Here is a 72,089-nt window from a genome sequence, read left to right on the forward strand (position 1 = left end):
GATACAGCGCTGGTGGCTGATTCATGTGAGAAACTGCAGAAGCTGGTGAATGAGTTTGGTAAAGTGTGTGGAAGAAGAAAGTTAAGAGTAAATGTGAATAAGAGCAAGGTTATTAGGTACAGTAGGGTTGAGGGTCAAGTCAATTGGGAGGTGAGTTTGAATGGAGAAAAACTGGAGGAAGTGAAGTGTTTTAGATATCTGGGAGTGGATCTGGCAGCGGATGGAACCATGGAAGCGGAAGTGGATCATAGGGTGGGGGAGGGGGCGAAAATTTTGGGAGCCTTGAAAAATGTGTGGAAGTCGAGAACATTATCTCGGAAAGCAAAAATGGGTATGTTTGAAGGAATAGTGGTTCCAACAATGTTGTATGGTTGCGAGGCGTGGGCTATGGATAGAGTTGTGCGCAGGAGGATGGATGTGCTGGAAATGAGATGTTTGAGGACAATGTGTGGTGTGAGGTGGTTTGATCGAGTAAGTAACGTAAGGGTAAGAGAGATGTGTGGAAATAAAAAGAGCGTGGTTGAGAGAGCAGAAGAGGGTGTTTTGAAATGGTTTGGGCACATGGAGAGAATGAGTGAGGAAAGATTGACCAAGAGGATATATGTGTCAGAGGTGGAGGGAACGAGGAGAAGAGGGAGACCAAATTGGAGGTGGAAAGATGGAGTGAAAAAGATTTTGTGTGATCGGGGCCTGAACATGCAGGAGGGTGAAAGGAGGGCAAGGAATAGAGTGAATTGGAGCGATGTGGATATATATATATATATATATATATATATATATATATACACGCGCACTTCCATACAACATATAAAAGTCCAACAGCCAGCATCGAACCTAGATCCCATGCGTAGCAGGTAGGAGCGATCATAGCTTATCGGTTGTGCTCCAGCCTGACACGCATGGGTCCCGGGTTCGATCCTGGCTGTTGGAGGTTGTAATATATATATATATATATATATATATATATATATATATATATATATATATATATATATATATATATATATATGTATATATCAATCAGGAAATAAGGGCTAAAATGTGCGTATTCCCAGACTATATTTACCTTCACTAGCAAAGTTTTAAGATCCTCTACAGAAGTCGTGCATCAGTAGTAACGCTTCCGCCTCCTGCTCTCATGGAAGCGGCTCGAGCCTGGCCGGTGGAGCTACAGAGAACACCCAGACGTCTGCAGTATAGGAAGATACTAACGAGTACCTGAGCCTTGGTTACATGGCAGGCGGTAGATGCGGAATGCTAGGATATCACGTGTGGGTCGTCTGGTTTACACGTGGTGGTGCACTTAGCCTGGAACGTTTCAGATTCCCTACTTGGTGTCTGGGGTGTGGTGATTGGTTATCTGATCCTTTAACACTACTCACCTGCCAAGCGTATCATATACATCGTAAATATACAGTTTATGATAGGATGTATATTCAAGATGTATAGTGTAGATAACCTGATGTATAAGTTGTATTTTGTATAAAAAGTTGTAGGATGCGAGTCCGATATTCATTTGTTTATTCCCAGCACGCGCAAATGATGCTGTCTTGGTGTTTCTGTACTAGATTAATTTTGTAAAGCATATTGTTTAGTCTATAGTGGAGGAAGATTTTAAACGGATTGGTCTGTTGTATATTTTTCATAGATATTATCGTTGCATGTGTATTACATTATATCAACATGTTGACTAAAGTGCCTATAGCTTATGTACGTCATCTGGCGTGGAGTCTAGACGCAAGACTGATATTACATGAATATCCAATGAATATTTATTTCTATTTGTTTTTTGATGTTTGAATAACTCTTCGTGTGAAGAGGTATACTGTACACATTGTTTGTATGTCATAGGCCTTATGCTACCCTGTTAATGATACAGGTTTTCAGATTTCATTATAAAGATGATTATATATATATATATATATATATATATATATATATATATATATATATATATATATATATATATATATATATATATATATATATATATATATATATATATATATATATATATATATATATATATATATGAATATATATATGTTGTGTTTTGTATTATATGAATCTGTTATATGACAATCTCCTATACTGTTCAAACGAATTCATACATCTAGGGTTGCATTCCTAACTCCTCTAGCCTTAACCATGGACGAGAAACCATAGGGGGAATATCGCTTGAGGATGAAGTGTGGTCTGACTGGCTGGCGATAGACGTATTTTCATAAGACAACTAATCAGTAACATTCTCCATCCTCGTCCGATTGCCTCTCTTTCGCCTTAGTCATTAAAATCGGGTTACTTGTGGAAGGTTCACCTTAAATGTGGACGCAGGTCATGGTTACTTCTAGGTGAGGTAGGGGAACTCCCGCTCTAGGGGAGGTGGGTGCACCTGCTCTAGGTGAAGTAGGGGACACCTACTGTACTTCCTACGTGCGCGCGGACGGACGACTGACGCTCTACAGAAGCAGAACAGTGATGATGGCATACGCTTAGTGTTGTTTCTAAACTACCATTCATTACAGCTTCATCTATCATGATAGACGGTTTGTGATAATGTGATATCAAATGAAAAGGACATAACGATATAGCAGAAATAATGAATAAAAAGGGAGAGACTACAGAAAGTTGATACGTGTGATTGAGAGAGAGAGAGTGAGTTTAGGGAGCAGAGCTTTGGGCAAGATGGACACAGATATACTATGCAAAGGGACATTGTTGTGTTGGTTTTAGGAAAAAGAATATGTAAACTGTGATTTTTGACTTTCTCTCTCTCTCTCTCTTTCCTGCTTTTTGGGCAACTTGAACTAATGAACCAATATATGAGTAAATATATATATATATATATATATATATATATATATATATATATATATATATATATATATATATATATATATATATATATATATATATAAAGAGGATAAACCGTATGGTTCAGAAAATAAAAGTGCATATATCATCTTGAGGGAAATCTCACTCTTTATATCTTACAGCTAAATAAACTTTTGGATACCTACATCATTGTTACTAAGCTTGTGACATATACTTTATGAGCAGTATTATATTGCTCCTTTATGACAACTCGATGCCTTTTCCTTGCAGTCTCTTCTATATCAAATTGTTGACAATAACCGACTGATAAGTTTCTCTCGGTTCACTGCTGAACATAACTGTACCTAAATAAACAACTCCACTGGAGAGAGAAAAAAAAAGTTTTATTTTATCCTGTTTATCTTCAGGAGGTCAGTATGAGTGGTGATTTATGTCTCGCAGTTGGAAAACTTCCTACACAAACAATTCATCCGTTCCGCTTGAAACTATACCTCACTTGCCTGGCCTTCCACCCTGTCAGTTTATATACTATTTAGCTGCTGATCCACACAAACCTGTACACTCAGAAACATCAGCAGCCGCCCATCAACCACAAACACTCAACATCTTCACAATGAAACAAAAATCCTCCCAGTACAGTCCTACCTCAATATGCTCACCAGCACTAGATCCCTCTCACCCAAATTCACTACATAACTAACCACTCATCTCCAAGTGGAAATTAAAAATTTACCTCTGCTTCACTCTTCAGTTATTTCTACTCACAGATCCTGACACCCCTAATAGCTACAACAATTACAAAACACATTCACCCCGAAATAACCCGACAAACCCTCAACAACTGACCTTCGAACTCAGTCTTTTGCTTCAAACTGCCAGACATAAACCCATCAGAAACCACACTCCCCAGACAAACACGAGTCACACTCGCCTGCTAGCGCTCTGGACATCACCCTTCCCCACACTCGCCTGCTAGCGCTCTGGACATCACCCTTCCCTACGAACACCATTTCATCATATCCCAAGACCCTTCGAGACCATGATACAACTAACATAAAGAAGATACCAAATACTTGCTACATAACTACTCTCGGCACATAGACGCGCACACATCACAGCGCTTTATTTCCGATGGACGTGTCCACCTTCCTGAGTGCTGCAGGAGCCTCATAAGGATACAAACGAGAGAAAGAACTCATATGGCTGCATATGAATGGGAAAAAAGAAGGCAAACTGACCTTTCTGGATGTGTTGATAAATGATCTGATCATTTGTCCTTTAAAATCTACGGGAAGCCTACCAACTCTGAGAGCTATTGTCTATAGTGATGTCTTTGTTTTTGAAAGCGCTACGGACATGTGCTCCCGTAGGTCTGGAAGACGAATGTAGTCATATAAGAAGTATCTTTAGGTAGTTATATTATCCCAATTGCTTTGTGAACAAAGCTTACTGAAACGTAGGAAGACATTTTATGCATCTTGTAACAAAAATGTGACATATAAGGATAAGTCTAAATGTTTAGTGATATCTTATTTTCCCAACTTAGTTAATCTAAGACATGTTCTAAAAAATAAAGCTTGCAATGTTGCTCTCCAGTATAATAACACCATCAGTAAGACCTTAATGAATAGTAAGCCAAATCATGCAACAATTTAGTGTGTTTACGTCATCAAATGCAAGGTACATATATATATATATATATATATATATATATATATATACATATATATATGTATTCCTCGCGTGTCGTAGAAAGCGACTAGAGGGGACGGGAGCGGGGGGCCAGAAATCCTCCCCTCCTTGTATTAACTTTCTAAAATGGGAAACAGAAGAAGGAGTCACGCGGGGAGTGCTCATCCTCCTCGAAGGCTCAGAGTGGGGTGCCTAAATGTGTGTGGATGTAACCAAGATGTGAAAAAAGGAGAGATAGGTAGTATCTTTGAGGAAAGGAACCTGGATGTTTTGGCTCTGAGTGAAACGAAGCTCAAGGGTAAAGGGGAAGAGTGGTTTGGGAATGTCTGGGGAGTAAAGTCAGGGGTTAGTGAGAGGACAAGAGCAAGGGAAGGAGTAGCAATACTCCTGAAACAGGAGTTGTGGGAGTATGTGATAGAGTGTAAGAAAGTAAATTCTCGATTAATATGGGTAAAACTGAAAGTTGATGGAGAGAGGTGGGTGATTATTGGTGCATATGCACCTGGGCATGAGAAGAAAGATCAAGAGAGGCAAGTGTTTTGGGAGCAGCTGAATGAGTGTGTTAGTGGTTTTGATGCACGAGACCGGGTCATAGTGATGGGTGATTTGAATGCAAAGGTGAGTAATGTGGCAGTTGAGGGAATAATTGGTATACATGGGGTGTTCAGTGTTGTAAATGGAAATGGTGAAGAGCTTGTAGATTTATGTGCTGAAAAAGGACTGATGATTGGGAATACCTGGTTTAAAAAGCGAGATATACATAAGTATACTTATGTAAGTAGGAGAGATGGCCAGAGAGCGTTATTGGATTACGTGTTAATTGACAGGCGTGCGAAAGAGAGACTTTTGGATGTTAATGTGCTGAGAGGTGCAACTGGAGGGATGTCTGATCATTATCTTGTGGAGGCTAAGGTGAAGATTTGTATGGGTTTTCAGAAAAGAAGAGTGAATGTTGGGGTGAAGAGGGTGGTGAGAGTAAGTGAGCTTGAGAAGGAGACCTGTGTGAGGAAGTACCAGGAGAGACTGAGTACAGAATGGAAAAAGGTGAGAACAATGGAAGTAAGGGGAGTGGTGGAGGAATGGGATGTATTTAGGGAATCAGTGATGGATTGCGCAAAAGATGCTTGTGGCATGAGAAGAGTGGGAGGTGGGTTGATTAGAAAGGGTAGTGAGTGGTGGGATGAAGAAGTAAGAGTATTAGTGAAAGAGAAGAGAGAGGCATTTGGACGATTTTTGCAGGGAAAAAATGCAATTGAGTGGGAGATGTATAAAAGAAAGAGACAGGAGGTCAAGAGAAAGGTGCAAGAGGTGAAAAAAAGGGGCAAATGAGAGTTGGGGTGAGAGAGTATCATTAAATTTTAGGGAGAATAAAAAGATGTTCTGGAAGGAGGTAAATAAAGTGCGTAAGACAAGGGAGCAAATGGGAACTTCGGTGAAGAGCGCAAGTGGGGAGGTGATAACAAGTAGTGGTGATGTGAGAAGGATATGGAGTGAGTATTTTGAAGGTTTGTTGAATGTGTTTGATGATAGAGTGGCAGATATAGGGTGTTTTGGTCGAGGTGGTGTGCAAAGTGAGAGGGTTAGGGAAAATGATTTGGTAAACAGAGAAGAGGTAGTGAAAGCTTTGCGGAAGATGAAAGCCGGCAAGGCAGCAGGTTTGGATGGTATTGCAGTGGAATCTATTAAAAAAGGGGGTGACTGTATTGTTGACTGGTTGGTAAGGTTATTTAATGTATGTATGACTCATGGTGAGGTGCCTGAGGATTGGCGGAATGCGTGCATAGTGCCATTGTACAAAGGCAAAGGGGATAAGAGTGAGTGCTCAAATTACAGAGGTATAAGTTTGTTGAGTATTCCTGGTAAATTATATGGGAGGGTATTGATTGAGAGGGTGAAGGCATGTACAGAGCATCAGATTGGGGAAGAGCAGTGTGGTTTCAGAAGTGGTAGAGGATGTGTGGATCAGGTGTTTGCTTTGAAGAATGTATGTGAGAAATACTTAGAAAAGCAAATGGATTTGTATGTAGCATTTATGGATCTGGAGAAGGCATATGATAGAGTTGATAGAGATGCTCTGTGGAAGGTATTAAGAATATATGGTGTGGGAGGAAAGTTGTTAGAAGCAGTGAAAAGTTTTTATCGAGGATGTAAGGCATGTGTACATGTAGGAAGAGAGGAAAGTGATTGGTTCTCAGTGAATGTAGGTTTGCGGCAGGGGTGTCTGATGTCTCCATGGTTGTTTAATTTGTTTATGGATGGGGTTGTTAGGGAGGTAAATGCAAGAGTTTTGGAAAGAGGGGCAAGTATGAAGTCTGTTGGGGATGAGAGAGCTTGGGAAGTGAGTCAGTTGTTGTTCGCTGATGATACAGCGCTGGTGGCTGATTCATGTGAGAAACTGCAGAAGCTGGTGACTGAGTTTGGAAAAGTGTGTGGAAGAAGAAAGTTAAGAGTAAATGTGAATAAGAGCAAGGTTATTAGGTACAGTAGGGTTGAGGGTCAAGTCAATTGGGAGGTGAGTTTGAATGGAGAAAAACTGGAGGAAGTGAAGTGTTTTAGATATCTGGGAGTGGATCTGGCAGCGGATGGAACCATGGAAGCGGAAGTGGATCATAGGGTGGGGGAGGGGGCGAAAATCCTGGGGGCCTTGAAGAATGTGTGGAAGTCGAGAACATTATCTCGGAAAGCAAAAATGGGTATGTTTGAAGGAATAGTGGTTCCAACAATGTTGTATGGTTGCGAGGCGTGGGCTATGGATAGAGTTGTGCGCAGGAGGATGGATGTGCTGGAGATGAGATGTTTGAGGACAATGTGTGGTGTGAGGTGGTTTGATCGAGTGAGTAACGTAAGGGTAAGAGAGATGTGTGGAAATAAAAAGAGCGTGGTTGAGAGAGCAGAAGAGGGTGTTTTGAAGTGGTTTGGGCACATGGAGAGGATGAGTGAGGAAAGATTGACCAAGAGGATATATGTGTCGGAGGTGGAGGGAACAAGGAGAAGAGGGAGACCAAATTGGAGGTGGAAAGATGGAGTGAAAAAGATTTTGTGTGATCGGGGCCTGAACATGCAGGAGGGTGAAAGGAGGGCAAGGAATAGAGTGAATTGGAGCGATGTGGTATACCGGGGTTGACGTGCTGTCAGTGGATTGAAGCAGGGCATGTGAAGTGTCTGGGGTAAACCATGGAAAGCTGTGTAGGTATGTATATTTGCGTGTGTGGACGTATGTATATACATGTGTATGGGGGGGGTGGTTGGGCCATTTCTTTCGTCTGTTTCCTTGCGCTACCTCGCAAACGCGGGAGACAGCGACAAAGTATAATAAATATAAATATATATATATATATATATATATATATATATATATATATATATATATATATATATATATATATATATATATGTATATATATTTTTTTTTTTTTTTTTTTTTGCTTTGTCGCTGTCTCCCGCGTTTGCGAGGTAGCGCAAGGAAACAGACGAAAGAAATGGCCCAACCCACCCCCATACACATGGATATACATACGTCCACACACGCAAAATATACATACCTACACAGCTTTCCATGGTTTACACCAGACGCCTCACATGCCCTGATTCAATTCACCGACAGCACGTCAGCCCCGGTACACCACATCGCTCCAATTCACTCTATTCCTTGCCCTCCTTTCACCCTCCTGCATGTTCAGGCCCCGATCACACAAAATCTTTTTCACTCCATCTTTCCACCTCCAATTTGGTCTCCCTCTTCTCCTCGTTCCCTCCACCTCCGACACATATATCCTCTTGGTCAATCTTTCCTCACTCATTCTCTCCATGTGCCCAAACCATTTCAAAACACCCTCTTCTGCTCTCTCAACCACGCTCTTTTTATTTCCACACATCTCTCTTACCCTTACGTTACTTACTCGATCAAACCACCTCACACCACACATTGTCCTCAAACATCTCATTTCCAGCACATCCATCCTCCTGCGCACAACTCTATCCATAGTCCACGCCTCGCAACCATACAACATTGTTGGAACCTATGATCCACTTCCGCTTCCATGGTTCCATCCGCTGCCAGATCCACTCCCAGATATCTAAAACACTTCACTTCCTCCAGTTTTTCTCCATTCAAACTCACCTCCCAATTGACTTGACCCTCAACCCTACTGTACCTCATAACCTTGCTCTTATTCACATTTACTTTTAACTTTCTTCTTTCACACACTTTACCAAACTCAGTCACCAGCTTCTGCAGTTTCTCACATGAATCAGCCACCAGCGCTGTATCATCAGCGAACAACAACTGACTCACTTCCCAAGCTCTCTCATCCCCATATATATACATATATCTGGTGTGAAGTGGTTTGATCGAGTAAGTAATGAAAGGGTAAGAGAGACGTGTGGTAATGAAAAGAGCATGGTTTAGAGAGCAGAAGAGGGTGTGTTGAAATGGCTTGGACAGATAGAGACAATGAGTGAGGAAATATTGACAAAGAAGATATATGTGTCAGAGGTGGAGGGAAGGAGAAGTGGGAGGCCAAATTGGAGGCGGAAGGATGGAGTGAAAAAGATCTTGAGCGATCGAGGCCTGAACATACAGGAGGGTGAAAGGTGACATAAGGGTGTGAGAGATGTATGGAAATAAAAAGAGTATGGTAGAGAGAGCAAAAGAGGGTGTGTTGAAATGGTTTGGACATATGAAGAGAATGACTGAAGAAAGATTGACGAAGGGGATATATGTGTCAGAGGTGGAAGGGAGGAGAAGCGGGAGACCAAATAGGAGGTAGAAGATGGAGTGAAAAAGATTTTGAGCGATCGGGGCCTGAACATACAGGAGGATGAAAGGTGTGCAAGGAATAGAGTAATTTGGAACGGTGGTATACTTTGGTCGACGTACTATCAATGGACTAAACTAGGGCATGTGAAGCGTCTAGGGTAAACCATGGAGAGGTCTGTGGGGCCTGGATATGGATAGGGAGCTGTGGTTTCGGTGCATTATGCGTGGCAGCAAGAGACTGGGTGTGAACGGATGTGGCCTCATTGTCTGTATTCCTGGAGCTAACTCGCTGAAGCAGGGGATAGCGATGCTGTTTGCGTGGGGCTGGGTAACGACAGGAATGGATGAAGACAAGCAATTATGAATATGTACATGTGTATGTATGTAGTGTCTACGTATAAGCATGAATATATATGTATATGTTGATATGTATATGTATGTATATGTGCACATGTGGGCGTTTATGTATATATATGCGTATATGAGTGGATTGGCCATTCTTCGTCTGTTTCCTGGCGCTACCTCGTTGACGCGGGAAACAGTGATTATGTATAATAAAAATGATATAATATTGTTATACTTGATCGCCGTTTCCCGCGTCGACGAGGTAGCACCAGGAAACAGACGAAGAAAGAATATACCATCCACTCATGTACACACACACACACACACACACACATATATATATATATATATATATATATATATATATATATATATATATATATATATATATATATATATATATATATATATATATATATATATACATAAACGCACATACACGCACATATACACACATGTACATGTACATATCAACATATACACATATACATACATATACAGACATACACAGACATATAGACATATACACATATACATATTCATACTTACTTGCCTTCATCCATTCCTGCCCCACAGGAAACAGCATCGCTATCCCCTGCTTCAGCAAGGTATCGCCAGGAAAACAGACAAAAAATGGCCTCATTCGTTCACACTCGGTCTCTAGCTGCAATGTGTAATGCACCGAAAACTACAGCTTCCTATCCATATCCAGGTCTCACAGAACTTTCCATGGCTTACCCCAGACGTTTCACATGCCCTGGATCAGTCCATAGACAGCACGGCAGTGGACATAAATAATTAGGTTCAGCAGGGCTGAGGGACAAGTTCACTGGGAGGTAAGTTTGAATAGAGAAAAACTGGAAGTGAAGTGTTTTAGATATCTGGGAGTGAATTTAGCAGCGGGTGGAACCATGGAAGCGGAAATGAGTCACAGGGTGGGGGAGAGGGCGAAGGTTCTGGGACCATTGAAGAATGTGTGGAAGGCGAGAACGTTATCTCGAAGAGCAAAAATGGGTGTTGTTTTTCATGTGTGGCGGGTTGGCGACGGAAATGGATGAAGGCAGCAAGTATGAATATGTAAATGTGTATGAATGTTTATGTCTGTGTATGTATATGGATGTATACGTTGAAATGTATAGGTATGTATATGTGTGTGTGTGTGGGCGTTTATGTATATACATGTGTATGTGGATGAGTTGGGCCATTCTTTCGTCTGCATGACCTCGCTAACGCGGGAGACAGCTGCTAAGTATAATGAAATAATAATGATATATATATTCAGTGTTGTAAATGGAAATGGTGAAGAGCTTGTAGATTTATGTGCTGAAAAAGGACTGATGATTGGGAATACCTGGTTTAAAAAGCGAGATATACATAAGTATACTTATGTAAGTAGGAGAGATGGCCAGAGAGCGTTATTGGATTACGTGTTAATTGACAGGCGTGCGAAAGAGAGACTTTTGGATGTCAATGTGCTGAGAGGTGCAACTGGAGGGATGTCTGATCATTATCTTGTGGAGGCTAAGGTGAAGATTAGTATGGGTTTTCAGAAAAGAAGAGTGAATGTTGGGGTGAAGAAGGTGCTGAGAGTAAGTGAGCTTGGGAAGGAGACCTGTGTGAAGAAGTATCAGGAGAGACTGTGTACAGAATGGAAAAAGGTGAGAACAATGGAAGTAAGGGGAGTGGGGGAGGAATGGGATGTATTTAGGGAATCAGTGATGGATTGCGCAAAAGATGCTTGTGGCATGAGAAGAGTGGGAGGTGGGCTGTTTAGAAAGGGTAGTGAGTGGTGGGATGAAGAAGTAAGAGTATTAGTGAAAGAGAAGAGAGAGGCATTTGGACGATTTTTGCAGGGAAATAATGCAATTGAGTGGGAGAAGTATAAAAGAAAGAGACAGGAGGTCAAGAGAAAGGTGCAAGAGGTGAAAAAAAGGGCAAATGAGAGTTGGGGTGAGAGACTATCAGTAAATTTTAGGGAGAATAAAAAGTTGTTCTGGAAGGAGGTAAATAGGGTGCGTAAGACAAGGGAGCAAATGGGAACTTCAGTGAAGGGCGTAAATGGGGAGGTGATAACAAGTAGTGGTGATGTGAGAAGGAGATGGAATGAGTATTTTGAAGGTTTGTTGAATGTGTCTGATGACAGAGTGGCAGATATAGGGTGTTTGGGTCGAGGTGGTGTGCAAAGTGAGAGGGTTAGGGAAAATGATTTGGTAAACAGAGAAGAGGTAGTAAAAGCTTTGCGGAAGATGAAAGCCGGCAAGGCAGCAGGTTTGGATGGTATTGCAGTGGAATTTATTAAAAAAGGGGGTGACTGTATTGTTGACTGGTTGGTAAGGTTATTTAATGTATGTATGACTCATGGTGAGGTGCCTGAGGATTGGCGGAATGCGTGCATAGTGCCATTGTACAAAGGCAAAGGGGATAAGAGTGAGTGCTCAAATTACAGAGGTATAAGTTTGTTGAGTATTCCTGGTAAATTATATGGGAGGGTATTGATTGAGAGGGTGAAGGCATGTACAGAGCATCAGATTGGGGAAGAGCAGTGTGGTTTCAGAAGTGGTAGAGGATGTGTGGATCAGGTGTTTGCTTTGAAGAATGTATGTGAGAAATACTTAGAAAAGCAAATGGATTTGTATGTAGCATTTATGGATCTGGAGAAGGCATATGATAGAGTTGATAGAGATGCTCTGTGGAAGGTATTAAGAATATATGGTGTGGGAGGCAAGTTGTTAGAAGCAGTGAAAAGTTTTTATCGAGGATGTAAGGCATGTGTACGTGTAGGAAGAGAGGAAAGTGATTGGTTCTCAGTGAATGTAGGTTTGCGGCAGGGGTGTGTGATGTCTCCATGGTTGTTTAATTTGTTTATGGATGGGGTTGTTAGGGAGGTAAATGCAAGAGTCTTGGAAAGAGGGGCAAGTATGAAGTCTGTTGGGGATGAGAGAGCTTGGGAAGTGAGTCAGTTGTTGTTCGCTGATGATACAGCGCTGGTGGCGGATTCATGTGAGAAACTGCAGAAGCTGGTGACTGAGTTTGGTAAAGTGTGTGGAAGAAGAAAGTTAAGAGTAAATGTGAATAAGAGCAAGGTTATTAGGTACAGTAGGGTTGAGGGTCAAGTCAATTGGGAGGTGAGTTTGAATGGTGAAAAACTGGAGGAAGTGAAGTGTTTTAGATATCTGGGAGTGGATCTGTCAGCGGATGGAACCATGGAAGCGGAAGTGGATCATAGGGTGGGGGAGGGGGCGAAAATTTTGGGAGCCTTGAAAAATGTGTGGTAGTCGAGAACATTATCCCGGAAAGCAGAAATGGGTATGTTTGAAGGAATAGTAGTTCCAACAATGTTGTATGGTTGCGAGGCGTGGGCTATGGATAGAGTTGTGCGCAGGAGGATGGATGTGCTGGAAATGAGATGTTTGAGGACAATGTGTGGTGTGAGGTGGTTTGATCGAGTAAGTAACGTAAGGGTAAGAGAGATGTGTGGAAATAAAAAGAGCGTGGTTGAGAGAGCAGAAGAGGGTGTTTTGAAATGGTTTGGGCACATGGAGAGAATGAGTGAGGAAAGATTGACCAAGAGGATATATGTGTCGGAGGTGGAGGGAACGAGGAGAAGAGGGAGACCAAATTGGAGGTGGAAAGATGGAGTGAAAAGGATTTTGTGTGATCGGGGCCTGAACATGCAGGAGGGTGAAAGGAGGGCAAGGAATAGAGTGAATTGGAGCGATGTGGTATACAGGGGTTGACGTGCTGTCAGTGGATTGAATCAAGGCATGTGAAGCGTCCGGGGTAAACCATGGAAAGCTGTGTAGGTATGTATATTTCCGTGTGTGGACGTGTGTATGTACATGTGTATGGGGGGGGTTGGGCCATTTCTTTCGTCTGTTTCCTTGCGCTACCTCGCAAACGCGGGAGACAGCGACAAAGTCTAAAAAAAAAAAAAAAAAAAAAAAATATATATATATATATATATATATATATATATATATATATATATATATATATATATATATATATATATATATATATATATATATATATATATGTTCCCTGGGGATAGGGGAGAAAGAATACTTCCCACGTACTCCCTGCGTGTCGTAGAAGGCGACTAAAAGGGGAGGGAGCGGGAGGCTGGAAATCCTCCCCTCTCACTTTTTTTTTAATTTTCCAAAAGAGGGAACAGAGAAGGGGCCCAGGTGAGGATATTCCCTCAAGGGCCCAGTCCTCTGTTCTCAACGCTACCTCGCTAATGCGGGAAATGGCGAATAGTATGAAAGAAAAAGAAAATATATATATATATATATATATATATATATATATATATATATATATATATATATATATATATAATATATATATATATATATATATATATATATATATATATATATATATATATATATATATATATATATATATATATATATATATATATATATATATATATATATATATATATATATATATATACACATGCCTTATATACATATATATATATATATATATATATATATATATATATATATATATATATATATATATATATATATATATATATATATATATATATATATATATATATATATATATATATATATATATATATATATATATATATATATCCCTGGGGATAGGGGAGAAAGAATACTTCCCACGTATTCCCTGCGTGTCGTAGAAGGCGACTAAAAGGGGAGGGAGCGGGTGGCTGGAAATCCTCCCCTCTCGTTTTTTTTTAATTTTCCAAAAGAAGGAACAGAGAAGGGGGCCAGGTGAGGATTTTCCCTCTAAGGCCCAGTCCTCTGTTCTTAACGCTACCTCGCAAATGCGGGAAATGGCAAAAAAAAAAAAATATATATATATATACATATATATATATATATATATATATATATATATATATATATATATATATATATATATATATATATATATATATAATATTTTTTATTTTTTTATTATACTTTGTCGCTGTCTCCCGCGTTTGCGAGGTAGCGCAAGGAAACAGACGAAAGAAATGGCCCAATCCCCCAATACACATGTATATACATACGTCCACACACGCAAATATACATACCTACACAGCTTTCCATGGTTTACCCCAGACGCTTCACATGCCTTGATTCAATCCACTGACAGCACGTCAACCCCGGTATACCACATCGCTCCAATTCACTCTATTCCTTGCCCTCCTTTCACCCTCCTGCATGTTCAGGCCCCGATCATACAAAATCTTTTTCACTCCATCTTTCCACCTCCAATTTGGTCTCCCTCTTCTCCTCGTTCCCTCCACCTCCGACACATATATTCTCTTGGTCAATCTTTCCTCACTCATTCTCTCCATGTGCCCGAACCATTTCAAAACACCCTCTTCTGCTCTCTCAACCACGCTCTTTTTATTTCCACACATCTCTCTTACCCTTACGTTACTTACTCGATCAAACCACCTCACACCACATATTGTCCTCAAACATCTCATTTCCAGCACATCCATCCTCCTGCGCACAACTCTATCCATAGCTCACGTCTCGCAACCATACAACATTGTTGGAACCACTGTTCCTTCAAACATACCCATTTTTGCTTTCCGAGATAATGTTCTCGACTTCCACACATTCTTCAAGGCTCACAGAATTTTCGCCCCCTCCCCCACCCTATGATCCGCTTCCGCTTCCATGGTTCCATCCGCTGCCAGATCCACTCCCAGATATCTAAAACACTTTACTTCCTCCAGTTTTTCTCCATTCAAACTCACCTCCCAATTGACTTGACCCTCAACCCTACTGTACCTAATAACCTTGCTCTTATTCACATTTACTCTTAACTTTCTTCTTTCACACACTTTACCAAACTCAGTCACCAGCTTCTGCAGTTTCTCACATGAATCAGCCACCAGCGCTGTATCATCAGCGAACAACAACTGACTCACTTCCCAAGCTCTCTCATCCCCAACAGACTTCATACTTGCCCCTCTTTCCAAAACTCTTGCATTCACCTCCCTAACAACCCCATCCATAAACAAATTAAACAACCATGGAGACATCAGACACCCCTGCCGCAAACCTACATTCACTGAGAACCAATCACTTTCCTCTCTTCCTACACGTACACATGCCTTACATCCTCGATAAAAACTTTTATATATATATATATATATATTTATTTATATTTATTATACTTTGTCGCTGTCTCCCGCGTTTGCGAGGTAGCGCAAGGAAACAGACGAAAGAAATGGCCCAACCCACCCCCATACACATGTATATACATACGTCCACACACGCAAATATACATACCTACACAGCTTTCCATGGCTTACCCCAGACGCTTCACATGCCTTGATTCAATCCACTGACAGCACGTCAACCCCGGTATACCACATCGCTCCAATTCACTCTATTCCTTGCCCTCCTTTCACCCTCCTGCATGTTCAGGCCCCGATCACACAAAATCTTTTTCACTCCATCTTTCCACCTCCAATTTGGTCTCCCTCTTCTCCTTGTTCCCTCCACCTCCGACACATATATCCTCTTGGTCAATCTTTCCTCACTCATCCTCTCCATGTGCCCAAACCACTTCAAAACACCCTCTTCTGCTCTCTCAACCACGCTCTTTTTATTTCCACACATCTCTCTTACCCTTACGTTACTCACTCGATCAAACCACCTCACACCACACATTGTCCTCAAACATCTCATTTCCAGCACATCCATCCTCCTGCGCACAACTCTATCCATAGCCCACGCCTCGCAACCATACAACATTGTTGGAACCACAATTCCCTCAAACATACCCATTTTTGCTTTCCGAGATAATGTTCTCGACTTCCACACATTCTTCAAGGCCCCCAGAATTTTCGCCCCCTCCCCCACCCTATGATCCACTTCCGCTTCCATGGTTCCATCCGCTGCCAGATCCACTCCCAGATATCTAAAACACTTCACTTCCTCCAGTTTTTCTCCATTCAAACTCACCTCCCAATTGACTTGACCCTCAACCCTACTGTACCTAATAACCTTGTTCTTATTCACATTTACTCTTAACTTTCTTCTTCCACACACTTTACCAAACTCAGTCACCAGCTTCTGCAGTTTCTCACATGAATCAGCCACCAGCGCTGTATCATCAGCGAACAACAACTGACTCACTTCCCAAGCTCTCTCATCCCCAACAGACTTCATACTTGCCCCTCTTTCCAAAACTCTTGCATTTACCTCCCTAACAACCCCATCCATAAACAAATTAAACAACCATGGAGACATCACACACCCCTGCCGCAAACCTACATTCACTGAGAACCAATCACTTTCCTCTCTTCCTACACGTACACATGCCTTACATCCTCGATAAAAACTTTTCACTGCTTCTAACAACTTTCCTCCCACACCATATATTCTTAATACCTTCCACAGAGCATCTCTATCAACTCTATCATATGCCTTCTCCAGATCCATAAATGCTACATACAAATCCATTTGCTTTTCTAAGTATTTCTCACATACATTCTTCAAAGCAAACACCTGATCCACACATCCTCTACCACTTCTGAAACCACACTGCTCTTCCCCAATCTGATGCTCTGTACATGCCTTCACCCTCTCAATCAATACCCTCCCATATAATTTACCAGGAATGCTCAACAAACTTATACCTCTGTAATTTGAGCACTCACTCTTATCCCCTTTGCCTTTGTACAATGGCACTATGCACGCATTCCGCCAATCCTCAGGCACCTCACCATGAGTCATACATACATTAAATAACCTTACCAACCAGTCAACAATACAGTCACCCCCTTTTTTAATAAATTCCACTGCAATACCATCCAAACCTGCTGCCTTGCCGGCTTTCATCTTCCGCAAAGCTTTCACTACCTCTTCTCTGTTTACCAAATCATTTTCCCTAACCCTCTCACTTTGCACACCACCTCGACCAAAACACCCTATATCTGCCACTCTATCATCAAACACATTCAACAAACCTTCAAAATACTCATTCCATCTCCTTCTCACATCACCACTACTTGTTATCACCTCCCCATTTGCGCCCTTCACTGAAGTTCCCATTTGCTTCCTTGTCTTACGCACTTTATTTACCTCCTTCCAGAACATCTTTTTATTCTCCCTAAAATTTAATGATACTCTCTCACCCCAACTCTCATTTGCCCTTTTTTTCACCTCTTGCACCTTTCTCTTGACCTCCTGTCTCTTTCTTTTATACATCTCCCACTCAATTGCATTTTTTCCCTGCAAAAATCGTCCAAATGCCTCTCTCTTCTCTTTCACTAATACTCTTACTTCTTCATCCCACCACTCACTACCCTTTCTAATCAACCCACCTCCCACTCTTCTCATGCCACAAGCATCTTTTGCGCAATCCATCACTGATTCCCTAAATACATCCCATTCCTCCCCCACTCCCCTTACTTCCATTGTTCTCACCTTTTTCCATTCTGTACTCAGTCTCTCCTGGTACTTCCTCACACAGGTCTCCTTCTCAAGCTCACTTACTCTCACCACCCTCTTCACCCCAACATTCACTCTTCTTTTCTGAAAACCCATACAAATCTTCACCTTAGCCTCCACAAGATAATGATCAGACATCCCTCCAGTTGCACCTCTCAGCACATTAACATCCAAAAGTCTCTCTTTCGCACGCCTGTCAATTAACACGTAATCCAATAACGCTCTCTGGCCATCTCTCCTACTTACATAAGTATACTTATGTATATCTCGCTTTTTAAACCAGGTATTCCCAATCATCAGTCCTTTTTCAGCACATAAATCTACAAGCTCTTCACCATTTCCATTTACAACACTGAACACTGCATGTATACCAATTATTCCCTCAACTGCCACATTACTCACCTTTGCATTCAAATCACCCATCACTATAACCCGGTCTCGTGCATCAAAACCACTAACACACTCATTCAGCTGCTCCCAAAACACTTGCCTCTCTTGATCTTTCTTCTCATGCCCAGGTGCATATGCACCAATAATCACCCACCTCTCTCCATCAACTTTCAGTTTTACCCATATTAATCGAGAATTTACTTTCTTACATTCTATCACATACTCCCACAACTCCTGTTTCAGGAGTATTGCTACTCCTTCCCTTGCTCTTGTCCTCTCACTAACCCCTGACTTTACTCCCCAGACATTCCCAAACCACTCTTCCCCTTTACCCTTGAGCTTCGTTTCACTCAGAGCCAAAACATCCAGGTTCCTTTCCTCAAAGATACTACCTATCTCTCCTTTTTTCACATCTTGGTTACATCCACACACATTTAGGCACCCCACTCTGAGCCTTCGAGGAGGATGAGCACTCCCCGCGTGACTCCTTCTTCTGTTTCCCATTTTAGAAAGTTAATACAAGGAGGGGAGGATTTCTGGCCCCCCGCTCCCGTCCCCTCTAGTCGCTTTCTACGACACGCGAGGAATACGTGGGAAGTATTCTTTCACCCCTATCCCCAGGGATAATATACATATATATATACATATACACATACACACACATACACATACATACGCACATATACACACACACACACACACACATACATATATATACATATGAAAAATGTAAGAAACAATTTAGAAAACTGAAACTTCTAGCTTGAAATGAATGAAAATATATATATATATATATATATATAATACATTATATATATATATATATATAATACATGTATTATATATATATATATAATACATGTGGCTGAGAGATTGACTTGAGGAGGCAGAAGTGATATTGTGACAGTGATTGTGTCAGCGTCGCGTCGCCTCGCCGCAGTGTATCGAGACAGACTTCCCCAGAACTTTTAAAGGGGAAGTAAATGTTTATAGTTGTGTTAATGGAGTGATAGTTTTCATGCATGGTGTTTTTGACAAGAAAATAGTGAAGTTGGAGAAAAATGTAGCTTAGACATTGAAGCTTATTGACACAGTGGTGTAATTGATGAGAACTGCTATTGACGTTTGTGTGAATAAATTGTACATTTGCTTTTCCATAGCCAGAGGTTGAACCATTATGTGACATTCATTTTTTTTCATTCATTTCAAGCTAAAAGTTTGTTTCTAAATTGTTCTTACATTTTTCATATGTATATATATGTATGTGTGTGTGTGTGTGTGTATGTGCATATGTGTGTGTGTGTGTGTGTGTGTGTATGTGTATATATATATGTATATTATCCCTGGGGATAGGGGTGAAAGAATACTTCCCACGTATTCCTCGCGTGTCGTAGAAAGCGACTAGAGGGGACGGGAGCGGGGGGCCGGAAATCCTCCCCTCCTTGTATTAACTTTCTAAAATGGGAAACAGAAGAAGGAGTCACGCGGGGAGTGATCATCCTCCTCGAAGGCTCAGAGTGGGGTGCCTAAATGTGTGTGGATGTAACCAAGATGTGAAAAAAGGAGAGATAGGTAGTATGTTTGAGGAAAGGAACCTGGATGTTTTGGCTCTGAGTGAAACGAAGCTCAAGGGTAAAGGGGAAGAGTGGTTTGGAAATGTCTGGGGAGTGAAGTCAGGGGTTAGTGAGAGGACAAGAGCAAGGGAAGGAGTAGCAATACTCCTGAAACAGGAGTTGTGGGAGTATGTGATAGAATGTAAGAAAGTAAATTCTCGATTAATATGGGTAAAATTGAAAGTTGATGGAGAGAGGTGGGTGATTATTGGTGCATATGCACCTGGGCATGAGAAGAAAGATCATGAGAGGCAAGTGTTTTGGGAGCAGCTAAATGAGTGTGTTAGCGGTTTTGATGCACGAGACCGGGTTATAGTGATGGGTGATTTGAATGCAAAGGTGAGTAATGTGGCAGTTGAGGGAATAATTGGTATGCATGGGGTGTTCAGTGTTGTAAATGGAAATGGTGAAGAGCTTGTAGATTTATGTGCTGAAAAAGGACTGATGATTGGGAATACCTGGTTTAAAAAGCGAGATATACATAAGTATACTTATGTAAGTAGGAGAGATGGCCAGAGAGCGTTATTGGATTACGTGTTAATTGACAGGCGTGCGAAAGAGAGACTTTTGGATGTTAATGTGCTGAGAGGTGCAACTGGAGGGATGTCTGATCATTATCTTGTGGAGGCTAAGGTGAAGATTAGTATGGGTTTTCAGAGAAGAGGAGTGAATGTTGGGGTGAAGAAGGTGGTGAGAGTAAGTGAGCTTGGGAAGGAGACCTGTGTGGGGAAGTACCAGGAGAGACTGTGTACAGAATGGAAAAAGGTGAGAACAATGGAAGTAAGGGGAGTCGGGGAGGAATGGGATGTATTTAGGGAATCAGTGATGGATTGCGCAAAAGATGCTTGTGGCATGAGAAGAGTGGGAGGTGGGCTGTTTAGAAAGGGTAGTGAGTGGTGGGATGAAGAAGTAAGAGTATTAGTGAAAGAGAAGAGAGAGGCATTTGGACGATTTTTGCAGGGAAAAAATGCAATTGAGTGGGAGAAGTATAAAAGAAAGAGACAGGAGGTCAAGAGAAAGGTGCAAGAGGTGAAAAAAAGGGCAAATGAGAGTTGGGGTGAGAGACTATCAGTAAATTTTAGGGAGAATAAAAAGATGTTCTGGAAGGAGGTAAATAGGGTGCGTAAGACAAGGGAGCAAATGGGAACTTCAGTGAAGGGCGTAAATGGGGAGGTGATAACAAGTAGCGGTGATGTGAGAAGGAGATGGAATGAGTATTTTGAAGGTTTGTTGAATGTGTCTGATGACAGAGTGGCAGATATAGGGTGTTTTGGTCGAGGTGGTGTGCAAAGTGAGAGGGTTAGGGAAAATGATTTGGTAAACAGAGAAGAGGTAGTAAAAGCTTTGCGGAAGATGAAAGCCGGCAAGGCAGCAGGTTTGGATGGTATTGCAGTGGAATTTATTAAGAAAGGGGGTGACTGTATTGTTGACTGGTTGGTAAGGTTATTTAATGTATGTATGACTCATGGTGAGGTGCCGGAGGATTGGCGGAATGCGTGCATAGTGCCATTGTACAAAGGCAAAGGGGATAAGAGTGAGTGCTCAAATTACAGAGGTATAAGTTTGTTGAGTATTCCTGGTAAATTATATGGGAGGGTATTGATTGAGAGGGTGAAGGCATGTACAGAGCATCAGATTGGGGAAGAGCAGTGCGGTTTCAGAAGTGGTAGAGGATGTGTGGATCAGGTGTTTGCTTTGAAGAATGTATGTGAGAAATACTTAGAAAAGCAAATGGATTTGTATGTAGCATTTATGGATCTGGAGAAGGCATATGATAGAGTTGATAGAGATGCTCTGTGGAAGGTATTAAGAATATATGGTGTGGGAGGCAAGTTGTTAGAAGCAGTGAAAAGTTTTTATCGAGGATGTAAGGCATGTGTACGTGTAGGAAGAGAGGAAAGTGATTGGTTCTCAGTGAATGTAGGTTTGCGGCAGGGGTGTGTGATGTCTCCATGGTTGTTTAATTTGTTTATGGATGGGGTTGTAAGGGAGGTAAATGCAAGAGTCCTGGAAAGAGGGGCAAGTATGAAGTCTGTTGGGGATGAGAGAGCTTGGGAAGTGAGTCAATTGTTGTTCGCTGATGATACAGCGCTGGTGGCTGATTCATGTGAGAAACTGCAGAAGCTGGTGACTGAGTTTGGTAAAGTGTGTGGAAGAAGAAAGTTGAGAGTAAATGTGAATAAGAGCAAGGTTATTAGGTACAGTAGGGGTGAGGGTCAAGTCAATTGGGAGGTGAGTTTGAATGGAGAAAAACTGGAGGAAGTGAAGTGTTTTAGATATCTGGAAGTGGATCTGTCAGCGGATGGAACCATGGAAGCGGAAGTGGATCATAGGGTGGGGGAGGGGGCGAAAATTTTGGGAGCCTTGAAAAATGTGTGGAAGTCGAGAACATTATCTCGGAAAGCAAAAATGGGTATGTTTGAGGGAATAGTGGTTCCAACAATGCTGTATGGTTGCGAGGCGTGGGCTATGGATAGAGATGTGCGCAGGAGGATGGATGTGCTGGAAATGAGATGTTTGAGGACAATGTGTGGTGTGAGGTGGTTTGATCGAGTAAGTAACGTAAGGGTAAGAGAGATGTGTGGAAATAAAAAGAGCGTGGTTGAGAGAGCAGAAGAGGGTGTTTTGAAATGGTTTGGGCACATGGAGAGAATGAGTGAGGAGAGATTGACCAAGAGGATATATGTGTCGGAGGTGGAGGGAACGAGGAGAAGAGGGAGACCAAATTGGAGGTGGAAAGATGGAGTGAAAAAGATTTTGTGTGATCGGGGCCTGAACATGCAGGAGGGTGAAAGGAGGGCAAGAAATAGAGTGAATTGGAGTCATGTGGTATACAGGGGTAGACGTGCTGTCAGTGGATTGAAGCAAGGCATGTGAAGCGTCTGGGGTAAACCATGGAAAGCTGTGTAGGTATGTATATTTGCGTGTGTGGACGTGTGTATGTACATGTGTATGGGGGGGGGGGGTTGGGCCATTTCTTTCGTCTGTTTCCTTGCGCTACCTCGCAAACGCGGGAGACAGCGACAAAGTATAAAAAAAAAAAAAAAAAATATATAATATATATATATATATATATATATATATATATATATATATATATATATATATATATATATATATATATATATATATATATATATATATATTTCTATGAGTCCACGGGGAAAATGAAACACGATAAGTTCCCAAGTGCACTTTTGTGTAATAATCACATCATCAGGGGAGACACAAGAGAGAAATATAACAGTCAGTTGATATACATCGAAGAGAGGAAGCTAGGACGCCATTTGGTAAACATGTGATTGTCCAAAACATAGAACGAGCGTTCATAACCTTATCATTTTACAAATTTTATCAACAGTAAATTTATCTAATTTGTATAGACCATCTCTAATATTAAGATTATAATTCTTTGTGTATCTGTTAATAGAAGATTAAATGATATTTCTCTTGGTAATAGAGTTAGAGTTAATAACTGAGATGGCGTTACTCCAGTCAATATAATGATCATAGTTTTTAACGTGATTAAACAAGGCATTCGATTCTTGTCCCGTTCTTATACTATATTTATGTTGCTTAAGTCTAACAGAAAGATCCTTACCAGTCTGACCAACATAAAATATATCACAGTTTCCACAAGGCACTTTATAGATGCATCCAAGAGAATTTTGTGGTGAATTCCTGATTAAGATATTCTTTATAGTACTATTGTTGCTAAAGGTAACAAATACATTAAAGGATTTTAGCAACATGGGAAGCAAAGTGAAATTATTATTAAAAGGGAGAACTAAAAGATTCTTGGTGTCAATGGGGGGTTTGGGCTCAGCTCTATAAAATGATTTCTTTGCTAACTTAAGGGACTTATCAATGAAAGATCTAGGTTACTTTAACTTAGATCCAATAGAATATATCTTCTCAAACTCATCATCAATAAACTCTGGACTGCAAATACGTAATACCCTAAGGAACATAGATTGAAATGATGATAATTTAACTCTGTCTTGTTGAGATGAGTAATAATGGATATTTGAGCATACTTGGTGGGTTTTCTGTATATGCTAAACTTAAACTTGTTTCCTTGTCTATGAATCATGCAATCTGAAAACGGTAACATACCATTATTTTCATTTTCTACAGTAAATTTGATGGAAGGTACTACATTGTTAAGTAAGAGGAGAAATATTTGTAAACTTTCATTTGTTGGCCAAACACAAAGAACATCATCTACATACCTAAACCAAATTGCATTAGAAGGTAAGATATCCTTTAGTAATTTTGTTTCAAAAAATTCCATATAAAGATTACTTAGTACAGGTAAAAGAGGGTTACCCATTGCCATACCAAATTTTTGAGCATAATGATCTCCATTAAATTGAAATACACAGTCTTTTATACATAATTTTATCAGTTCATTGAAATTGGACTTTGAAACAGGTAAATGAGTATCATCCAAAACATCAAATAGATATTCTAAAAGGTCATCAACTGGAACTTTAGTGAAAAGTGAGGAAACATCAAAGCTAACTAGTTTGAAATCAAAATTAACATTGATATTGTTTAGCTTGTTGACTATATCTACATTGTTCATGATATTAGAATTTAATACCTTACCCACTACAGGGCTCAATAAAGAAACTAACCATTTTGACAATTTATATGTGATGGAGCCTACTGAACTCACTATAGGTCTTGCTGGAAAATTCTGTTTATGTGTTTTGATAAGTCCATACATACATGGCAATGAAGGGGACAAAGATGACAAACTTTTGATAAGAGAAATGTTACCTTTCAACAACAACTTCATTTCTTTATTAAAATGAGAATTAACTGCTTCTAAGGGATTTTTACTAAGTTTAGAATATGTTATGTCATCATTTAGAAGATCATTCATTTTAGATAAATAGTTACTTTTGTCTAAAATCACAACAGTGTTAGCCTTATCTGCTTTAGTAATATGTAACTATTTATCTAAAATGAAGAAAGATCATGAGAGGCAAGTGATTGGGAGCAGCTGAATGAGTGTGTTAGTGGTTTTGATGCACGAGACCGGGTTATAGTGATGGGTGATTTTAATGCAAAGGTGAGTAATGTGGCAGTTGAGGGAATAATGGTATACATGGGGTGTTCAGTGTTGTAAATGGAAATGGTGAAGAGCTTGTAGATTCATGTGCTGAAAAAGGACTGGTGATTGGGAATACCTGGTTTAAAAAGAGAGATATACATAAGTATACGTACGTAAGTAGGAGAGATGGCCAGAGAGCGTTATTGGATTACGAGTTAATTGATAGGCGCCCGAAAGAGAGACTTTTGGATGTTAATGTGCTGAGAGGTGCAACTGGAGGGATGTCTGATCATTATCTTGTGGATGCGAAGGTGAAGATTTGTAGAGGTTTTCAGAAAAGAAGAGAGAATGCTGGGGTGAAGAGAGTTGTGAGAGTAAGTGAGCTTGGGAAAGAGACTTGTGTGAGGAAGTACCAAAAGAGATTGAGAACAGAATGGAAAAAGGTGAGAACAAAGGAGGTAAGGGGGGTGGGAGGGGAATGGGATGTATTTAGGGAAGCAGTGATGGCTTGCGCAAAAGATGCTTGTGGCATGAGAAGCGTGGGAGGTGGGCAGATTAGAAAGGGTAGTGAGTGGTGGGATGAAGAAGTAAGATTATTAGTGAAAGAGAAAGGCATTTGGACGCAGGAAAATAATGCAAATGAGTGGGAGATGTAGAAAAGAAAGAGGCAGGAGGTCAAGAGAAAGGTGCAGGTGAAAAAGAGGGCAAATGAGAGTTGGGGTGAGAGACTATCAGTAAATTTTAGGGAGAATAAAAAGATGTTTTGGAAGGAGGTAAATAAAGTGCGTAAGACAAGGGAACAAATGGGATCTTCAGTGAAGGGGGCTAATAGGGAGGTGATAACAAGTAGTGGTGATGTGAGAAGGAGATGGAGTGAGTATTTTGAAGGTTTGTTGAATGTGTTTGATGATAGAGTGGCAGATATAGGGTGTTTTGGTCGAGGTGGTGTGCAAAGTGAGAGGGTTAGGGAAAATGATTTGGTAAACAGAGAAGAGGTAGTAAAAGCTTTGCGGAAGATGAAAGCCGGCAAGGCAGCGGGTTTGGATGATATGGCAGTGGAATTTATTAAAAAAGGGGGTGACTCTATTGTTGACTGGTTGGTAAGGTTATTTAATGTATGTATCATTTATGGTGAGGTGCCTGAGGATTGGCGGAATGCTTGCATAGCGCCATTGTACAAAGGCAAAGGCGACAAAGGTGAGTGCTCAAATTACAGAGGCATAAGTTTGTTGAGTATTCCTTGGAAATTATATGGGAGGGTATTGATTGACAGGGTTAAGGCATGTACAGAGCATCAGATTGGGGAAGAGCAGTGTGGTTTCAGAAGTGGTAGAGGATGTGTGGATCAGGTGTTAGCTTTGAAGAATGTATGTGAGAAATATGGGGAGGTGATAACAAGTAGTGGTGATGTGAGAGGGAGATGGAGTGAGTATTTTGAAGTTTTGTTGAATGTGTTTGATGATAGAGTGGCAGATATAGGGTGGCAGGTTAGGGAAAATGATTTGGTAAACAGAGAAGAGGTAGTAAAAGCTTTTCGGAAGATGAAAGCCGGCAAGGCAGCAGGTTTGGATGGTATTGCAGTGGAATTTATTAAAAAAGGGGGTGACTGTATTATTGACTGGTTGGTAAGGTTATTTAATGTATGTATGACTCATGGTGAGGTGCCTGAGGATTGGTGGAATGCGTGCATAGTGCCATTGTACAAAGGCAAAGGGGATAAGAGTGAGTGCTCAAATTACAGAGGTATAAGTTTGTTGAGTATTCCTGGTAAATTATATGGGAGGGTATTGATTGAGACGGTGAAGGCATGTACAGAGCACCAGATTGGGGAAGAGCAGTGTGGTTTTAGAAGTGGTAGAGGATGTGTGGATCAGGTGTTTGCTTTGAAGAATGTATGAGAGAAATACTTAGAAAAGCAAATGGATTTGTGTGTAGCATTTATGGATCTGGAGAAGGCATATGATAGAGTTGATAGAGATGCTCTGTGGAAGGTATTAAGAATATATGGTGTGGGAGGCAAGTTGTTAGAAGCAGTGAAAAGTTTTTATCGAGGATGTAAGGCATGTGTACGTGTAGGAAGAGAGGAAAGTGATTGGTTCTCAGTGAATGTAGGTTTGCGGCAGGGGTGTGTGATGTCTCCATGGTTGTTTAATTTGTTTATGGATGGTGTTGTTAGGAAGGTGAATGCAAGAGTTTTGGAAAGAGGGGCAAGCATGAAGTCTGTTGGGGATGAGAGAGCTTGGGAAGTGAGTCAGTTGTTGTTCTCTGATGATACAGCGCTGGTGGCTGATTCATGTGAGAAACTGCAGAAGCTGGTGACTGAGTTTGGTAAAGTGTGTGAAAGAAGAAAGTTAAGAGTAAATGTGAATAAGAGCAAGGTTATTAGGTACAGTAGGGGTGAGGGTCAAGTCAATTGGGAGGTAAGTTTGAATGGAGAAAAACTGGAGGAAGTAAAGTGTTTTAGATATCTGGGAGTGGATCTGGCAGCGGATGGAACCATGGAAGCGGAAGTGGATCATAGGGTGGGGGAGGGAGCGAAAATCCTGGGAGCCTTGAAGAATGTGTGGAAGTCGAGAACATTATCTCGGAAAGCAAAAATGGGTATGTTTGAAGGAATAGTTGTTCCAACAATGTTGTATGGTTGCGAGGCGTGGGCTATGGATAGAGTTGTGCGCAGGAGGATGGATGTGCTGGAAATGAGTTGTTTGAGGACAATGTGTGGTGTGAGGTGGTTTGATCGAGTAAGTAACGTAAGGGTAAGAGAGATGTGTGGAAATAAAAAGAGCGTGGTTGAGAGAGCAGAAGAGGGTGTTTTGAAATGGTTTGGGCACATGGAGAGAATGAGTGAGGAAAGATTGACCAAGAGGATATTTGTGTCGGAGGTGGGGGGAACGAGGAGAAGTGGGAGACCAAATTGGAGGTGGAAAGATGGAGTGAAAAAGATTTTGTGTGATCGGGGCCTGAACATGCAGGAGGGTGAAAGGAGGGCAAGGAATAGAGTGAATTGGATCGATGTGGTATACCGGGGTTGACGTGCTGTCAGTGGATTGAATCAGGGCATGTGAAGCGTCTGGGGTTAACCATGGAAAGCTGTGTAGGTATGTATATTTGCGTGTGTGGACGTATGTATATACATGTGTATGGGGGTGGGTTGGGCCATATCTTTCGTCTGTTTCCTTGCGCTACCTCGCAAACGCGGGAGACAGCGACAAAGCAAAAAAAAAAAAAAAAGATATATATATATATATATATATATATATATTATATATATATATATATATATTATATATATATATATATATTATATATAATGGCTTGTGCAAAAGATGCATGTGGTATGGGAAAGGTGGATGGTGTGCAGATTAGAAAGGGTAGTGAGTGGTGGGATGGAGAGGTAAGATTATTAGTGAAAGCCAAGATAGAGGCGTTTGGACGATTTTTGCTCGGAAGTGGTTGAAATGACTGGGAGATGTATAAGAGAAGGCGGCAGAGTTCAAGAGAAAGTTGCAAGAGGTGAAAAAGAGTGCAAATGAGAGTTGGGTTGAGAGAGTATCATTAAATTTCTAGGGAGGATATAAAGATATTTTGGAAGGAGGTAAACAGAGTGTGTAAGACGAGAGAACAAATGGGAACATCGGTGAAGGGGGTAAATGGGGAGGTAATAAGAAGGAGTGATTATGTGAGAGGGAGATGGAGTGAATATTTTGAAGGTTTGTTGAATGTGTTTGATGATAGAGTTGCAGACATAGGGTGTTTTGGTTGGGGTGGTTTGCGAAGTGAGAGGGTCAGGGCGAATGGTTTGGTGAACAGAGAAGAGGTAGTGAGAGCTTTGCGAAGGCGGAGGGCTTGGAATGTATTGCAGAGGAATTCATAAAAAAAGGGGATGATTGTGTTGTTGACCGGTTGGCAAGGATATCCACTGCATGTATGGATCATGGTAAAGTGCCAGAGGATTGGCGGAATGCTTGGATAGTGCCATTGTATAAAGGAAAAGGGGATAAAGGTGAATGTTCAGATTAGAGAGGCATAAATTGTTGAGTATTCCTGAGAAATTATATGGGAGGAGAGGGTGAAGGCATGTACAGAACATCAGACTGGGGAAGAGCAGTGTGGTTTCAGAAATAGTAGAGGATGTGTGGATCAGGTGTTTGCTTTGAAGAAAGTACTCAGAAAAACAGATGGATTTGTATGTAGCATTTATGGATCTGGAGAAGTTATATGATAGGGTTGACAGAGATGCTATGAGGATTTTTTTTTTTTTTAGAGTGTATGGTGCGGAAGGTAGGTTGCTAGAAGCAGTGAAAAGTTTTTACATAGGATGTAAGGCATGTGTACGAGTATGAAGAGAGGAGAGTGACTGGTTCCCAGTGAATGTCGGTTTGCGGCAGGGCTGCGTGATGTCACCATGGTTGTTTAATTTGTTTATGGATGGAGTGGTTAGACAGGTGAATCCAAGAGTTTCGGAGAGAGGGGCAAGTGTGTAGTCTTTTCTGGATGAGAGAGGTTGGGAAGTGAGTCAGTTGTTGTTCGCTGATGATACAGCGCTGGTGGCTTATTCGGGTGAGAAAGTTGAGAGTAAATGTGAATAAGAGCAAGGTTATTAGGCTCAGTAGGGTTGAGGGACACGTTAATTGGAAGGTAAGTTTGAATGGAGAAAAACTGGAGGAAGTGAAGTGTTTTAGATAGCTGGGAGTGGACTTACCAGCGGACGGAACCATGGGAGTGGGAGTGAGTCACATTATGGAGAAGGGTGCGAATGTTCTGGGAGCGTTGAAAAATGTGTGGAAGGTGAGAACGGTATCTCGGAGAACAAGAATGGGTATGTTTGAAGGAATAGTGGTTCCAACAATGTTATATCGTTGTGAGGCGAGGGCTATAGATACGGTTGTGCGGAGGAGGGTAGATGTGTTGGAAATGAAATGTTTGAGAACAATATGTGGTGTGAGGTGGTTTGATCGAGTAAGTAAGGAAAGGGTAAGAGAGATGTGTGGTAATAAAAAGAGTGTGGTTGAGAGAGCAGAAGAGGGTGTTTTGAAATGGTTTGGACACACAGAGAGAATGAGTGCGGAAAGACTGTGATATATGTGTCAGAGTGGATTATCGGGGCCTGAACATACAGGAGGGTGAAAGGCGTGCAGGGAATAGAGTGAATTGGAACGATGTGGTATACCGGGTCGACGTGCTGTCATGGATTGAAGCAGGGCATGTGAAGTGTCTGGGGTAAACATGAAAGCTGTGTAGGTATGTATATTTGCGTGTGTGGACGTATGTATATACAGTGTATGGGGGGGTGGTTGGGCCATTTCTTTCGTCTGTTTCCTTGCGCTACCTCGCAAACGCGGGAGACCAGCGACAAAGTATAATAAATATAAATAATATATATATATATAATATATATATATAATATATAAATATATATATATATAATATATATATATATATAATAGTAATATATATATTTTTTTTTTTTTTTTTTTTTGCTTTGTCGCTGTCTCCCGCGTTTGCGAGGTAGCGCAAGGAAACGACGAAAGAAATGGCCCAACCCACCCCCATACACATGGATATACATACTCCACACACGCAAAATATACATACCTACACAGCTTTCCATGGTTTACACCAGACGCTTCACATGCCCTGATTCAATCCACTGACAGCACGTCAAGCCCCGGTATACCACATCGCTCCAATTCACTCTATTCCTTGCCCTCCTTTCACCCTCCTGCATGTTCAGGCCCCGATCACACAAAATCTTTTTCACTCCATCTTTCCACCTCCAATTTGGTCTCCCTCTTCTCCTCGTTCCCTCCACCTCCGACACATATATCCTCTTGGTCAATCTTTCCTCACTCATTCTCTCCATGTGCCCAAACCATTTCAAAACACCCTCTTCTGCTCTCTCAACCACGCTCTTTTTATTTCCACACATCTCTCTTACCCTTACGTTACTTACTCGATCAAACCACCTCACACCACACATTGTCCTCAAACATCTCATTTCCAGCACATCCATCCTCCTGCGCACAACTCTATCCATAGTCCACGCCTCGCAACCATACAACATTGTTGGAACCACTATTCCTTCAAACATACCCATTTTTGCTTTCCGAATAATGTTCTCGACTCCACACATTCTCAAGGCTCCCAAATTTTCGCCCCCTCCCCACCCTATGATCCACTTCCGCTTCCATGGTTCCATCCGCTGCCAATCCACTCCCAGATATCTAAAAACACTTCACTTCCTCCAGTTTTTCTCCATTCAAACTCACCTCCCAATTGACTTGACCCTCAACCCTACTGTACCTCATAACCTTGCTCTTATTCACATTTACTTTAACTTTCTTCTTTCACACACTTTACCAAACTCAGTCACCAGCTTCTGCAGTTTCTCACATGAATCAGCCACCAGCGCTGTATCATCAGCGAACAACAACTGACTCACTTCCCAAGCTCTCTCATCCCCTATATATATAAATATATCTGGTGTGAAGTGGTTTGATCGAGTAATAATGAAAAGGGTAAGAGAGCGTGTGGTAATGAAAAGAGCATGGTTTAGAGAGCAGAAGAGGGTGTGTTTAAATGGCTTGGACAGATAGAGACAATAGTGAGGAAATATTGACAAAGAAGATATATTGTCAGAGTGGAGGAAGGAGAAGTGGGAGGCCCAAATTGGAGGCGGAAAGGATGAGTGAAAAAGATCTTGAGCGATCGAGGCCTGAACATACAGGAGGGTGAAAGGTGACATAAGGTGTGAGAGATGTATGGAAATAAAAAGAGTATGGAGAGAGCAAAAGAGGTGTGTTGAAATGGTTTGGACATATGAAGAGAATGACTGAAGAAAGATTGACGAAGGGATATATGTGTCAGAGGTGGAAGGGAGAGAAGCGGGAGACCAAATAGGAGGTAGAAGATGGACGTGAAAAAGATTGTGAGCGACGGGGCCTGAACATACAGGAGGATGAAAGGTGTGCAAGGAATAGAGTAATTTGGAACGGTGGTATACTTTGGTCGACGTACTATCAATGGACTAAACTAGGCATGTGAAAGCGTCTAGGGTAAACCATGGAGAGGTCTGTGGGCCTGGATATGGATAGTGGAGCTGTGGTTTCGGTGCATTATGCGTGGCACAAGAGACTGGGTGTGAACGGATTGGCCTCATTGTCTGTATTCCTGGAGCTAACTCGCTGAAGCAGGGGATAGCGATGCTGTTTGCGTGGGGCTGGGTAACGACAGGAATGGATGAAGGACAAGCAATATGAATATGTACATGTGTATGTATGTAGTGTCAACGTATAAGCATGAATATATATGTATATGTATGATATGTATATGTATGTATATGTGCACAGTGGGGCGTTTATGTATATATATGCGTATATGAGTGGATTGGCCATTCTTCGTCTGTTTCCTGCGCTACCTCGTTGACGCGGGAAACAGTGATTATGTATAATAAAAAATGATATAATATTGTTATACCTTGATCGCCGTTTCCCGCGTCGACGAGGTAGCACCAGGAAACAGACGAAGAAAGAATATACCATCCACTCATGTACACACACACACACACACACCACACAACAATATAATATATATATATATAATATATAATATATATAATATATATATATATATATATATATATATATATATAATATATAATATATACATAAACGCACATACACGACATATACACACATGTACATGTACATATCAACATATACACATATCACATATAATACAGACATACACAGACATATAACATATACACATATACATATTCAAACTTACTTTGCCTTCATCCATTCCTGCCCCACAGGAAAACAGCATCGCTATCCCCTGCTTCAGCAAGGTATCGCCGAGAAAACAGACAAAAATGGCCCCTCATTCGTTCACACTCGGTCTCTAGCTTGCAATGTGTAATGCACCCGAAACTACAGCTTCTATCCATATCCAGGTCTCACAGAACTTTCCCATGGCTTTACCCCAGACTTTCACATGCCCTGGATCAGTCCATAGAAAAGCACGGCAGTGGACATAAATAATTAGTTCATCAGGGCTGAGGGACAAGTTCACTGGGAGAGTAAGTTTGAATAGAGAAAAACTGGAAGTGAAGTGTTTTAGATATCTGGGAGTGAAATTTAGCAGCGGGTGAACCATGGAAGCGGAAATGAGTCACAGGGTGGGGGAGAGGGCGAAGGTTCTGGACCATTGAAGAATGTGTGGAAGGCGAGAACGTTATCTTCGAAGAGCAAAAATGGGTGTTGTTTTTCATGTGTGGCGGGTTGGCGACGGAAATGGATGAAGGCACAATATGAATATGTAAATGTGTATGAATGTTTATGTCTGTGTATGTATATGGATGTATACGTGAAATGTATAGGTATGTATATGTGTGTGTGTGTTGGGCGTTTATGTATATACATGTGTATGTGGATGAGTTGGGCCATTCTTTCGTCTGCATGACCTCGCTAACGCGGGAGACAGCTGCTAAGTATAATGAAATAATAATGATATATATATTCAGTGTTGTAAATGGAAATGGTGAAGAGCTTGTAGATTTATGTGCTGAAAAGGACTGATGATTGGGAATACCTGGTTTTAAAAAGCGAGATATACATAAGTATACTTATGTAAGTAGGAGAGATGGCCAGAGAGCGTTATTGGATTACGTGTTAATTGACAGGCGTGCGAAAGAGAGACTTTTGGATGTCAATGTGCTGAGAGGTGCAACTGGAGGGATGTCTGATCATTATCTTGTGGAGGCTAAGGTGAAGATTAGTATGGGTTTTCAGAAAAGAAGAGTGAATGTTGGGGTGAAGAAGGTGCTGAGAGTAAGTGAGCTTGGGAAGGAGACCTGTGTGAAGAAGTATCAGGAGAGACTGTGTACAGAATGGAAAAAGGTGAGAACAATGGAAGTAAGGGGAGTGGGGGAGGAATGGGATGTATTTAGGGAATCAGTGATGGATTGCGCAAAAGATGCTTGTGGCATGAGAAGAGTGGGAGGTGGGCTGTTTAGAAAGGGTAGTGAGTGGTGGGATGAAGAAGTAAGAGTATTAGTGAAAGAGAAGAGAGAGGCATTTGGACGATTTTTGCAGGGAAATAATGCAATTGAGTGGGAGAAGTATAAAAGAAAGAGACAGGAGGTCAAGAGAAAGGTGCAAGAGGTGAAAAAAAGGGCAAATGAGAGTTGGGGTGAGAGACTATCAGTAAATTTTAGGGAGAATAAAAAGTTGTTCTGGAAGGAGGTAAATAGGGTGCGTAAGACAAGGGAGCAAATGGGAACTTCAGTGAAGGGCGTAAATGGGGAGGTGATAACAAGTAGTGGTGATGTGAGAAGGAGATGGAATGAGTATTTTGAAGGTTTGTTGAATGTGTCTGATGACAGAGTGGCAGATATAGGGTGTTTGGGTCGAGGTGGTGTGCAAAGTGAGAGGGTTAGGGAAAATGATTTGGTAAACAGAGAAGAGGTAGTAAAAGCTTTGCGGAAGATGAAAGCCGGCAAGGCAGCAGGTTTGGATGGTATTGCAGTGGAATTTATTAAAAAAGGGGGTGACTGTATTGTTGACTGGTTGGTAAGGTTATTTAATGTATGTATGACTCATGGTGAGGTGCCTGAGGATTGGCGGAATGCGTGCATAGTGCCATTGTACAAAGGCAAAGGGGATAAGAGTGAGTGCTCAAATTACAGAGGTATAAGTTTGTTGAGTATTCCTGGTAAATTATATGGGAGGGTATTGATTGAGAGGGTGAAGGCATGTACAGAGCATCAGATTGGGGAAGAGCAGTGTGGTTTCAGAAGTGGTAGAGGATGTGTGGATCAGGTGTTTGCTTTGAAGAATGTATGTGAGAAATACTTAGAAAAGCAAATGGATTTGTATGTAGCATTTATGGATCTGGAGAAGGCATATGATAGAGTTGATAGAGATGCTCTGTGGAAGGTATTAAGAATATATGGTGTGGGAGGCAAGTTGTTAGAAGCAGTGAAAAGTTTTTATCGAGGATGTAAGGCATTTGTACGTGTAGGAAGAGAGGAAAGTGATTGGTTCTCAGTGAATGTAGGTTTGCGGCAGGGGTGTGTGATGTCTCCATGGTTGTTTAATTTGTTTATGGATGGGGTTGTTAGGGAGGTAAATGCAAGAGTCTTGGAAAGAGGGGCAAGTATGAAGTCTGTTGGGGATGAGAGAGCTTGGGAAGTGAGTCAGTTGTTGTTCGCTGATGATACAGCGCTGGTGGCGGATTCATGTGAGAAACTGCAGAAGCTGGTGACGGAGTTTGGTAAAGTGTGTGGAAGAAGAAAGTTAAGAGTAAATGTGAATAAGAGCAAGGTTATCAGGTACAGTAGGGTTGAGGGTCAAGTCAATTGGGAGGTGAGTTTGAATGGTGAAAAACTGGAGGAAGTGAAGTGTTTTAGATATCTGGGAGTGGATCTGTCAGCGGATGGAACCATGGAAGCGGAAGTGGATCATAGGGTGGGGGAGGGGGCGAAAATTTTGGGAGCCTTGAAAAATGTGTGGAAGTCGAGAACATTATCCCGGAAAGCAAAATGGGTATGTTTGAAGGAATAGTAGTTCCAACAATGTTGTATGGTTGCGAGGCGTGGGCTATGGATAGAGTTGTGCGCAGGAGGATGGATGTGCTGGAAATGAGATGTTTGAGGACAATGTGTGGTGTGAGGTGGTTTGATCGAGTAAGTAACGTAAGGATAAGAGAGATGTGTGGAAATAAAAAGAGCGTGGTTGAGAGAGCAGAAGAGGGTGTTTTGAAATGGTTTGGGCACATGGAGAGAATGAGTGAGGAAAGATTGACCAAGAGGATATATGTGTCGGAGGTGGAGGGAACGAGGAGAAGAGGGAGACCAAATTGGAGGTGGAAAGATGGAGTGAAAAGGATTTTGTGTGATCGGGGCCTGAACATGCAGGAGGGTGAAAGGAGGGCAAGGAATAGAGTGAATTGGAGCGATGTGGTATACAGGGGTTGACGTGCTGTCAGTGGATTGAATCAAGGCATGTGAAGCGTCCGGGGTAAACCATGGAAAGCTGTGTAGGTATGTATATTTCCGTGTGTGGACGTGTGTATGTACATGTGTATGGGGGGGGTTGGGCCATTTCTTTCGTCTGTTTCCTTGCGCTACCTCGCAAATGCGGGAGACAGCGACAAAGTCTAAAAAAAAAAAAAAAAAAAAAAAATATATATATATATATATATATATATATATATATATATATATATATATATATATATATATATATATATATATATATATATATATATATATATGTTTCCCTGGGGATAGGGGAGAAAGAATACTTCCCACGTACTCCCTGCGTGTCGTAGAAGGCGACTAAAAGGGGAGGGAGCGGGAGGCTGGAAATCCTCCCCTCTCACTTTTTTTTTTAATTTTCCAAAAGAGGGAACAGAGAAGGGGCCCAGGTGAGGATATTCCCTCAAGGGCCCAGTCCTCTGTTCTCAACGCTACCTCGCTAATGCGGGAAATGGCGAATAGTATGAAAGAAAAAGAAAATATATATATATATATATATATATATATATATATATATATATATATATATATATATATATATATATATATATATATATATATATATAAATATATGTTTATATATATATATATGTATAATAAATATATATATATATTTTTCAGTATTGGATATATATATATATAATTTATATATATATATATAAATTAATTATATATATATTATATACACATGCCTTATATACATATATAATATATATATATATATATATATATAATATATATATATATATATATATATATATATATATATATATATATATATATATATATATACCATCTATATATTATATATATATAATATATATATATATATATATATATATATATATATATATATATAATAATAAAATATATATATCATGATAATAGGGTAATATAATATATATATATCCTGATAGGGGAAAAAACTTCCCACGTATTCCCTGCGTGTCGTAGAAGGCGACTAAAAGGGGAGGGAGCGGGTGGCTGGAAATCCTCCCCTCTCGTTTTTTTTTAATTTTCCAAAAGAAGGAACAGAGAAGGGGGCCAGGTGAGGATTTTCCCTCTAAGGCCCAGTCCTCTGTTCTTAACGCTACCTCGCAAATGCGGGAAATGGCAAAAAAAAAAAAATATATATATATATACATATATATATATATATATATATATATATATATATATATATATATATATATATATATATATATATATATATATAATATTTTTTATTTTTTTATTATACTTTGTCGCTGTCTCCCGCGTTTGCGAGGTAGCGCAAGGAAACAGACGAAAGAAATGGCCCAATCCCCCAATACACATGTATATACATACGTCCACACACGCAAATATACATACCTACACAGCTTTCCATGGTTTACCCCAGACGCTTCACATGCCTTGATTCAATCCACTGACAGCACGTCAACCCCGGTATACCACATCGCTCCAATTCACTCTATTCCTTGCCCTCCTTTCACCCTCCTGCATGTTCAGGCCCCGATCATACAAAATCTTTTTCACTCCATCTTTCCACCTCCAATTTGGTCTCCCTCTTCTCCTCGTTCCCTCCACCTCCGACACATATATTCTCTTGGTCAATCTTTCCTCACTCATTCTCTCCATGTGCCCGAACCATTTCAAAACACCCTCTTCTGCTCTCTCAACCACGCTCTTTTTATTTCCACACATCTCTCTTACCCTTACGTTACTTACTCGATCAAACCACCTCACACCACATATTGTCCTCAAACATCTCATTTCCAGCACATACATCCTCCTGCGCACAACTCTATCCATAGCTCACGTCTCGCAACCATACAACATTGTTGGAACCACTGTTCCTTCAAACATACCCATTTTTGCTTTCCGAGATAATGTTCTCGACTTCCACACATTCTTCAAGGCTCACAGAATTTTCGCCCCCTCCCCCACCCTATGATCCGCTTCCGCTTCCATGGTTCCATCCGCTGCCAGATCCACTCCCAGATATCTAAAACACTTTACTTCCTCCAGTTTTTCTCCATTCAAACTCACCTCCCAATTGACTTGACCCTCAACCCTACTGTACCTAATAACCTTGCTCTTATTCACATTTACTCTTAACTTTCTTCTTTCACACACTTTACCAAACTCAGTCACCAGCTTCTGCAGTTTCTCACATGAATCAGCCACCAGCGCTGTATCATCAGCGAACAACAACTGACTCACTTCCCAAGCTCTCTCATCCCCAACAGACTTCATACTTGCCCCTCTTTCCAAAACTCTTGTATTCACCTCCCTAACAACCCCATCCATAAACAAATTAAACAACCATGGAGACATCAGACACCCCTGCCGCAAACCTACATTCACTGAGAACCAATCACTTTCCTCTCTTCCTACACGTACACATGCCTTACATCCTCGATAAAAACTTTTATATATATATATATATATATATATATATATATATATATATATATATATATATATATATATATATATATATTTATTTATATTTATTATACTTTGTCGCTGTCTCCCGCGTTTGCGAGGTAGCGCAAGGAAACAGACGAAAGAAATGGCCCAACCCACCCCCATACACATGTATATACATACGTCCACACACGCAAATATACATACCTACACAGCTTTCCATGGCTTACCCCAGACGCTTCACATGCCTTGATTCAATCCACTGACAGCACGTCAACCCCGGTATACCACATCGCTCCAATTCACTCTATTCCTTGCCCTCCTTTCACCCTCCTGCATGTTCAGGCCCCGATCACACAAAATCTTTTTCACTCCATCTTTCCACCTCCAATTTGGTCTCCCTCTTCTCCTTGTTCCCTCCACCTCCGACACATATATCCTCTTGGTCAATCTTTCCTCACTCATCCTCTCCATGTGCCCAAACCACTTCAAAACACCCTCTTCTGCTCTCTCAACCACGCTCTTTTTATTTCCACACATCTCTCTTACCCTTACGTTACTCACTCGATCAAACCACCTCACACCACACATTGTCCTCAAACATCTCATTTCCAGCACATCCATCCTCCTGCGCACAACTCTATCCATAGCCCACGCCTCGCAACCATACAACATTGTTGGAACCACAATTCCCTCAAACATACCCATTTTTGCTTTCCGAGATAATGTTCTCGACTTCCACACATTCTTCAAGGCCCCCAGAATTTTGCCCCCTCCCCCACCCTATGATCCACTTCCGCTTCCATGGTTCCATCCGCTGCCAGATCCACTCCCAGATATCTAAAACACTTCACTTCCTCCAGTTTTTCTCCATTCAAACTCACCTCCCAATTGACTTGACCCTCAACCCTACTGTACCTAATAACCTTGTTCTTATTCACATTTACTCTTAACTTTCTTCTTCCACACACTTTACCAAACTCAGTCACCAGCTTCTGCAGTTTCTCACATGAATCAGCCACCAGCGCTGTATCATCAGCGAACAACAACTGACTCACTTCCCAAGCTCTCTCATCCCCAACAGACTTCATACTTGCCCCTCTTTCCAAAACTCTTGCATTTACCTCCCTAACAACCCCATCCATAAACAAATTAAACAACCATGGAGACATCACACACCCCTGCCGCAAACCTACATTCACTGAGAACCAATCACTTTCCTCTCTTCCTACACGTACACATGCCTTACATCCTCGATAAAAACTTTTCACTGCTTCTAACAACTTTCCTCCCACACCATATATTCTTAATACCTTCCACAGAGCATCTCTATCAACTCTATCATATGCCTTCTCCAGATCCATAAATGCTACATACAAATCCATTTGCTTTTCTAAGTATTTCTCACATACATTCTTCAAAGCAAACACCTGATCCACACATCCTCTACCACTTCTGAAACCACACTGCTCTTCCCCAATCTGATGCTCTGTACATGCCTTCACCCTCTCAATCAATACCCTCCCATATAATTTACCAGGAATACTCAACAAACTTATACCTCTGTAATTTGAGCACTCACTCTTATCCCCTTTGCCTTTGTACAATGGCACTATGCACGCATTCCGCCAATCCTCAGGCACCTCACCATGAGTCATACATACATTAAATAACCTTACCAACCAGTCAACAATACAGTCACCCACTTTTTTAATAAATTCCACTGCAATACCATCCAAACCTGCTGCCTTGCCGGCTTTCATCTTCCGCAAAGCTTTCACTACCTCTTCTCTGTTTACCAAATCATTTTCCCTAACCCTCTCACTTTGCACACCACCTCGACCAAAACACCCTATATCTGCCACTCTATCATCAAACACATTCAACAAACCTTCAAAATACTCATTCCATCTCCTTCTCACATCACCACTACTTGTTATCACCTCCCCATTTGCGCCCTTCACTGAAGTTCCCATTTGCTCCTTGTCTTACGCACTTTATTTACCTCCTTCCAGAACATCTTTTTATTCTCCCTAAAATTTAATGATACTCTCTCACCCCAACTCTCATTTGCCCTTTTTTTCACCTCTTGCACCTTTCTCTTGACCTCCTGTCTCTTTCTTTTATACATCTCCCACTCAATTGCATTTTTTCCCTGCAAAAATCGTCCAAATGCCTCTCTCTTCTCTTTCACTAATACTCTTACTTCTTCATCCCACCACTCACTACCCTTTCTAATCAACCCACCTCCCACTCTTCTCATGCCACAAGCATCTTTTGCGCAATCCATCACTGATTCCCTAAATACATCCCATTCCTCCACCACTCCCCTTACTTCCATTGTTCTCACCTTTTTCCATTCTGTACTCAGTCTCTCCTGGTACTTCCTCACACAGGTCTCCTTCTCAAGCTCACTTACTCTCACCACCCTCTTCACCCCAACATTCACTCTTCTTTTCTGAAAACCCATACAAATCTTCACCTTAGCCTCCACAAGATAATGATCAGACATCCCTCCAGTTGCACCTCTCAGCACATTAACATCCAAAAGTCTCTCTTTCGCACGCCTGTCAATTAACACGTAATCCAATAACGCTCTCTGGCCATCTCTCCTACTTACATAAGTATACTTATGTATATCTCGCTTTTTAAACCAGGTATTCCCAATCATCAGTCCTTTTTCAGCACATAAATCTACAAGCTCTTCACCATTTCCATTTACAACACTGAACACCGCATGTATACCAATTATTCCCTCAACTGCCACATTACTCACCTTTGCATTCAAATCACCCATCACTATAACCCGGTCTCGTGCATCAAAACCACTAACACACTCATTCAGCTGCTCCCAAAACACTTGCCTCTCTTGATCTTTCTTCTCATGCCCAGGTGCATATGCACCAATAATCACCCACCTCTCTCCATCAACTTTCAGTTTTACCCATATTAATCGAGAATTTACTTTCTTACATTCTATCACATACTCCCACAACTCCTGTTTCAGGAGTATTGCTACTCCTTCCCTTGCTCTTGTCCTCTCACTAACCCCTGACTTTACTCCCCAGACATTCCCAAACCACTCTTCCCCTTTACCCTTGAGCTTCGTTTCACTCAGAGCCAAAACATCCAGGTTCCTTTCCTCAAAGATACTACCTATCTCTCCTTTTTTCACATCTTGGTTACATCCACACACATTTAGGCACCCCACTCTGAGCCTTCGAGGAGGATGAGCACTCCCCGCGTGACTCCTTCTTCTGTTTCCCATTTTAGAAAGTTAATACAAGGAGGGGAGGATTTCTGGCCCCCCGCTCCCGTCCCCTCTAGTCGCTTTCTACGACACGCGAGGAATACGTGGGAAGTATTCTTTCACCCCCAGGGATAATATACATATATATATATACATATACACATACACACACATACACATACATACGCACATATACACACACACACACACACACATACATATATATACATATGAAAAATGTAAGAAACAATTTAGAAAACTGAAACTTCTAGCTTGAAATGAATGAAAATATATATATATATATATATATATATATATAATACATTATATATATATATATATATAATACATGTATTATATATATATATATATATAATACATGTGGCTGAGAGATTGACTTGAGGAGGCAGAAGTGATATTGTGACAGTGATTGTGTCAGCGTCGCGTCGCCTCGCCGCAGTGTATCGAGACAGACTTCCCCAGAACTTTTAAAGGGGAAGTAAATGTTTATAGTTGTGTTAATGGAGTGATAGTTTTCATGCATGGTGTTTTTGACAAGAAAATAGTGAAGTTGGAGAAAAATGTAGCTTAGACATTGAAGCTTATTGACACAGTGGTGTAATTGATGAGAACTGCTATTGACGTTTGTGTGAATAAATTGTACATTTGCTTTTCCATAGCCAGAGGTTGAACCATTATGTGACATTCATTTTTTTTCATTCATTTCAAGCTAAAAGTTTGTTTCTAAATTGTTCTTACTTTTTTCATATGTATATATATGTATGTGTGTGTGTGTGTGTGTATGTGCATATGTGTGTGTGTGTGCGTGTGTGTGTATGTGTATATATATATGTATATTATCCCTGGGGATAGGGGTGAAAGAATACTTCCCACGTATTCCTCGCGTGTCGTAGAAAGCGACTAGAGGGGACGGGAGCGGGGGGCCGGAAATCCTCCCCTCCTTGTATTAACTTTCTAAAATGGGAAACAGAAGAAGGAGTCACGCGGGGAGTGCTCATCCTCCTCGAAGGCTCAGAGTGGGGTGCCTAAATGTGTGTGGATGTAACCAAGATGTGAAAAAAGGAGAGATAGGTAGTATGTTTGAGGAAAGGAACCTGGATGTTTTGGCTCTGAGTGAAACGAAGCTCAAGGGTAAAGGGGAAGAGTGGTTTGGAAATGTCTGGGGAGTGAAGTCAGGGGTTAGTGAGAGGACAAGAGCAAGGGAAGGAGTAGCAATACTCCTGAAACAGGAGTTGTGGGAGTATGTGATAGAATGTAAGAAAGTAAATTCTCGATTAATATGGGTAAAACTGAAAGTTGATGGAGAGAGGTGGGTAATTATTGGTGCATATGCACCTGGGCATGAGAAGAAAGATCATGAGAGGCAAGTGTTTTGGGAGCAGCTAAATGAGTGTGTTAGCGGTTTTGATGCACGAGACCGGGTTATAGTGATGGGTGATTTGAATGCAAAGGTGAGTAATGTGGCAGTTGAGGGAATAATTGGTATGCATGGGGTGTTCAGTGTTGTAAATGGAAATGGTGAAGAGCTTGTAGATTTATGTGCTGAAAAAGGACTGATGATTGGGAATACCTGGTTTAAAAAGCGAGATATACATAAGTATACTTATGTAAGTAGGAGAGATGGCCAGAGAGCGTTATTGGATTACGTGTTAATTGACAGGCGTGCGAAAGAGAGACTTTTGGATGTTAATGTGCTGAGAGGTGCAACTGGAGGGATGTCTGATCATTATCTTGTGGAGGCTAAGGTGAAGATTAGTATGGGTTTTCAGAGAAGAGGAGTGAATGTTGGGGTGAAGAAGGTGGTGAGAGTAAGTGAGCTTGGGAAGGAGACCTGTGTGGGGAAGTACCAGGAGAGACTGTGTACAGAATGGAAAAAGGTGAGAACAATGGAAGTAAGGGGAGTCGGGGAGGAATGGGATGTATTTAGGGAATCAGTGATGGATTGCGCAAAAGATGCTTGTGGCATGAGAAGAGTGGGAGGTGGGCTGTTTAGAAAGGGTAGTGAGTGGTGGGATGAAGAAGTAAGAGTATTAGTGAAAGAGAAGAGAGAGGCATTTGGACGATTTTTGCAGGGAAAAAATGCAATTGAGTGGGAGAAGTATAAAAGAAAGAGACAGGAGGTCAAGAGAAAGGTGCAAGAGGTGAAAAAAAGGGCAAATGAGAGTTGGGGTGAGAGACTATCAGTAAATTTTAGGGAGAATAAAAAGATGTTCTGGAAGGAGGTAAATAGGGTGCGTAAGACAAGGGAGCAAATGGGAACTTCAGTGAAGGGCGTAAATGGGGAGGTGATAACAAGTAGCGGTGATGTGAGAAGGAGATGGAATGAGTATTTTGAAGGTTTGTTGAATGTGTCTGATGACAGAGTGGCAGATATAGGGTGTTTTGGTCGAGGTGGTGTGCAAAGTGAGAGGGTTAGGGAAAATGATTTGGTAAACAGAGAAGAGGTAGTAAAAGCTTTGCGGAAGATGAAAGCCGGCAAGGCAGCAGGTTTGGATGGTATTGCAGTGGAATTTATTAAGAAAGGGGGTGACTGTATTGTTGACTGGTTGGTAAGGTTATTTAATGTATGTATGACTCATGGTGAGGTGCCGGAGGATTGGCGGAATGCGTGCATAGTGCCATTGTACAAAGGCAAAGGGGATAAGAGTGAGTGCTCAAATTACAGAGGTATAAGTTTGTTGAGTATTCCTGGTAAATTATATGGGAGGGTATTGATTGAGAGGGTGAAGGCATGTACAGAGCATCAGATTGGGGAAGAGCAGTGCGGTTTCAGAAGTGGTAGAGGATGTGTGGATCAGGTGTTTGCTTTGAAGAATGTATGTGAGAAATACTTAGAAAAGCAAATGGATTTGTATGTAGCATTTATGGATCTGGAGAAGGCATATGATAGAGTTGATAGAGATGCTCTGTGGAAGGTATTAAGAATATATGGTGTGGGAGGCAAGTTGTTAGAAGCAGTGAAAAGTTTTTATCGAGGATGTAAGGCATGTGTACGTGTAGGAAGAGAGGAAAGTGATTGGTTCTCAGTGAATGTAGGTTTGCGGCAGGGGTGTGTGATGTCTCCATGGTTGTTTAATTTGTTTATGGATGGGGTTGTAAGGGAGGTAAATGCAAGAGTCCTGGAAAGAGGGGCAAGTATGAAGTCTGTTGGGGATGAGAGAGCTTGGGAAGTGAGTCAATTGTTGTTCGCTGATGATACAGCGCTGGTGGCTGATTCATGTGAGAAACTGCAGAAGCTGGTGACTGAGTTTGGTAAAGTGTGTGGAAGAAGAAAGTTGAGAGTAAATGTGAATAAGAGCAAGGTTATTAGGTACAGTAGGGGTGAGGGTCAAGTCAATTGGGAGGTGAGTTTGAATGGAGAAAAACTGGAGGAAGTGAAGTGTTTTAGATATCTGGAAGTGGATCTGTCAGCGGATGGAACCATGGAAGCGGAAGTGGATCATAGGGTGGGGGAGGGGGCGAAAATTTTGGGAGCCTTGAAAAATGTGTGGAAGTCGAGAACATTATCTCGGAAAGCAAAAATGGGTATGTTTGAGGGAATAGTGGTTCCAACAATGCTGTATGGTTGCGAGGCGTGGGCTATGGATAGAGATGTGCGCAGGAGGATGGATGTGCTGGAAATGAGATGTTTGAGGACAATGTGTGGTGTGAGGTGGTTTGATCGAGTAAGTAACGTAAGGGTAAGAGAGATGTGTGGAAATAAAAAGAGCGTGGTTGAGAGAGCAGAAGAGGGTGTTTTGAAATGGTTTGGGCACATGGAGAGAATGAGTGAGGAGAGATTGACCAAGAGGATATATGTGTCGGAGGTGGAGGGAACGAGGAGAAGAGGGTGACCAAATTGGAGGTGGAAAGATGGAGTGAAAAAGATTTTGTGTGATCGGGGCCTGAACATGCAGGAGGGTGAAAGGAGGGCAAGAAATAGAGTGAATTGGAGTCATGTGGTATACAGGGGTAGACGTGCTGTCAGTGGATTGAAGCAAGGCATGTGAAGCGTCTGGGGTAAACCATGGAAAGCTGTGTAGGTATGTATATTTGCGTGTGTGGACGTGTGTATGTACATGTGTATGGGGGGGGGGGGGTGGGGCCATTTCTTTCGTCTGTTTCCTTGCGCTACCTCGCAAACGCGGGAGACAGCGACAAAGTATAAAAAAAAAAAAAAAAAATATATAATATATATATATATATATATATATATATATATATATATATATATATATATATATATATATATATATATATATATATATATATATATATATATATTTCTATGAGTCCACGGGGAAAATGAAACACGATAAGTTCCCAAGTGCACTTTTGTGTAATAATCACATCATCAGGGGAGACACAAGAGAGAAATATAACAGTCAGTTGATATACATCGAAGAGAGGAAGCTAGGACGCCATTTGGTAAACATGTGATTGTCCAAAACATAGAACGAGCGTTCATAACCTTATCATTTTACAAATTTTATCAACAGTAAATTTATCTAATTTGTATAGACCATCTCTAATATTAAGATTATAATTCTTTGTGTATCTGTTAATAGAAGATTAAATGATATTTCTCTTGGTAATAGAGTTAGAGTTAATAACTGAGATGGCGTTACTCCAGTCAATATAATGATCATAGTTTTTAACGTGATTAAACAAGGCATTCGATTCTTGTCCCGTTCTTATACTATATTTATGTTGCTTAAGTCTAACAGAAAGATCCTTACCAGTCTGACCAACATAAAATATATCACAGTTTCCACAAGGCACTTTATAGATGCATCCAAGAGAATTTTGTGGTGAATTCCTGATTAAGATATTCTTTATAGTACTATTGTTGCTAAAGGTAACAAATACATTAAAGGATTTTAGCAACATGGGAAGCAAAGTGAAATTATTATTAAAAGGGAGAACTAAAAGATTCTTGGTGTCAATGGGGGGTTTGGGCTCAGCTCTATAAAATGATTTCTTTGCTAACTTAAGGGACTTATCAATGAAAGATCTAGGTTACTTTAACTTAGATCCAATAGAATATATCTTCTCAAACTCATCATCAATAAACTCTGGACTGCAAATACGTAATACCCTAAGGAACATAGATTGAAATGATGATAATTTAACTCTGTCTTGTTGAGATGAGTAATAATGGATATTTGAGCATACTTGGTGGGTTTTCTGTATATGCTAAACTTAAACTTGTTTCCTTGTCTATGAATCATGCAATCTGAAAACGGTAACATACCATTATTTTCATTTTCTACAGTAAATTTGATGGAAGGTACTACATTGTTAAGTAAGAGGAGAAATATTTGTAAACTTTCATTTGTTGGCCAAACACAAAGAACATCATCTACATACCTAAACCAAATTGCATTAGAAGGTAAGATATCCTTTAGTAATTTTGTTTCAAAAAATTCCATATAAAGATTACTTAGTACAGGTAAAAGAGGGTTACCCATTGCCATACCAAATTTTTGAGCATAATGATCTCCATTAAATTGAAATACACAGTCTTTTATACACAATTTTATCAGTTCATTGAAAGTGGACTTTGAAACAGGTAAATGAGTATCATCCAAAACATCAAATAGATATTCTAAAAGGTCATCAACTGGAACTTTAGTGAAAAGTGAGGAAACATCAAAGCTAACTAGTTTGAAATCAAAATTAACATTGATATTGTTTAGCTTGTTGACTATATCTACATTGTTCATGATATTAGAATTTAATACCTTACCCACTACAGGGCTCAATAAAGAAACTAACCATTTTGACAATTTATATGTGATGGAGCCTACTGAACTCACTATAGGTCTTGCTGGAAAATTCTGTTTATGTGTTTTGATAAGTCCATACATACATGGCAATGAAGGGGACAAAGATGACAAACTTTTGATAAGAGAAATGTTACCTTTCAACAACAACTTCATTTCTTTATTAAAATGAGAATTAACTGCTTCTAAGGGATTTTTACTAAGTTTAGAATATGTTATGTCATCATTTAGAAGATCATTCATTTTAGATAAATAGTTACTTTTGTCTAAAATCACAACAGTGTTAGCCTTATCTGCTTTAGTAATATGTAACTATTTATCTAAAATGAAGAAAGATCATGAGAGGCAAGTGATTGGGAGCAGCTGAATGAGTGTGTTAGTGGTTTTGATGCACGAGACCGGGTTATAGTGATGGGTGATTTTAATGCAAAGGTGAGTAATGTGGCAGTTGAGGGAATAATGGTATACATGGGGTGTTCAGTGTTGTAAATGGAAATGGTGAAGAGCTTGTAGATTCATGTGCTGAAAAAGGACTGGTGATTGGGAATACCTGGTTTAAAAAGAGAGATATACATAAGTATACGTACGTAAGTAGGAGAGATGGCCAGAGAGCGTTATTGGATTACGAGTTAATTGATAGGCGCCCGAAAGAGAGACTTTTGGATGTTAATGTGCTGAGAGGTGCAACTGGAGGGATGTCTGATCATTATCTTGTGGATGCGAAGGTGAAGATTTGTAGAGGTTTTCAGAAAAGAAGAGAGAATGCTGGGGTGAAGAGAGTTGTGAGAGTAAGTGAGCTTGGGAAAGAGACTTGTGTGAGGAAGTACCAAAAGAGATTGAGAACAGAATGGAAAAAGGTGAGAACAAAGGAGGTAAGGGGGGTGGGAGGGGAATGGGATGTATTTAGGGAAGCAGTGATGGCTTGCGCAAAAGATGCTTGTGGCATGAGAAGCGTGGGAGGTGGGCAGATTAGAAAGGGTAGTGAGTGGTGGGATGAAGAAGTAAGATTATTAGTGAAAGAGAAAGAAAGGCATTTGGACGCAGGAAAATAATGCAAATGAGTGGGAGATGTAGAAAAGAAAGAGGCAGGAGGTCAAGAGAAAGGTGCAGGTGAAAAAGAGGGCAAATGAGAGTTGGGGTGAGAGACTATCAGTAAATTTTAGGGAGAATAAAAAGATGTTTTGGAAGGAGGTAAATAAAGTGCGTAAGACAAGGGAACAAATGGGATCTTCAGTGAAGGGGGCTAATAGGGAGGTGATAACAAGTAGTGGTGATGTGAGAAGGAGATGGAGTGAGTATTTTGAAGGTTTGTTGAATGTGTTTGATGATAGAGTGGCAGATATAGGGTGTTTTGGTCGAGGTGGTGTGCAAAGTGAGAGGGTTAGGGAAAATGATTTGGTAAACAGAGAAGAGGTAGTAAAAGCTTTGCGGAAGATGAAAGCCGGCAAGGCAGCGGGTTTGGATGATATGGCAGTGGAATTTATTAACAAAGGGGGTGACTCTATTGTTGACTGGTTGGTAAGGTTATTTAATGTATGTATCATTTATGGTGAGGTGCCTGAGGATTGGCGGAATGCTTGCATAGCGCCATTGTACAAAGGCAAAGGCGACAAAGGTGAGTGCTCAAATTACAGAGGCATAAGTTTGTTGAGTATTCCTTGGAAATTATATGGGAGGGTATTGATTGACAGGGTTAAGGCATGTACAGAGCATCAGATTGGGGAAGAGCAGTGTGGTTTCAGAAGTGGTAGAGGATGTGTGGATCAGGTGTTAGCTTTGAAGAATGTATGTGAGAAATATGGGGAGGTGATAACAAGTAGTGGTGATGTGAGAGGGAGATGGAGTGAGTATTTTGAAGTTTTGTTGAATGTGTTTGATGATAGAGTGGCAGATATAGGGTGGCAGGTTAGGGAAAATGATTTGGTAAACAGAGAAGAGGTAGTAAAAGGTTTTCGGAAGATGAAAGCCGGCAAGGCAGCAGGTTTGGATGGTATTGCAGTGGAATTTATTAAAAAAGGGGGTGACTGTATTATTGACTGGTTGGTAAGGTTATTTAATGTATGTATGACTCATGGTGAGGTGCCTGAGGATTGGTGGAATGCGTGCATAGTGCCATTGTACAAAGGCAAAGGGGATAAGAGAGAGTGCTCAAATTACAGAGGTATAAGTTTGTTGAGTATTCCTGGTAAATTATATGGGAGGGTATTGATTGAGACGGTGAAGGCATGTACAGAGCACCAGATTGGGGAAGAGCAGTGTGGTTTTAGAAGTGGTAGAGGATGTGTGGATCAGGTGTTTGCTTTGAAGAATGTATGAGAGAAATACTTAGAAAAGCAAATGGATTTGTGTGTAGCATTTATGGATCTGGAGAAGGCATATGATAGAGTTGATAGAGATGCTCTGTGGAAGGTATTAAGAATATATGGTGTGGGAGGCAAGTTGTTAGAAGCAGTGAAAAGTTTTTATCGAGGATGTAAGGCATGTGTACGTGTAGGAAGAGAGGAAAGTGATTGGTTCTCAGTGAATGTAGGTTTGCGGCAGGGGTGTGTGATGTCTCCATGGTTGTTTAATTTGTTTATGGATGGTGTTGTTAGGAAGGTGAATGCAAGAGTTTTGGAAAGAGGGGCAAGCATGAAGTCTGTTGGGGATGAGAGAGCTTGGGAAGTGAGTCAGTTGTTGTTCTCTGATGATACAGCGCTGGTGGCTGATTCATGTGAGAAACTGCAGAAGCTGGTGACTGAGTTTGGTAAAGTGTGTGAAAGAAGAAAGTTAAGAGTAAATGTGAATAAGAGCAAGGTTATTAGGTACAGTAGGGGTGAGGGTCAAGTCAATTGGGAGGTAAGTTTGAATGGAGAAAAACTGGAGGAAGTAAAGTGTTTTAGATATCTGGGAGTGGATCTGGCAGCGGATGGAACCATGGAAGCGGAAGTGGATCATAGGGAGGGAGCGAAAATCCTGGGAGCCTTGAAGAATGTGTGGAAGTCGAGAACATTATCTCGGAAAGCAAAAATGGGTATGTTTGAAGGAATAGTTGTTCCAACAATGTTGTATGGTTGCGAGGCGTGGGCTATGGATAGAGTTGTGCGCAGGAGGATGGATGTGCTGGAAATGAGTTGTTTGAGGACAATGTGTGGTGTGAGGTGGTTTGATCGAGTAAGTAACGTAAGGGTAAGAGAGATGTGTGGAAATAAAAAGAGCGTGGTTGAGAGAGCAGAAGAGGGTGTTTTGAAATGGTTTGGGCACATGGAGAGAATGAGTGAGGAAAGATTGACCAAGAGGATATTTGTGTCGGAGGTGGGGGGAACGAGGAGAAGTGGGAGACCAAATTGGAGGTGGAAAGATGGAGTGAAAAAGATTTTGTGTGATCGGGGCCTGAACATGCAGGAGGGTGAAAGGAGGGCAAGGAATAGAGTGAATTGGATCGATGTGGTATACCGGGGTTGACGTGCTGTCAGTGGATTGAATCAGGGCATGTGAAGCGTCTGGGGTTAACCATGGAAAGCTGTGTAGGTATGTATATTTGCGTGTGTGGACGTATGTATATACATGTGTATGGGGGTGGGTTGGGCCATATCTTTCGTCTGTTTCCTTGCGCTACCTCGCAAACGCGGGAGACAGCGACAAAGCAAAAAAAAAAAAAAAAGATATATATATATATATATATATATATATATATATATATATATATATATATATATATATATATATATATATATATATATATATATATAATGGCTTGTGCAAAAGTTGCATGTGGTATGGGAAAGGTGGATGGTGTGCAGATTAGAAAGGGTAGTGAGTGGTGGGATGGAGAGGTAAGATTATTAGTGAAAGCCAAGATAGAGGCGTTTGGACGATTTTTGCTCGGAAGTGGTTGAAATGACTGGGAGATGTATAAGAGAAGGCGGCAGGAGTTCAAGAGAAAGTTGCAAGAGGTGAAAAAGAGTGCAAATGAGAGTTGGGTTGAGAGAGTATCATTAAATTCTAGGGAGGATATAAAGATATTTTGGAAGGAGGTAAACAGAGTGTGTAAGACGAGAGAACAAATGGGAACATCGGTGAAGGGGGTAAATGGGGAGGTAATAAGAAGGAGTGATTATGTGAGAGGGAGATGGAGTGAATATTTTGAAGGTTTGTTGAATGTGTTTGATGATAGAGTTGCAGACATAGGGTGTTTTGGTTGGGGTGGTTTGCGAAGTGAGAGGGTCAGGGCGAATGGTTTGGTGAACAGAGAAGAGGTAGTGAGAGCTTTGCGAAGGCGGAGGGCTTGGAATGTATTGCAGAGGAATTCATAAAAAAAGGGGATGATTGTGTTGTTGACCGGTTGGCAAGGATATCCACTGCATGTATGGATCATGGTAAAGTGCCAGAGGATTGGCGGAATGCTTGGATAGTGCCATTGTATAAAGGAAAAGGGGATAAAGGTGAATGTTCAGATTAGAGAGGCATAAATTGTTGAGTATTCCTGAGAAATTATATGGGAGGAGAGGGTGAAGGCATGTACAGAACATCAGACTGGGGAAGAGCAGTGTGGTTTCAGAAATAGTAGAGGATGTGTGGATCAGGTGTTTGCTTTGAAGAAAGTACTCAGAAAAACAGATGGATTTGTATGTAGCATTTATGGATCTGGAGAAGTTATATGATAGGGTTGACAGAGATGCTATGAGGATTTTTTTTTTTTTTAGAGTGTATGGTGCGGAAGGTAGGTTGCTAGAAGCAGTGAAAAGTTTTTACATAGGATGTAAGGCATGTGTACGAGTATGAAGAGAGGAGAGTGACTGGTTCCCAGTGAATGTCGGTTTGCGGCAGGGCTGCGTGATGTCACCATGGTTGTTTAATTTGTTTATGGATGGAGTGGTTAGACAGGTGAATCCAAGAGTTTCGGAGAGAGGGGCAAGTGTGTAGTCTTTTCTGGATGAGAGAGGTTGGGAAGTGAGTCAGTTGTTGTTCGCTGATGATACAGCGCTGGTGGCTTATTCGGGTGAGAAAGTTGAGAGTAAATGTGAATAAGAGCAAGGTTATTAGGCTCAGTAGGGTTGAGGGACACGTTAATTGGAAGGTAAGTTTGAATGGAGAAAAACTGGAGGAAGTGAAGTGTTTTAGATAGCTGGGAGTGGACTTACCAGCGGACGGAACCATGGGAGTGGGAGTGAGTCACATTATGGAGAAGGGTGCGAATGTTCTGGGAGCGTTGAAAAATGTGTGGAAGGTGAGAACGGTATCTCGGAGAACAAGAATGGGTATGTTTGAAGGAATAGTGGTTCCAACAATGTTATATCGTTGTGAGGCGAGGGCTATAGATACGGTTGTGCGGAGGAGGGTAGATGTGTTGGAAATGAAATGTTTGAGAACAATATGTGGTGTGAGGTGGTTTGATCGAGTAAGTAAGGAAAGGGTAAGAGAGATGTGTGGTAATAAAAAGAGTGTGGTTGAGAGAGCAGAAGAGGGTGTTTTGAAATGGTTTGGACACACAGAGAGAATGAGTGCGGAAAGACTGTGATATATGTGTCAGAGGTGGATTATCGGGGCCTGAACATACAGGAGGGTGAAAGGCGTGCAGGGAATAGAGTGAATTGGAACGATGTGGTATACCGGGGTCGAATTGCTGTCAATGGATTGAGCCAGGGTATGTGAGGCGTCTGGGGTAAAGCATGGAAAGGTCTGTGGGACCTGGATCCAATTGGAAAGGGAGCTCTGGTTTCGGTGCATTGCACATTACAGCTAGAGACTGAATGTGAACGAATGTGGCATGTTTTGTCTGTTACCGGTGCTGCCTCGCTAAGGGTGTGGGGGAATGCTATTTTCGTGTGTGGCGTGGTGGCGATGGAAATGGGTGAAGGCAGCAAGTATGGATACGTACTTGTGTATACATGTATATGTCTGTGTATGTATATGTATGCATATGTTAAAATGTATATGTATGTGTATGTGGGTGGGTTGGGCCATTCTTCGTTATTTTCCTTGCGCTACCTCGCTAACGCGGAAGACGGCATGCAAGTATGAATATGTACATGTGTATATATGTATATGTCTGTATATGTATGTACATATTTGTATATGTGTATATGTTGATATGTATATGTATGTATATGTGCGTGTATGGTCGTTTATGTATATTCATGTGTATCTGAGTGGATGGTCCATTCTTCGTCTGTCCCCTGGCGCTACCTCGCTGACGCGGGACCTGCGATCAAATACAATAAATAAATAAATGAATAGATAAATAAATGAATAAATGAATAACGTTATAACGCCAAGTAATTCCCCTCTCACATCTCACACACAGTCCTACGCTCGTGTCACTTGCTACCTTCGTCTCATACCATCCTCCCCACATCTCTGTCCCGTTTGTTCCCTCGTAATTCATCACCATCATCCCGGCCTTACTCACAGCTGACCATAGCGTACCTAACTATGGTCAGTGTTTCCTTTGTACAAACATCATGAGTAGCCAGCTTACCTCCCCTTCTCCCAACCCTGTACCATTCCGGAGTCAAGCTCCCCACCGAGGCCTCTCTGTCCCAAGACATGGGTGGGAGGGAGTAGGTACCCCACCCGCAGCCACTACCACTCGTCACCAAACCGCACATAGTGACCGACACCATCACTGCTGGTGCTACCACCCAGATAATGGATGACATGATTCCTCTCCAAGTCTCCATCTCTCCGTAGCCTACAGATTGTAAGTAGCCTACTTGGCAACCACGCTCTGCTAACAAAAATTGTAGAGTTAAGAAAAAATAAAGTAACTATTCGTCACTTGATAGTTGATGAAGATCAAGTGAGATTACCATGGAGGCTCATAAGCCATGGTTTGAGTAAAACTCTTAATAAGAATATTAATGACCCAACTAGGCCAATGGACTGCCAAGCATACTGTGACCACTCACTTTAGGCTTAGGAAACGAACGCAGAGATTCTTACATCTAATATCAAGGTCTACTAACAGTGTTAGAAATAATGTGGCATGCATCCTAGCACAACTGCTACTAATAACTAACACTCTAATTTACAAGTGTAAGTGAAATTTAGTTAGTGCACAGAAAAACTTCAAAACAAGAAATAATCTGTAATACTGTCGATCGGCTCTGCTTAGTCTCTGGTGGTAAAAGCCTGCATCGATATATCCCATCTCTAAGATGGGTGACCTTTGTGACCATCTCTAACTATCGCCCTATTGCTTTGATATCAACCATTTCCAGTCACTGAACCCTCCTCAATTCCCATATCCTTAGTCTTCTCTCTGATCACCAGTATGGCTTTCGTGAGGCGAGATCCACTGGTAATATTCTCTTTTATCTTACTAATGTCTGGTCATCATCCCTGAAAGATTTTGGGGAGTCATGTGTAGTTGACTTTGACATATCTAAAAATTTTGATGAGGTGTGGCAACAGGGTCTCAACTCCAAGCTCACCTCTTTTGGTTTCCCTTCCTGACTTTGCTCCTTCATATCTAGCTTCTTCTCCTGCCGATCTATATCTATGTTCGTTGATGGACTAGCCTCCCCGATTTTCTCCATCAGCAGGTGTTCCTCAAGGTTCTGTCCTGTTAGCTACACTTCTTTTTAACGACTTCCTCTCCTCCACGAATCAAATGCACATCCATCAATTGTGCTCCTTTTTCTATACCTCGACCTGCATCTCGTCTTGACACAGCTTCCTCAGTAAACTCAGACTTGGACAGGATATCTCAGCTGGATGGACGAAATCTAGCTAAGTCTAATGCCTCCAAGACCCAGTTTCTACCCACCACTCTATCGCAAACTCCTTACAATTCTCGTCCCTCCTTTGACGTTCTGTAATTCCACCTCTTGACTCAAAGAACATACTTGGTATTACTGTAACATCCTTATTTGACATAGCTGACAGAGTTGAGTCTAAAGCGGTCAGATTTATAAAATGTCCAAACTTGTTGCTCTTGCCCTACGCCGCAATTGTTGGTTCACTTTCCCTCTTCTATAGGTATTATTTTGGTTTTTGCTTCTGAGAGCTGGCTGCTTGTGTGCCCCACCACTCGCGAGACCAGGAATCAATCGGCAAGCTGCTGTGTCAGATGATTACTGTGTGACCATTGGCAACTATAGGGTGGGTCGTTTTACTAACTGCTTCTTTCACTACTTGTCGAAGCTTTGGAACTCGCTACCTTCTCATGTCTTTCCCAGTAGTTATAACCGTCACATTTGAAAAGACAGGTTTTCACTTCCTTCAAAATTCGCAAATCCTTTCCCTTGTCTTTTCTTTCTGTCTTTCATTTTTCGCTCTATATTTCAATTAAGGCCTCAGCCTTGATGTGGACTTTTGTCCTAAACTAGAGCTTCCAACATCAAAAAAGAAGAAAAAAAAAAAAATCTGGGCAGAGATCTCTCAGTTCCAGTGTTATCAAAATCTTTGTCTTTCTTAATCTGATATCTAAAAACCCTAGGAATAACTAACCTTTCCTCTCTGCACAGTTGCAAATGCCAGTTCACATATGAAACTGAAATATGGAGTTATCACTGGAGGGCCCTGTGATTTCTTGCTTGCCAACCCTCTTCTGTCACTACCTGGATCTGCCACACTGACGGGACCCTCGCAGCCTATTAAGGAATGTCATCAGTCTTCATACAGCACCTTCTGTCTCTGCGAAGGTAACAGCATGTACTCTCTCGACATCTGCAGCGGTATCATCTTTCATCAAAAGCAGGTAAGGTCTAATTAACGTGTCAGCTAAAACCATTTCCTGCCCACTGACGTACTTCACTACAATATCATATGCTAAGTCAGAGGTTCAGAGGCCTTATCTAAAGGCTTCTTGATAACATATTTCAGCGATTCATGATGTGTAAACAGTAACCTCTCCGGTATACATGAAATGCTGCCACTTCTTCAAGACATTAACAATTGCCAGCATTTTCTTTTAATAGCAGCATATCGAGTTTCTCTGTTGGAACTGTATTCATGTAAACAGGGTAATTACCTAGCAAAACAATTGCTTTTCTCTTTATATAACTGTAATACCAAGGGAAAGAAAGAGTCAAAATTAGCCAGCTTTTTTCACTTTCTTAAAAGTCTTTTGCAACTGACCCCAATACTATAAGACAGCCTTTATCACTCAAGTCATTATCATTCATTTCTTGCACAGAGTTCATCCTAGCATTACAGTGTCCAGTTGCTAGTGTCCTGTTTAGAAAATACAATAACAATTGCAGAGCCGATCCGAAGATGACTTGGAGAATTATGTTCTATTTTACAATTAAGAATGAGGGCTACAGATGTGAGAATCTTGAACATCATGGGAAATGTGGGGTTATTATAAAAGTACGTGATGCATGTTAGATAACAGAACCTGTGAGACCTTATCTAACCTTCTTACAAAACAACAACAGAATCTATGAGACCTTCGTAGCAGCCGAGATTTCTCTTAATTTTCAATATTATTGTCATAACGTATCAGACCCCATCATCTGACATCGGGCTAACGACCAACGAATATTCACCAGCAAAGTGACGACAGGCCAAACGGCCGTTCTCGCCACCGCCTAAACTCCCGACGAACACTGATTTTACGCGGTTACCAACAGCAGACCACATCACTGTTGGTGTATTTCTGTTCTAAATTTTTGCTGTTAAGCGAGGTCTATATAGGCTCTGTAGATTGTTTCCTTGTGTTTAACGTACCTTTACATTAATTAATCCCATGTTTTCTATGATGATCATAAAACCTCACCACCATCACCTTATCTGATTTCGGTAACTAAAATATAATGACCTCAAAATAAATTCTTTCAGTATCCAAAGTAAGTTTCGACACATAGCAAAACCAATGACTGAACACAAAGCATGAAGAACACCTCACTAGAGTTGCCCTAGTGGTCGAGAATGACAATATTTTCTTTGTTAGCGTCTATGCTTCGTTCACTTCGCTGCACTTCGTAATCAAATGCACTCGAAAAGTACTGTATTCTTGGAGCAGATGATCACCGTACTAACTTTTGAATTATGTTGATTCTAGCTGCAGACAGAATAATACAAAGAAAAATATTCATGAACTTTAAAACAGACCAATCGAAACAGAGCAATTTCAGGATACAAATGCAATCTATTTTTCTTTTAAGTTGAAGTCTCCAGTCAAGGACAAGAGTCCACATCAAGGCTGGGCCATAATTGAAATAGAGAGAGAAAAATGAAAGGGAAAAAGAAAAGACAAGTTCCAAAGCTTCGACTCATAGGGAAAGAAGCAGTTATTAAAACGGCCCACCCTTAAGTTGCCGATAGCCACACAGTAATCATGTGCACATCAGCTTGCCGAGTATTGCGTGGTCTAAATAATAGTAAGAGCAAACAAACAGCCAGCTATCGGGAGTAAAAAACAAAGTAATACCTATAGAAGAGGAAAAGTGAACCAACATTGTGGCGTAGGACAAGAGCGTCCAGGTTTGAAAGTTAGCCTGGGACAGTTTATATGTCGGACCGCTTTCGACTTAACGCTATCAAGTAAGGATGCAGAGCTGGAACCACCCCAGATGTGAGAGCAGTACTCCATGCAAGAATGAATCAATCCTTTGTATGAACGGCCGTAACTATTGAGAAGAGAAGCTTCGACATCTGAGTAGGACATACAGTTTCTTAGAGGCAGGCTTAGCTATTCCCGTAATGTGAGGTTTCCAAGATAGAGTGGATGTTACACTAATGCCAAGTATTTCATTGAGTCAAGAGGTGGAATTAAATAATCATCAAAAAAGACACGAAAGTTTGAGGAGTTTTCGATAAGTAGATGGGTAGAAACTGGGTCTTGGTGGCGTTAAACTTAACTAGATTTCGTCTACCCCACTGAGATATCCTGTCCAAATCTGAGATTAATAAGGAAGCTGTCTCATGACAAGAAGCAGATCGAGTGAGAGAAGAAGGAGCACGATTGAAGGATGGGGATGAAGGCAGTGTTGATTCGTCAACATATGAGTGCATTTGATTATTTGTGGAGGAGACGATATCGCTGAAGAAAAGGAGGAATAATGTAGGGGACAGGAGAGAATCTTGAGGGACACCGCTGTTGATGGAGAAAATGGGGAAGGCTGATCTATCAACAACCACAGATACAGATCGGCCAGAGAGGAAGCTAGATATGAAGGAGCAAAGTGAGTGAGGGAAGCCAAAGGAGGGGAGCTTGGGATGAGACTCTGATGCCACTCCCTGTCAAAAGCTTTGAATATGTCAAGGGCAACTACATATGACTCCCAAAAATCTTTCTGGGATGATGACCAAACATTATTAAGATAGGTAAGAATATCACCAGTGGATCTCGCCTTACGGAAGGCATACTGATGATCAGAGAGAAGACTGATATTCGGTGTGTCTAAGGATATAGGAATAGCGGAAAGATTCAAAGACTCTAGAAATGGGAGAAACCAAAGCAACAGGACGATAGTAAGAGGGGTCACCCTTCTTAGGGATGGAATGCACTAATGCGTGCTTACAAAGAGAAGGAAAAGTTTTGGTTTTTAGATAGAAACGGAACAGACGAGCAAACACAGGTGCAAGGTCAGAGGCACACTCATTCAGTACATGTGGATGGATGCCATCACGACCATAAGACTTGATTGCGTCCAGAGAGAGATGCACTTTCCGCACACTTCGAAAAGAGATTACGGGAGGGGCACGGGATTAATAAAAGGAGCATCATGCGGTGAAGGAATGTTCATTTCATTCAAGGTGGAGTTAGAGGAGAAACGGAAACCAAAGAGAGTTTCTTTGTCTCAGAGAGAGAGAGAGAGAGAGAGAGAGAGAGAGAGAGAGAGAGAGAGAGAGAGAGAGAGAGAGAGAGAGAGAGAGAGAGAGAGAGAGAGAGAGAGAGAGAGAGAGAGAGAGAGAGAGAGAGAGAGAGAGAGAGAGACTTAGTACCCTCAGAAGGGAAAACTGATGGAAATGTAGGCCAACAGAAATTGTTAGAGATGCCCTTTGCTAAAGACCAGAAAGACCTATCAGTGGATGACGAGGAGAGGTTATCGCACTTTCTTGTAAGTAAAGGAACGCTTTGCCTCACGGATAACGTGTTTGCAGTGATTACGGGTGGTGATAAAAGCTGAATGGGAGTCAGAGGAAGGAGAGTTTTTCCAAGCCCATTGTGCCTGATCTCTTATCTGAATGGCCTCAGAACAGTAACGGTTGAACCGTGGACTGGCTGAAGAGGTCGTCTTGGAGAAAGAGAGGATAAATGCTTTCATTCCCGCAAGAATAACCTCTTCTATGCGTTTGGCGGAGGCGGAAGTATCACCACGTAAGAGAAAGTAATTTACCCAAAGAAAGTCAGAAAAGAAGTTACGTAAGTTGTTCCAGTCAGTTTTGTTGAGATGCCAGTACTTACGCTTTGAAGGGGCTGCTGGAGAGGAAGGTGCCATTAGAGTAGATACATTTATGAGAGTGTGATCAGATGAACCAAATGGGAACGAGATTGTGTATTCACAGCGGAATGGACTAGAGGCAAAAATCAAATCCATAACATTAAGAGAGTGGTCACAGCGGTCAGGAATATGGGTAGGGTGGGAGATGATTTGCTAAATAATTGGAATGGAGAACGTGAAGGCTTCAATCCCTCCACCATTTGCTATGGGAGGAATTCAACCATTCCCTGTGGTGAACGTTGGAATCCCCGTGGTAGAGCATCTCGGCTTGCGGGTAAGAGGATGTCAGTCACATGGCAGGAGATTAAATAGTCGAAGAAGGATGTAAAATTTGTAGAATTATGAGAGCAAAAGGCGAAACTGAGGAAAAGTGTGGTAGTTGGGAGACCGACCTTGAGACACATAACATTATAGTTTGGGGATTCAAGATCCTTTTGACGTGCAACAGGTGTGTTGATGTTGGAATAGGCACAAACACCAGCTGTGAACCGGTATCGTGAGTGGAGATTATAGGAATGTATGAAAAAGGGACTTTGATGCAAATACATAAAAAATCATCTGTAATACATTACCACGCGCCTCTTCATAACAGTAAAGGTGATTACGGGCAAAGAGAAAAATTGCAGAGTACAGCCTCAATGAAGAGAATATAGTCTCAATCAGTAATTATACTTTGCTGCTCTGTGACTACTATAGTACTCAACATGCGGAAATAACAAGGTACACGAGAGGACAGATAACTTGAAATCATTCTTATGATAGGAAAGAAACTTTTGTTCCGTGATCCATATAATCTCCATAGAATCTTTAAAACTCATGTGCCAAACTACAAGTGAATCGAAATGAATCCAAATATCTGCCAGTCACGTGATAATGTTTACAATACATCGGTTAGACATAATTAGGATGCAACAGTATTTCACAATTCCCTGGCAGGCCACCATAGCTACTTTGCCACCCCTAGCTCACAAACTTTACCTTCAACGTTCATATATATATATATATATATATATATATATATATATATATATATATATATATATATATATATATATATATATATATATATATATATATATATATATATATATATATATATATATATATATATATATATATATATATATATTTGAATGCAAAGGTGAGTAATGTGGCAGTTGAGGGAATAATTGGTATACATGGGGTGTTCAGTGTTGTAAATGGAAATGGTGAAGAGCTTGTAGATTTATGTGCTGAAAAAGGACTGGTGATTGGGAATACCTGGTTTAAAAAGCGAGATATACATAAGTATACGTATGTAAGTAGGAGAGATGGCCAGAGAGCGTTATTGGATTACGTGTTAATTGACAGGCGCGCGAAAGAGAGACTTTTGGATGTTAATGTGCTGAGAGGTGCAACTGGAGGGATGTCTGATCATTATCTTGTGGAGGCTAAGGTGAAGATTTGTATGGGTTTTCAGAAAAGAAGAGTGAATGTTGAGGTGAAGAGGGTGGTGAGAGTAAGTGAGCTTGGGAAGGAGACTTGTGTGAGGAAGTACCAGGAGAGACTGAGTACAGAATGGAAAAAGGTGAGAACAATGGAAGTAAGGGGAGTGGGGGAGGAATGGGATGTATTTAGGGAATCAGTGATGGATTGCGCAAAAGATGCTTGTGGCATGAGAAGAGTGGGAGGTGGGTTGATTAGAAGGGGTAGTGAGTGGTGGGATGAAGAAGTAAGATTATTAGTGAAAGAGAAGAGAGAGGCATTTGGACGATTTTTGCAGGGAAAAAATGCAATCGAGTGGGAGATGTATAAAAGAAAGAGACAGGAGGTCAAGAGAAAGGTGCAAAAGGTGAAAAAGAGGGCAAATGAGAGTTGGGGTGAGAGAGTGTCATTAAATTTTAGGAAGAATAAAAAGATGTTCTGGAAGGAGGTAAATAAAGTGTGTAAAACAAGGGAGCAAATGGGAACTTCAGTGAAGGGCGCAAATGGGGAGGTGATAACAAGTAGTGGTGACGTGAGAAGGAGATGGAGTGAGTATTTTGAAGGTTTGTTGAATGTGTTTGATGATAGAGTGGCAGATATAGGGTGTTTTGGTCGAGGTGTTGTGCAAAGTGAGAGGGTTAGGGAAAATGATTTGGTAAACAGAGAAGAGGTAGTAAAAGCTTTGCGGAAGATGAAAGCCGGCAAGGCAGCAGGTTTGGATGGTATTGCAGTGGAATTTATTAAAAAAGGGGGTGACTGTATTGTTGACTGGTTGGTAAGGTTATTTAATGTATGTATGACTCATGGTGAGGTGCCTGAGGATTGGCGGAATGCGTGCATAGTGCCATTGTACAAAGGCAAAGGGGATAAGAGTGAGTGCTCAAATTACAGAGGTATAAGTTTGTTGAGTATTCCTGGTAAATTATATGGGAGGGTATTGATTGAGAGGGTGAAGGCATGTACAGAGCATCAGATTGGGGAAGAGCAGTGTGGTTTCAGAAGTGGTAGAGGATGTGTGGATCAGGTGTTTGCTTTGAAGAATGTATGTGAGAAATATTTAGAAAAGCAAATAGATTTGTATGTAGCATTTATGGATCTGGAGAAGGCATATGATAGAGTTGATAGAGATGCTCTGTGGAAGGTATTAAGAATATATGGTGTGGGAGGTAAGTTGTTAGAAGCAGTGAAAAGTTTTTATCGAGGATGTAAGGCATGTGTACGTGTAGGAAGAGAGGAAAGTGATTGGTTCTCAGTGAATGTAGGTTTGCGGCAGGGGTGTGTGATGTCTCCATGGTTGTTTAATTTGTTTATGGATGGGGTTGTTAGGGAGGTGAATGCAAGAGTTTTGGAAAGAGGGGCAAGTATGAAGTCTGTTGTGGATGAGAGAGCTTGGGAAGTGAGTCAGTTGTTGTTCGCTGATGATACAGCGCTGGTGGCTGATTCATGTGAGAAACTGCAGAAGCTGGTGACTGAGTTTGGTAAAGCGTGTGAAAGAAGAAAGTTAAGAGTAAATGTAAATAAGAGCAAGGTAATTAGGTACAGTAGGGTTGAGGGTCAAGTCAATTGGGAGGTAAGTTTGAATGGAGAAAAACTGGAGGAATTCAAGTGATTTAGATATCTGGGAGTGGATCTGGTAACGGATGGAACCATGGAAGCGGAAGTGGATCATAGGGTGGGGGAGGGGGCGAAAATTCTGGGAGCCTTGAAGAATGTGTGAAAGTCGAGAACATTATCACGGAAAGCAAAAATGAGTATGTTTGAAGGAATAGTGGTTCCAACAATGTTGTATGGTTGCGAGGAGTGGGCTATGGATAGAGTTGTGCGCAGGAGGATGGATGTGCTGGAAATGAGATGTTTGAGGACAATGTGTGGTGTGAGGTGGTTTGATCGAGTAAGTAACGTAAGGGTAAGAGAGATGTGTGGAAATAAAAAGAGCGTGGTTGAGAGAGCAGAAGAGGGTGTTTTGAAATGGTTTGAGCACATGGAGAGAATGAGTGAGGAAAGATTGACCAAGAGGATATATGTGTCGGAGGTGGAGGGAACGAGGAGAAGTGGGAGACCAAATTGGAGGTGGAAAGATGGAGTGAAAAAGATTTTGTGTGATCGGGGCCTGAACATGCAGGAGGGTGAAAGGAGGGCAAGGAATAGAGTGAATTGGATCGATGTGGTATACCGGGGTTGACGTTCTGTTAGTGGATTGAATCAGGGCATGTGAAGCGTCTGGGGTAAACCATGGAAAGCTGTGTAGGTATGTATATTTGCGTGTGTGGACGTATGTATATACATGTGTATGGGGGTGGGTTGGGCCATTTCTTTCTTTCGAGTAAGTAACGTAAGGGTAAGAGAGATGTGTGGAAATAAAAAGAGCGTGGTTGAGAGAGCAGAAGAGGGTGTTTTGAAATGGTTTGGGCACATGGAGAGAATGAGTGAGGAAAGATTGACCAAGAGGATATATGTGTCGGAGGTGGAGGGAACGAGGAGAAGTGGGAGACCAAATTGGAGGTGGAAAGATGGAGTGAAAAAGATTTTGTGTGATCGGGGCCTGAACATGCAGGAGGGTGAAAGGAGGGCAAGGAATAGAGTGAATTGGATCGATGTGGTATACCGGGGTTGACGTGCCGTCAGTGGATTGAATCAGGGCATGTGAAACGTCTGGGGTAAACCATGGAAAGCTGTGTAGGTATGTATATTTGCGTGTGTGGACGTATGTATATACATGTGTATGGGGGTGGGTTGGGCCATTTCTTTCGTATGTTTCCTTGCGGTACCTCGCAAACGCGGGAGACAGCGACAAAGAAAAAAAAAAAAAAAAAAAAAAATATATATATATATATATATATATATATATATATATATATATATATATATATATATATATGTGCATGATCAAGATATTCCTGTGAGTTCGCGGGGGAAATGAAACGCAATAAGTTTCCAAGTGCACTTTCGTGTAATAATCACATCATCAGGGGAGACACAAGAGAGAAAAATAACAGTCAGTTGATATACATCGAAGAAACGAAGCTAGGATGCCATTTGGTAAACATGCGATTGTCTTGGAGTTTGGTGAAGTGTGTGAAAGAAGAAAGCTGAGAGTAAATGTGAATAAGAGCAAGGTTATTAGGTGCAGTAGGGTTGAGGGACAAGTCAACTGGAAGGTAAGTTCGAATAGAGAAAGACTGGAGGAAGTGAAGTGTTTTAGATATTTGGGAGTGGATTTGGCAGCGGATGGAACCATGGAAGCAAAAGTGAATCATAGGGTGGGGGAGGGGGCGAAAGTTCTGGGAGCGTTGAAGAATATGTGGAAGTCGAAAACATTATCTCGGGAAGCAAAAATGGGTATGTTTGAAGGAATAGTGGTTCCAATAATGTTATATGGTTGCGAGGCATGGGCTATGGATAGAGTTGTGCGGGGGAGGATGGATGTGCTGGAAATGAGATATTTGAGGACAATATGTGGTGTGAGGTGGTTTGATCGAGTAAGCAATAATAGGGCAAGAGAGATGTTTGGTAATAAAAAGAGTGTGGTTGAGAGAGCAGAAGAGGGTGTTCTGAAATGGTTTGGTCACATGGAGAGAATGAGTGAGGAAAGATTGACCAAGGGGATATATGTGTCAGAGGTGGAGGGTACGAGGAGAAGTGGGAGACCAAATTGGAGGTGGAGAGATGGAATGAAAAAGATTTTGAGTGATTGGGGCCTGAACATGCAGGAGGGTGAAAGGCGTGCAAGGATTAGAATGAATTGGAACGATGTGGTATGCTGGGGTCGACGTGCTGTCAATGGATTGAACCAGGTCATGTGAAGCGTCTGGGGTAAACCATGTAAAGTTCTGTGGGGCCGGGATGTGGAAAGGGAGCTGTGGTTTCGGTGCTTTATACATGACAGCTAGAGACTGAGTGTGAAGGAATGTGGCCGTTGTTGTCTTTTCCTAGCGTTACCTCGCGCACATGAGGGGGAAGGGGGTTGTTATTTCATGTGTGGCGAGGAGGCAATGTGAATGAATAAAGGCAGACAGTATGAATTATGTACGTGTGTATATATGTATATGTCTGTGTGTGTGTATATGTATATATGCATTCGTTGAGATGTATAGGTATGTATATTTGCGTGTGTGGACGTGTATGTATATACATGTGTATGTGGGTGGGTTGGGCCATTCTTTCGTCTGCTTCCTTGCGCTACCTCGCTAACGCGGGAGACAGCGACAAAGTAAAATAAACAAATATATATATATATATATATATATATATATATATATATATATATATATATATATATATATATATATATATATATATATATATATATATATATTTTTTTTTTTCTTTTTTTTTTTCAATCTATTCGCCATTTCCCGCGTTAGCGAGGTAGCGTTAAGAACAGAGGACTGGGCCATTGAGGGAATATCCTCACCTGGCCCCCTTCTCTGTTCCTTCTTTTGGAAAATTAAAAAAAATTGAGAGGGGAGGATTTCTAGCCCCCCGCTCCCTCCCCTTTTAGTCGCCTTCTACGACACGCAGGGAATACGTGGGAAGTATTCTTTCTCCCCTATCCCAGGGATAATATATATATATATATATATATATATATATATATTATATATATATATATATATATATATATATATATATATATATATATATATATATATATATATATATATATATATATATGTATATATATATATATATATTTTCTTAATTTTCCAAAGGAAGGAACAGAGAATGGGGCCGGGTGGGGATGTTTCCTCAGAGGCCCATCCTCTGTTTTTAACGCTACCTCGCTGATGCGGGAAATGGCGAATAGTATGAAAGAAAAAGAAAAGAATATATATATATATATATATATATATATATATATATATATATATATATATATATATATATATATATATATATATATATATATATTGTTACGAATCCTCCTACTGGGAAGGATCGTCAACTAAGCACATGGATAACATTATCTTCAAGTCATGGGATTAAATCAAACACCAGCAATAAAGCTGCTTATAATCCAAGAACTAAATAGTACAAAATAACAGAAGCACTTTAATCTGGCACAAATCATTTAGCTTAACACTGAACATGAGCTCAGTATTCCAGGCAAGATTTCAAACCAGGAGATCTCTTTCCTTTATGACAATTTGACTCTAGCAACATGATTTAAGATACACTTATTCGTTGGACACTTCTATGACAAGTTACAATACTCTATGACACTCGAAACTAAATGAGAGGCAGTTCAACACTGTAGAGTTTCGTATAGCGCCACGCTACACTGATCGTAGGCTACAGGCTTGAGACAGAGGGGAAAACCACTTACTTTGGCTGGGCTACGTGATAGAGAGGAATCGTGGCTAGGCTGGTGTCGGAGGTCTTTATTGCAGGGAGGAGCGAGCCAGGAGCGGCCTGCCCCGCCCTGCTGACCTAGTCTTTGGTGGGATTGGTGAAGGGTGGCCCATAGTGACACTCTTGATTGGCTAGAGGCCTAAGGTCCAGTTGTGATTGGAGGGGGGTGGCTCATAATGACACTTCTACTTGACTGGAGGGTCTTAGGTCCGGCTGTGACTGGAGGAGGGTGGCTCATAGTGACACTCATGGTTGGCTGGAGGGTCTTAGGTCTGGCCTACATCTTGCCTAAGGCCCAACCTCCTCTTGTCCTGACGGTAGCGACGATATACAGGAGGCCATATCTCCTAGCTGACCTATCTTGACCCCTAATCGTCTGGTGTCTCGGACAGGGGAGAAATAAAAGGTCCAAGTGTTGTGGTTAACTGGATTGATGGCCCGGCGCGACACTTGTTCTTGACCTCGGCCATCTGGTTCCTCGAGTATGCGAAAGACGGCAGGCCTAAGGGTTGAGAGTGCCTGAACTGATGACTCGGCTAAGGGAGTGAAACCCAAGCCGAGATAACGGAAGCCCTGGCCCTCTTCTCTGTCGTTCTACAACAAGAAATATCACTTACACCATAAAACACAAAAAGATACACACACATATACGAACATGGGGGCACACACACACACATGTTCGTAACACCCCACTCCTTAAAGGAGAAAATTCTTGGGAGAGGAATTTTCTTACTTTAGGGGCGGGATAATCGGTCTACTAGCACATTATGTGCACCAGCAATACGGTGAATATTTAGATTATACTCTTGAAGGAAAAAGGTCCACCTCGTTAACCTTTGATTCTTATCTCAGAACTTGTTAACATATTTGAGTGGATGGTGGTCAGTATGCACCCTTATAATATTGCCTGAAGGGCATAAGTATACATGAAAGTGCTGCAATGCAAGTATCAGAGACAAAAGCTCCTTCTCAATGGTGGAATAATTCCTTGGAGCTTGATTGAAATTCTTACTAAAATAGCTTACAGGATGGTCATCTTCTGTGCGTCCTCCTGGGACAGCACCAGCTCCCACATTACTGGCATCTACTGCTAACTTGAACGGTTGGTCAAAATCAGGAGCTTGCAAAATAGGACTATTACAAGGTATGGCTTTTAACTGGTGAAAGGCTGTTTCACGCTGCTCATTCCAAACATATCTAACATCTTTCTTCAATAAATCTGTTAGAGGGGCCGCGAATGTTGCAAAATTAACAATGAACACCCTGTAGTACCCAACCATACCCATAAAACGTCTCAGTTCTCTTCTAGATCGGGGGGCACCCATCTGGGATAAAGCCTGGACTTTTGCAGTCGGTGGGGCTAGCTCACACTGACCGATCACATAACCCAAATACTGCACCTTGGCCTTCACAAATTCGCACTTGTCCCAAGTGAGAGCAAGGTTAGCCTCATTCAAAACTGTCAGAACGTTGTCAAGTCTCAACTCTGACTCTATATACACGACACAACCAGGCAGGTCTCTGATGAAGTGAGGCAGGGGCATTCTTCATGCCAAAAGGCATCACTTTACACTTATAAGTCCGTCCTAACACTACAAAGGTGCTGATGTTTTGTGCTTTCTCCCTTAATCTAATCTGTCAGTACCCCTTCCTGAGGTCTAGTTTTGTCAGAAAGCGAGCATTGCCGACACGATCTATGCAGTCTTCCACACGCGGGAGGGGGTAACTATCAGTTGTCGTCACCTCATTAACCCGGGGGTAGTCAGTACAGAACCGATAGGTACCATCGGGCTTGGGTACGAGAGTAACAGGGGAGTTCCACTCTGACTGACATGGCTCAATCAGGTCGTGCTCCAGCATATAGTTCAGCTCCGTGTGAGGGATGGCTACTCGTTGTGGGCTCATCCGGTAAGGAGCTTGTTTGACAGGCCGGGTATCTCCCACGTCTACATCATGGCTTGTGTGCGAGGTCTGTCCAGGTGTGCTTCGGAAAACCTCTAGGTGTTTTGACAGCGGGGCAGACATTTGCACACGTTGTTTCTCTGTTAGGTGCCAAAGTTTCGCCTCCCACTTCCCGTCCGCACCTCCATCTGGTTCCCAGGTCTCCAAGGCACCCGTGGCTGGGTTGCCGTCCTCGTCACATACCGCTAGACGTTGGATGATGCAGATTGGCATAGTCGGTTCCAAAGGGAGAGGATCGCGATTGAAATATGGTTTAAGCATAATCTCCGGCCTCTGCGCCTGTCGGGGATAGAGACAAGGTAATCTGAGTCTCCTACACTCCGGATAATAGTGTAGGGACCCTGAAAACGGGCAGCCAAGGATTGTCCTGGCTGGGGTAGTAGAAGCAACACCTCGTTCTTCGCCTCAAACCTTCTCAATCGAGATCGTTTGTCATACCATTTCTTCAATCGTACCTGAGTCTCTGTTAAATTCTACCGAGCGGCTTCCCAACACCTCTAAGGTTTCTCCTTTAACTCGCTAACGGAATCCAACAGGCCGACACTATTACTCCTGTTCAGGCACACGTCTTTCAGTAACTTAAGAGGCCCTCGGACCTCGTGGGCAAACATCAGCTCAAAGGGGGAGAAACCTAGAGATTCATAGGGCACTTCTCTTGTGGCGAAGAGAAGAAATGGGAGTCCTTTATCTCAGTCCTTGTGTTGTCAGCACAATACTTCTTTATCATGGACTTCAGGGTGGAATGGTAACGTTCCAATGCTCCCTGGCTCTGAGGGTGGTAAGCAGTGGAGGTAATCTTACCGATACCCAGCTCCCTCAGGGATTGTTGAAAAGTCCCGGACATGAATTTGGATCCCCGATCAGATTGCACCTCTTTAGGCAGCCCAAACTTTGTGAAGAAGCTAAGCAGCTCCTGGACAACAGTCTTGGCATTCATGCTTCTTAATGGTATTGCCTCGGGATATCTCGTGGCCATATCAATGATACTTAACATGTAACAGTGGCCAGACGAGGTTCTTGGCAATGAGTCCACAATGTCGACTATGGCCCGGTCAAACGGAGCTTCAAATGGGAGAATAGGAACTAAGGGAGCGGCCTTAAGCTTCTGATTAGGCTTTCCCATCACTTGATATGTATGACACGTCTTTACATACTGAGCGACATCCCGGCGGACACCAGGCCAATATACATCCGCCACACTCGGTCCAGGGTCTTTCTCACCCCTAAATGAACGGCGAAACTTGAGTCATGCGCAAGCTTCAAAATCTCCTTTTTGTAGGGACGCGGCACCACAACCTGGTGGACTGCCTGCCACTCTTCGTCTTCCCCATTACATGACACTGGACACTATTTCCTTATCAACAACCCATCCCGGAGGTAATCACCGTCAGCCGATTCTTCAGCCGACTCAAGCAATTTCTCAAACTCTGGTTCGGCTCTGTAATTTCTTCAGATTCTGCCGAGATAAATCATCAGCCTCATCCGTCGACTATTGCTCAGAGTCTAAACCAGCAAAGAAGGTATCAGCCAGCTCCACCTCACTCGTCTAACTCTTGGAGAGTGAATGCAGTCTTTCCGCCTCAAGCTCTGCCTCCTTTGGCCTACAGCCTGCTTTCTTAGCGGATATGGACCTGGTAACTGCGCACACGGGGAATACCCTTGGTACCTCTTCCTCAAGTCGCTCTGTCTCTGCGGACTCCACAGGTCTCACCGACACCACTGGTGCTGGACCCATGTTTCCTCCCGCTAGGTCATTGCCTAACACAAAGTCCTCTCCCGAGACAGGCAACCGATCTACGACCCCAACCTGGGCAGGGCCCGGGAAGAGATGTTTCCACACTCACATCGGCTAGTGGAACTGCCTTGGTACCCAACAGCCCATCTAGCAAGATTCGGTGCTCAGATTCTCCTACCGGCAACAAGACATCCAACATCAGGGATTGCAACGCACTAGAATCACGCAATACAGTCACGTCTCTTCGGGTTCCACAGCTACTGGCATAGCCCTTAGACAGGAACGCGTTGTAGTTCCTCCAAAACGGATCCTTAACTACAGATTGATTAACACTCTCGTAGCCCCTTACTTTCCTAAGAGCAGGGATAGCCTCACTTACATTACTAGGTGGCCTTAAAGTTGAGAAGAGACTCACCGACCTACGCTTGGTAGAGTCTCTGGATTCCTTCACGCTAGCCCAGCAATCCTTCACCTGGTGTCCAACCTTGCGACAGTTAGAACAAACCTTAACTCTCTCGGAGTTGCTCCCCTGACTTTCAGGAGTTACCAGTAAGGGAGCAGATTCAGATGGGGTCACAAGATTTTTGGATTTCCCTCTGTCATCAAAACCCTTTGAACGTCTCTCCGCGTCAAGGTTGAGATTTAGGACGTACTGATCTGCTAGTTCCCCAACCTTCTCAACAGTTCTCGCCTCTTTAGTAACTAAGTATTTCAACACATCATGGGGTACACCGTCCTTACAATCCTCGAGTACTATTAATTCTGAAACCGCCTCAAGATCACAAACTTGTTCGGAGCGTAGCCACTGCGAGTGTAACCTGACCTTTTCACGAAAGTAATTTGCGTAGTCTTGATCAGGAGGCTTATTTCTAACTCTAAACCTGAGTCGGTATGCTTCTGGATTTAAATGATAAGCACTCAGCACTGCCTGTTTCACGAACTGATAATCATTACACTGGTCACCGGTCAACAAGGCGTATGCGGACCCAGCCTCACCAACGAGGTGGGGACGTATCACAGCCGTCCAAGACGATTTCGGCCAAGAGAACTGATGGGCAGTCTGTTCAAACTTAAGGAAAAATGCAGTCACGTCATCTTCACAGGACTTTGGTACAAGATCTACGTTGTTCAACTGAGACAACACTGGTTCTGGTCGTGGCGCGCTCTGTCGTAATTTCCCCTGCTCTAACGTTATCCTAGCTTGTTCAGTCCGTTCCTTCTGTACCTGGACATCGATCTTAGCTTGTTCAGTCTTCGCGTTAAGTCTAGCAATCTCTAGTTGGAAGTACAAGCATTCGGGATTAACATTAACATCAGTAGAGAGATGGGGAGAGATCGAGGCTTCGGCCGACCTCAACGATGGGACGGTATTGTCAACACTAATTTCAACTTCAGGCGCGGCATCTACGATCTGCTCGCCAACAAACTGATTTATTGATAAAGTCTCCAAGCGTATTTTCTTAGCACTCCGGTCATAAATCACTTCTAGCCTATCCGCAAGAAGCTGCAACTCATAACTTGTTAAAGATCTAATTTCCTCGGGAGAGGGCTCAGATCGACAGAA

Source organism: Panulirus ornatus, chromosome 11 (genome assembly GCF_036320965.1).
Source record: "Panulirus ornatus isolate Po-2019 chromosome 11, ASM3632096v1, whole genome shotgun sequence".
NCBI classification, from domain to species: Eukaryota; Metazoa; Arthropoda; class Malacostraca; order Decapoda; family Palinuridae; genus Panulirus; species Panulirus ornatus.